Below are 66,091 nucleotides of genomic sequence, written 5' to 3' on the forward strand. Positions count from 1 at the left end.
CGGTGCCCTTAGATTGTCATCTTTGGACGTTATTTTAGCCCCGTACAAAAGTTCATCTCAGAGCATTTTGGAAACGCTAGCGGGGAATGCTGAGTGGCAAGTAAACCCAGGAAGGTTCATGGACATTACCGCACTGCTTGGCTTGCAAGACAATGAAAACCAATTGTAAAGCCCAATGACTTTCAGCTACTGCTTTTTTTTTTTTTTTTTTTTGGCGGCCGGCCAGTACAGGGATGGACCTTGGTGTTCTCAGTTCCATGCTCTAGCCAGCTGAGCCTACTGACCGGCCTATTGCCATTTTTATAGACATGTTAACAGCTGCTTGTTATTCCTGGGTTGCCTTTAGGTATTTTCAGAGGACATCTTTAGATCCCAGGTAGGCCAGCACAGGCCCTTCAGTAACATGGCTGTCCCCCAAGATCTGTTTCTGCAATTAAGCTCCAGGTCCTTTGAGCCAACACTATTCCCCCAACTTTGCATAATTCTGTAATGTATTTGGGGTGGGAGGGTGGAATGAGACAAAGGAAGGCTACCGTTTGTGTTTCTCCAGATCCTTCCATGGCTCTGTTGAGGAACAAAGAAAATTTGAGATAAATGTGACAACCAAACACACATTTCCCTACCACTCCCCATCCCACCCTTTAGTTATTTTAAATAAACACAGGACAGGCAAAGTTTGCCAGGTACCATGCCAAACATAAGGCCTAATGTTAAGAAACACAGTTCCAGTGTTTCACTTGGGATTCCTTTAATACTTTTTGGGAAAATTACCTGCTTGAACCCATCTCTGATATAAACTGAGATGCTAGAGGGACTGCTTCTTTTTATTTTTTTATTTATTTTTTATTTTTATTTATTTATTTTTTTTTAAAAGATGACCGGTAAGGGAATCTCAACCCTTGACTTGGTGTTGTCAGCACCACGCTCAGCCAGTGAGCGAACCGGCCATCCGTATATGGGATCCGAACCAGTGGCCTTGGTGTTACCAGCACCGCACTCTCCCGAGTGAGCCACAGGCCGGCCCAGCTTCTTTTTAAATGGAAGCCACAACTACACAGTCAAGCTTCCTCACGAGCTCCAGTTATGACAAAGAGGACCCAGCATCAGGGAGAGCTTAATACTGCTATATTGCATGATATTAAAGGGGGCATGTGTTTCCTTTTTGCAATGGTTGATGAAAAAGGCCACAAAACTATAAAATGTGGAGTAGGGTTTATCTCTAGGCTACTGGCTTTTTACCACTGTGGGCCTTTCAGCCAAAGTGTTTGGGCCTTATATTTGTTCCCTGTCCCCACTGTTCTAAAGTATATTTTTAAAAGGTCTTATTGTGCTGACAAAGCACATTCTACTGACTTTCAAATGAATAAGAATGAAAAGAAACAAGGACAAAACAATGCAAAAAACAACTCCAAATCAAGTTGCTTTATTTAAAATGATGAACAAATTTCATCCAAGTGAAAGTTAAAAATACCAATCCAATGGCAGACCCACAGGCATTTTGTGGCAGACCCCATGGCAAGATGGATGCAGAACTAGGAGACTGTTCAGAGGGTTCTATTTGACAACCACAGGAGGCACAGGTAGCTCAGGAGACAGTCCCATTTCTTCTGTAGTGACCAGTCACCATGGAGACAGCAGGCCAGGGCTAGTTCTCCTCCAGGGAGATGCATGGGGGCTGGATGATTCAAGTTTTTGAACTAACAATGAGGCAAAGTTGAGAGCACCACCTAGGGGCAGTGATCATCTAGCTTTGCTGCATACAATGTAACATCAATGTAACATTTTGACAAAAGCCAGTTGGGGAAGGGGCAGTAAGGAGAAACAACTTTGAATCCATCTCCAGAATCAGTACACACATCAACAACAATGCATTTGGGGAAACACACAATCTAAAGAACCTACAGCTGCTCCTTTTAAGCCTACCTCCTAGGCAGCACTTATTAAAAAAATTTACTGCAAATTCCTGTTCCATCCCATACTACTGCCTAAAGTCCTAAATCCAAGACTGAGCCTCTAGTAAGTTTGTAAAGCATTTGCACCAGGAACTTGACCACTGATCCTTAGTTTAAATACCTCTAGCTACTTTTTTTTTTTTTTTTTTTAAAGATGACGGGTAAGGGGATCTTAACCCTTGACTTGTTGTCAGCACCACGCTCTCCCAAGTGAGCTAACTGGCCATCCCTATATAGGGATCTGAACCCGCGGCCTTGGTGTTATCAGCACCACACTGTCCCAAGTGAGCCACAAGCCGGCCCCCTACTAGTTACTTTATAATAAAGAAGCCATGTACTGATTTAGTTGTACGGCTACAATGTTAATTATGTTCTTTCATGAAGATCTAATAAGTCCGCCTTTAATAAGAATTGTACTTGCTTTTCTAGTTGTGGAAGTGTGCACGAACAGGTCCACCTGCCCTGACCAGTGGCCCTTGTGCACAACAGCACATTCACTGTCCATTAAGCTCCATGAGGTCAGTGCTGCATCTCCAGCACCTAGAACAGTGCCGGCACTCAACCATTTGTTGAACACTTGAGTTATTAAGAAATGGGCAGCTGTAAGAATAGAGCACAAAGTGAATAACGTCCTGGCTTTCAGTGACACAAGGGTGTCACCCTAAACATCCCAGGACTACCAATGACTCCAGAGGCAACTGTGTGCACCACTGGGTTCTTCGGGCTGATTTGAAGCCTCACTCCCAGGGACCTAGGGCCCTCTGGATGTCCTGGGCCCCCTACTCACGTCTCTCCCACCGTGCTCCTCCCCATCAGTTACTAGTCCAAGATCCCTTCTTCCAGGACCCAGCCCTTTGGTTAAAGGTTAGCTGTTGGGCAGGCTGGTTAGCTCAGTTGGTTAGAGCGTGGTACTGATAATACCAAAGTCTAGGGTTTGATCCCTGTGGCCAGCCACAAAAAAAAAAAAAAAAAAAAAACAACCCACAACAAAAACAGCTGTCTTGGAGAATGCCTGAAAACAGTCTAATGTTGCATCCATCATTTTACTATTGTTGACACCATTCAAAGGAGCAGCTCAGGCCAAGTGGGAAGAAGTGTTCACTTTTGAACAGGTGGATCTTTGGTCCCCACTTCCTAACCCACCCTGATCATCTCGTGACCACTTCACTCCTCTATCACATGGTTTCCCATCTTGTCCTTGCTTTGTTTCCATAATGGAGGGCTTGACTGGCCCAATGTGGGGGGTGGGGGGAGCACAGGTTGTTGAATCCTGTTGAATTCTGGCCTGGCTAAAATAAAGCATGTCTCATGTTCCACAGTTATTTATGGGGTGGCAAGAACCAATCAGTAGTACATAATCTGTGCTGTCCACATGCTTTCAGGGAAGATGACTGTGGGGCCTGTGAGATGGGCAAGATCCCTCACTTCTGGATATTGTTTATCAGTCAGGAATCACCTTTAGATCTGGAGAAGGAAAATTGGGTAGCTAATCTTTCAAATTCAAATTTCTGCTCCACCTTTCAGGCCACTGTCGATGTGTCCCACCATGCACCCTGGTGGCACAAAACCTTTAAAAAAAAAAAAAAAAACCCTGAAATTTAGAGAGGAGCAGTTGGTATGAAATTGAGAGGAAGGTAAGGAAAAAGGGCAAGTGTGACAGCCTAGTAGCAATACTGGGGAAAAGAAAAAAGCTTCTGCAGATGGCAAGAAAAGTCTTTTAAAAAGCAGAAGGAGGAACACCATACGGATATTACTACAAAAGGAGCTGCTGCCTGAGCCCTGCGGGAAGGAGGAGGGACAGCAGCTCACCACACAGCAGGCAGAGTGAAGGGTGCCAACTCTGAGGAAGGCACAGAAGTTCTCCTACCAACCCAGCCACACATATTTGGGTTGGCATTTTAAGATGCAGAAAACCGAACTAAGACAAAATAGAGGACCAGCCTTCTAGAGTAAAGCCACATGACCCAGAGTCAGGAAATGCTAATAACACTTGGCAGAGATCTTCATTCCCCTGATTATACTTGTTTAAGGGATATTTTGAGAGGCAACAGCATACAATTCCTATATGCCCCCACACACTCCTCTTCTCCTCTGGAACACATATGTGAGAATTCCTTCTCCCACCTGGCTGCTAACACCTTTACTTACACTCCAACACAGATAGTGCTTCTGACTGGGCATGGCCTTGGCAACTCCTCTCTTTCTCTATTTAAATTTAGTTGAATTTAGGGACAGACTAAGGCAAGCAGGTGAATCAAGAGGGTAACAGATGGAACCTACTGGTCAATCCCCAAATATTCATACCAGAGTTATTTAGAAGAATCAACAGATTCCAAAGACTAGAAGTACCGTCTCTGAATTTATCCCCTGCATATAACACAACTCACCAACTTAATGTCTGGGGGCCAAACAAATGGGCAACGCTAATGACAAAGTACCATACAAAGTGATAGTTTCTCACTTATGGGTCACGTTGTGGGAAAGAGTGGAACCAATCTGTTAGAACCTGGCCCTGTTTACAATTTAAGTTCTGTGATGACAGCACACTGAACATCTTTCACACCCTGTATGTAAACAAAACCCCACAATGTGTCACCTCCCATCCTCCCACAAAAATATACCACACAAAAAGACACCTGAAATTTCAGCCTCTGACTATGGAGAAAAGATAAGGAATCATATGACAGTACTGAGCGGTGGGTGCTGGTGCTGGGCACGCCGGCTGGGTGACTGCCACTGAATACGTTTTGGACTAATGGTGACATACAGGAGGACAGCACATGCTCACAGTACTTCTCACACATAACTGGCTCACATGCAGGTCAAAGTCCACTCAGCACTCTCAACATCTCTGCTTGAACACAGCCAGTTCTGCAGACAGCGGAAGTTCCTTACCATCATCAGTGAGGTAACAGACACAGTAAGACGTTAAAAGAATCACACTTCTCCAGCCTCGTCGTCGAGACAGCCCAGAACCTTCTTACCTAATATCACGTTAGCTTTAGTGTTTCACTGAGCTGGCAGGGCTTTTAAACTTCTTGATAATCTATTCTTAGTAAGCAGTAAAAACAGCATTTGACTGAAGATAGGAGCTTGGACCAGAGAAGGAATATCCAAATTCAAAGAAGACAAAGGAGAAGGTAGGAGCAGAAGACGTGAGAACTGAGGTGGGGGGCCGCCAACAGCTTACACGGGAGCCACCTCAGGGAGAGTCTCTTTATTTGCTCAGGGGTGAGCCCGGCCTCCACAAGAGTCCCTAATCCTGCCAAGGAAAGTACAACTGCCTGTAATCAGCACGCAGACAACAGCACAGCTGGGTACAAAGCTGGAAAGCAATGTTAAAAGCACAACCCAGCACCCCCATGTTAAAGCAGTGGTAGGGCTTTCTCTAAAAAATTTTCTTACAAATTACAAAGTCACACATCAAGCACACAAATAAATCCATAATCATAGAAACAAGTTACAAAGGCAAGATGAGAAATCTAAGTATGGCTGTGAAAAGGACGAAGGCTGAGAAATGCACATTGTAGTCTGATAAATTCACTTGAGTAAGACACCTGAATTTCTCCATGGAAATTCAACCAGACCACAAAGAATGGAAAAAAGACAACAAAAAGCAATGTGGGTCCTCAATTTTCATAATGCATTTAAGAAAACACTCAGCTGCTTGGAGACAAAAGAATGTAACAGGAATGTCACCTGCAGCAGTCGAGGGCTTCAGACACTTAGAATCCTACAAACTTTAATATTTTACTATCTCCCCATGACCTTACCGGTTAACACTTCAACTAGCACATCAAAAACAGACCTCTGGGACGTAAAGACCCCAGACACATGCAGAGTAAACAAACTTTAAATTGGGCTTTCTACAAGCCTAGCACGAGGACAGGTGCTTGCGAATAGATTATCTTATTGATTTCTGAGTTTTAACTTATTTAGATCCAATCTTGTCTCAAAAAACACAAAAACTTGGAGACGTGATTAAGATTTTATAAAAAATCTGAGTTCTTTGCTGCTGTCTGACTTGGCCTGAGCCCTAAAAGCAGCAATGGTAAACTGGGAGAAAAGCAAGAGGCCACGCCCAGGTCCTTCAGAGATGCCATGTAACTTTTCTCACGTCCCCTTCCAGCTGTAACTACACCTTCACCACTTAGGATACACTCCACTGGAGTCACCGCTTTCCCCACGCCCATGACAAGGAGAAGAACAATAAAGGGAGGTTCTGGTATTCTCACAGGAAAAAAATGTCAAAGATATAAAATGGGTTCAATTTTTATTAAATAGTGTAAAGGGTATTCTTGGCACCATTCATATTCTCCTGCCTTTACGCATAAAACAAGCCACGTTCACTTGCACCGGCAGCAGAAAAAGAAGCTACGGTTGCAAACAGTAAGTGAAGGGATCCATATTCCGAGAGCATCCTTGTTCCCTGGCTTTTGCCAGCCCTCCCCTGGTCTGCAGGCTCCGACAGGCTGCCCTCCCCAGGCCTGCCCTCGCTGCAAGCGTGTCCTTCCACACAGACAACAGCCGTGCTTGGTCACCTGGAGGAGCTGCGCTCTTTGCTCACACAGTCGTCCTGGGAGGTGGTGTCCCCGTTTCCCATCATGCTGCACGTCCTCCTCTTCTTCCTGCGATGTGCTGTCCCGTCACCTTCAGACCCTGACTCACACTGGACACAGGAGGACAAAAAACAAGAATTCAACCTGGACGCAACCCACTTCTTCACTGACCAAACCTGTGACTTCAGGAGACAGCACAGATATTGTTCACTTTCTCCCAGACACAAAGCAGTCATTTATGACAGTTCCACAATATGGTCTTAGTGTTCACCTCCTTGGATGCTTCTGGCTCCCTAAGAATTGTAAACTTCCCTCAGATGCCAAGTGTCCCTCCATAGTTCTCTCCTGTAAGGGGTATTTGTTTGAAATCAAGACACCCACTGTAAACATATTTTACGGCCAGCATTCTGAAACTCCAATAGAGAATTTCACTCCAGCAACAGAGCTCAATGTGTAAAAGCAGCAGGTAAAGTACTCAACATTTCATAAAATCCCCTCTCTTGCCTAATAGAAAAGACTACATCAGTAGACCATGTGAAGACAGAAAGTTCATCTGTGGAGGGCACAGGGCCCTCTTACCCAGTATTACTGTCAGCTTTAAGCAGGTCACTGGAGTTGCTGAGTTTTTTGGCTTTACAATTTACCATTCAAGGAGCAAATTCTTTATATCGGCTTTGAGGTCAGACTGATCTGAGCTTGAATCCTGACACTGCTGATTGCTAGCTGTGTGATCTCGGGCCACTAACTTTACTAAATCCCCAAACAACCCTTATACCTCCTGAGGTTATTTTAACAATTTACATACATGTGTAAAGCTAAGGAATGGGCAAAATTCACCACTCAGCAGGAATGGTCGCATGTGCAGTCCTTGGAAGAAAGTGAAAAAATGTTCGTATCCTCCTCCCTCCTGGACATGAGGAGGAAGAATCAGGGCTGGTTCTGACTGAGTGACATGAGCCTTGGAGGGTCCATGAGCAAGCAAGGACTCACCTCTGAGTCTGAGTCCGACGAGCTGGAACTGGAGGAGCTGGAGGAGTCACTGGAGCTGTCGGATGCTATCCCTGTGGACTCCTGAAGGTCAACTGAGTCTGCCAGGACTGCCAACTCGGGGTGTTCTTGCTTCAAGATCCTGAGAGACAAAAAAACGTTAGTGCAGTGACAGGCAGCAACAACCACACACAATCCACACACAATGACTCAGACTCAAAGTAGAAACCTGTACCTTTTAGAAACACCTAGAAATGCCAGGTGTCAATTCATAACAAGTACTGTATAATGATGAGGACACACAAAACCCCAGGCTGGGAACAAAAACCCTAATTTACTGCCCATATCTTTCGGAAAGGAAAGTGAAATACTAACTACACCTGATTCACTACCACCTGCACAAATGAGCCAGCCTTACTGTCAACATCGGGAGGGAAAGTTTCCTTGAGTTAGTCTTAGTTTTTTCCCTTGGCAGAAACAGTTCCTTTTCCTGGTTTTTTCCCTGAATCTTTCCTAGCTGATTTTTTGAAAACCGCTCCTTTCCACAGCACAGCACTTAATGATTGGAGTTGGGTTTGGTTGGATTCTATTTGTGAGGTAGAAACAATTAGATTTGTAAGAAATAAGACGTGTCAAATAACAGAGACAGTTCCCCGCTCGCTTGGAAAATAAAACTGAACTGTACTTTAGGCAGTAGCCCTCCCCTTCAGGAATCTAACCTGGCATGTTATTACCGGTGACAAAAGACCTGCTACATGGTGAGGCCTTTGGAGTGACCAAACTGCAGCACACAGTGGCCTACATGGCGGGGTAAGTGGGCATCAAAAGCCCAAGAGTCCAGGGAGAACAGAAGCCACCACCCTTGCTGGCCCTCTCAGCAGGGAGGCTGAGCACTGAACAAGCCAGAATCCCTCTCTTACCCCGAGAGCTGGTCCCTCCAGGTCAGGGTTGGGACACAGTGGCACGGGGTGGCTGGGGGTGGCTTGCACTGCCGCTGCCCGTGCTGTATCTGTTCTGTGGATAAACAGAGGAGCTAAGTCTCCAGGGCAGTCACCTCACTCACAAGAACTGAAGGTAATAAGTTCAAATGGGAATAATTCTTCTGGATAAGAAAAATAAATAATCAAAATAAAACCCAAATACAATGGTTTCTTTTGCTAGTGCTAGCTTTGAAAAACAAAACAAAAAACAAAACAAGGAACAATCTCAATTATGACCATGGTTTGACTGCGTGGCTTTGATCCAACATGCAGAGTCCTACCCTGCCACCTTGAGGCTGGCAAACAACCTGAAAACTAGCCTGACCTTGGATTTTCTCTCCTCTCCCCGGAAGGTCTGGCGGCTCCAGCTTTTCCTAGGCATCTCTAAAATCAGCACACAGTATTGCAGTAGTGGACTCTTTCCACTTTGTCTCTGGGGTAGGAAGTGGAATGAAGCAATAATAAGAAAAGTCTCTCACCTATACCATTTCCTTGATAACTTTGGTCTCCCTCTTACCGTCTTGTGCCATACAACAGGGAAGTTGGTGCTGCTGGCAAAATTCTGGGTGATGGCAATGGTGGTATCAAGATTGAGGACAACGTGCCACCAGCCTCCTGAAATCCAAAAAACAGGCAGTTAAAAGGGGTTTGGTCCCATACATAATCACTGTGTAACACAAACCCCAGAAATTGGAGAGTCCCAACACACATGGTACAGAGCGGTAAATGTTCCTCCTGATTCAGGAAGGAGTGTAAATGACCTGTCTGTGCAAATAAAGTTTTATCTTTTTTTTTTTTTATAAAAGATGACCGGTAAGGGGATCTTAACCCTTAACTTGGTGTTGTCAGCACCACGCTCAGCCAGTGAGCGAACCGGCCATCCGTATATGGGATCCGAACCCGGGGCCTTGGTGTTATCAGCACCGCACTCTCCCGAGTGAGCCACGGGCCGGCCCAAGCAAATAAAGTTTTATTGGAGCACCGCCATGCCCATCTATTTATGTATTGTCTCTGGCTGCTTTCCTGCTACAAGGGCAGAGTTGAGTAGTGACAGGGACTGGCTGGCTCACCATGTCTAAAATAATTACTCTCTGGCCCTTTACAGAAAAAGTTCATTGACCCCTATTAATCCAAAGGTGGGACCAAAACTGTAAAGGCAGAAAGTTCTTCAGCTTATAGGAGGAGGATACCTACCTCAAATACCCTCACCTCCATATGCTTAACCTATCAAAGTATAGTTGTCTGGTGTGGGATTTCCTGCCTCCTAGCTCTAAATTACTACTTCCTGATTCAACAAAGCCAATGCTACACTGTATCAAAAACCCAACTTATAGAAACATGCACAAGCCACTACACATAAGCAAAGATACTATGTAACTACTAGGAATAAAGACGACTAGGATCTTTTTCTTTTTTGGTGGCTGGCCTGTACAGGGATCCGAACCCTTGACCTTGGTGTTACAAAGTGGCACTCCCAGATGAGTAGGATCTTTACATACAAAAAGTTTATCAATTGTTTCAGTTATTATACGAAATGTGGACAACAGCTCCCTGCATACTTGATGATACAGCTACATACTATTGTCAGGGGTGGTACCAGTCAATTTACCAGGCAGCATGCTGAGATTTTTTTTGACTCACTCTATAAAGTCTGCTCCAAAATGACAAATTTCTGAAATCAAATAATGTACTTTCCTCCAGTTCATCTATACCTGGTACAAAGACAGTCTCTCCTGGTTTCTGTAAAATTTCCAGGGGTTTAAATTCAGGTGGCCAGGTTGGAAGCTGTGTCCGAGGATAAATAACATTAAACCAGGTAATAGCTTCATCTTGCTGGTTCCCTCCTTCTTCTCGGGTCACCTTGATGAGTTCCCTGGGAGTGCTTGTAGGGAATAAGCACCAGCGCTTGTGGCCCTGAACTAAGGCATTCCAGGCACTGGTCCCTAGAGGGTCGATGTGAATCCCAGTTCCAGAGCGTGGTGGTCCCATCACAAACCACCTACAGGATGGAAACATCCACGATGTAAAGAGTAATTTAATTATACACCCACACACAACACAAAATACTAAGTTTTTAGTTTTATATGATGTATTATATTATCTTCATTTCAAAGACTATACAAATTCTGGTACACAGAAACAGCAATGAACTGTGCATGGACTATCTCTAACAAACAAACAAACAACAACAACAAAAAAATCACTGATGTAGTTTATTGCTGGACCTGAACTATTAAAACTTCCCTTAAAGATCAGTGGTTCAACTTTTATTGCACATTCAAATCCCTTGGAGAGCTTTCAGAAATTTCGATGTCCAGGTAGCACCCCAGACTAATTAAATCAGTCTCTGACAGTAGGAACCAGGCAGGCATCAGTAGCCACCCTTATGAGTTCAATGTACAGCCAAGGCAGAACTACTGTTTTGGAAAATGGTTAGCTGATTGAATCCAGCTAACAAATGCTTATAGGTGAGATTTAAACCACTTAGCTACAGGATACTTTACCTGTAAGGGGGCCTGCGCTTCTCCCCTGCATACTGGAAAAGGTCATCTGTGAAAAACTTGGGCACCTTGTAGTCTTCCAAAAGCTTCCTTCTTTTGGGGTGTTCACCATAGCTGCTGTCAAAGATGTAGAGGGGGCTGTCATCTCGAGTACTCTCCATGTACTCAATGTAGTATTTCATCTTCATCTTCACTGAATAGCCGTCGTTATCTTCACCACACTTGAACTTCTGGTTCCGGTATTTCCTTTTCAGACGCTCCAGAGTCCATTTCTCCTGAGCAGACCAGCCCTCTTGGGCATTCAGCAGAACCACAGGCTTGTAAGGTCTTTCATATCGCTCCACAAATTCTTCCACGGACAGCTGTAAAGCGTCTGCCCTTTCCACATTATCCTAAGGGAATCAGAAAAGACCCGTCCAGTTAAAAAAAAAAAAAAAAAAAAGTCCAGTGGCAGGTAAGGGTGTCCCCCAGGGCCAATTAGCAATGACACACCTAAGGAGCCAGATTTTCCTTCTGGCTCCTCCTCCGGGGAAAAAGCTCTGCGTGCTTGTGGACACGTCGCACCCAGAGCCACCCATCGCGGGAGGGGGCTTCGCGTCTCCCACTCGTGAGCCTTGACAACCAGGTCCCCTAGGGCCCCACCGCCCAGAGGGCTCAGGGAGACCAGCCTTCTTGTCGAGGGCGCCAAAGGCTCCTCGGAAAGACTCCTGTTGCCCGGGCAGGCGGGAGGCTGTGGCATGGGAGGAAGGAGGCCTCGAACCCTGCGGGGTGCCCGAGAGCCTCTCCGAGCTCCGGGAAGCCGTGCTCGGGAGGGCAGCACCGGGCCCCGGGAGAGGTGTGCAGCGGCCGGGAGGTGCCGATGCGCGGCCCCGCGACCCCCGCCCGGGCCCGCTCACCGCCACGGCCGCCGGGTTCAGCGAGAAGCTCTCGTAGTAGTTGTGCCGGGTCCAGTCCAGCGAGTCCTTGAGCTCCGGCCGCGCACTCCGCTTGGCCTCGCGGATCCGCTTCTTGCTCTTGTGGTTCATCCTGCGGAGTCGCCAGTTGGTTCCGCGACGACTTCGGCGCAGCCCGCGTCCTGCCACTAGCGCACCCCAACCCGGCCCGAGCGTCGGCGGCACTGGGATATCCTCCGCTTTGGCCCGGCGCCTTTAAAGTCGCCTTCCAGAAAATTCACTCCCCAGCCACCTCCCGAGCCCCGGGTTGGGCGTGCGGAGGCCGTCTTCCGCGCCCTCCCGCCTCTCGCGGTCCGCCATTGGCCTCGGTGTCTCCCGGGCCCGCCCTCACACAAGGCGTGCCTCCGCCATATTGGGAAGGTCTTGTCAGCCGAGCCATCGCCCCGCCTCTCCCGCGCCCACTTCCGGCGCGCCCGCCATTTCCGGCCGCTCGCTTCCGGCCGGGCTGCTGCCGGGGTCTCAGCTTCTGTGTGTGGTGTCTCTTATTTTGGGTTCATTTTGCTGGCAGCGAGGTTGCCTCGTCGCCGAGTGGGGCTTTCCGCGTCTCGCCGTCGGGTGGTGGCGGCCGGGCGGTAACCGCGGAGGGCCACGTTTCGCCGGAGGGGTAACCCCCGGCCGGCCCGCAAGTGCCCGCGTGTGCAGCCTGGCAGCCGGGCGCCCTCTGCTAACACTTGCCCTCCCGGGGCCCACCGGCGCCCGTCCGGGCGAGCGTGGCTTCCGAGGGCATGTGGTCCGGCCCCAGCGCTTTCGGTTTTCGGGGGAGCCGGGCCCGGGATCCGAGGCGGCCGTGCTTGAGGTCCACGTCCCGCAGGTGCGTGCAGCGGCACCCGCCGGGAAGCGCTCTCCCCTTCCCTCCGTGCGGAGGCGCCTGCGACCTGGTTGGGGTCGTGAAGGGGAAGGGGTGGGGACCCTCAGCTCCGCGGCGTCATGCTTTGGGTTGGCGCCCAGAGCAAAAAGGTTTGGTACGAAGCCCTTGGCAGATTATTGTCTCTCAAATACAGTTGGTGCTGATAACACCGAGGTCCAGGGTTCAATCCCTGTACCACCGGCCAGCTTCCGGGGGGGGGGGGAATATATATATATATATTCTTCTTAAATATATATTTTATATATATTACATATTTATAATACATATGGACTCAGGCATATTGTATGTGTATATGTATACATGTATATACATATATATTTTTTAATATATATATGGACCCTGTCAGAAGGGGGCTTCTCCACATGGTATATATCCTGCCAGGAAAGTGACATTCTTGACTCCTAGTATTTCTTTTGATCTTGTTGAAGGGCATAATTCATCTTTATCTCTCACTTCCGTGTGAGTTCTTGGACCAGGGATTCCAATTCTCAGTGCCCGAATAAAGTTTTTGGTTGGCAGTCCCTTCTTCCTTTGAGTTCACAGCAGCCACAAAACTCAGTAACTATATCTTATATGCGTTCGGTTTTTCAAAACACCTTCACGTTGCAGTGTTTCATTTGATATTAACAGCAGCCTGTGAGGTAGGTATTAGTAATCCCATGTTAAAGACGAACCAGCTTGAGAGAAGTTAAGAAGTTGGAGTGGGACCCATTTCTGATAATAGTCTTCAAATGGCTTCACGTGCAAATACCGTTTTGGATTTCTTCCTAAAATTAGGGGTGAAGATGTTCCCTGTGAAAATAGAGGCCATTTTTCTTTATACCCAAGTCGTATAACTATCCTCCCATCAGAAATCTTCTTTATTGTACTCTTTGGTAAAAGCCACCAGGTCAGGCATATTTGGCTCTTTTCTTCATGCTATACCCCTACTTAGAACAGTGTTTCGTGTATTTTAGGCATTAAGCTTTTGAGTGGATTGAATGATTTTTGGATCTCCAGTCCCTTCACCTTTGATACTTTTGCCTCTTTGGCCTCCTTTTCTACCACCCCACCAGGGGCACCCTTTGCTCCAGAGGACAGAAAGAAACTTGCAAGTTTGCAGTTTAATTGCAACTTTGAGTGCTTGCTTTGTGTCCTTGGTATTGAATCTTACTAATCGCCCTATTGAGACAATATTTTGCAGTTGAGGAAACTGAAGCACTGACAGGTTGAGTAACTTGTGTGAGATCACATAGCTATTAAATTATAGATCTAAAGTTTGAACCCAGGCAGGTTCATTCCAGAGGTGTCAGCTATGTTATCTTGCCTCCCTAAATACCATGATGTCATGATTCTAGTCCTTTCCAAAGGCTTTGTATGCTGCCTGCCTTCTTGGGATTCAGCTCCACTTAAACCTCTCTGAGGTTGTCTTCCTAGGACCACACTGCTTCCCTTTAGCATACCAACTTATGCCTGGGCTTAAAACCCTCCATTTTTTTCTTATGACACTTATAATAAAATCTGAACTACTTCCTCTGGCCACAACTCCACAGGTCTGGTCCCTGCCTTACCTCTGACCTCTAGCTGCACAGCAGAAACATGCCTCCGGCTGCCATGTCTACTACCTCGCTATGGCTGCTTGGTCCAGCCACTGAGACCTTTCGGTTCCTGCTTCAAGGTCTTTATCCGAATCCTCCTCTTCCTATCTAGAGCAGCCACCTTATAGTTGTCCATGCCCCCATTACACTCTAACATTAGCCTGTTTTACTGTTTGTGGCATTTATCATTAACCAAAATATTTGCTTCCTTTTATTGCCTTTCTCCAGTAGGATATGTGCTTCATGACTGAGAGCTACATCACAAGTTTAAAAATGGTCTCTGATACTCAGGCGCCAGATAATTACTTGTTGAATGAGTGCTGCGAAGAGTGCTTATCATGTGGCATTGTAGTTTTATATCCCACAGGTTGTGAACTGGAGAGCAGGACTGTCATTTTTGTGTTGGATGCCAGTGCCTGACACAATAATTGCTGTATAAATAAATATTCCATCTTCCAGCAGATAAGTTACTTACAGCATACAAAAAAATTCTTTCCAGGTCCTGCACCTCCAATATGGGATGTACGTTTGGCCCTGTGCTGTGGTCCTGGCTCAGTACCTGTGGTTTCACAGAAGATCTCTGCCAGGCAAGGCTGTCTTAGAGGTACATGTGCCCCTGAAGTTTCCAAAGCCCTGGGTTATGTTCAGATTTAAATCTGCATGCTCATTATTAGCTTTTGTTAAATATTTTTGAATTGGGTGGTTTGGCTAGCTTGTAAGGTCTGTAAACTGAGAAAGCTTTTTGCTTTTTTTTTTTTGGCTGCTGGCCTATAAGGGGATCTGAACCCTTGACCTTGGTGTTATCTAACCAACTGACCTAACTGGCCAGCCCATGTTTTTTACTTTTTAGAAGTGTTGTTTAAAGAAAAAAAGAAATGTGACAGAGACCATAGTCGGCCTACAAAGCCTAAAATATTTACTGTCTGACCTTTTACAATTTGCTGGCCCCTACTCTAAATGAACTCCATTGATTTTCTTGGCATTAGTTTGGGAAGCCATTTTTCTTGGTGTCCCAACAGGGTCATCCAGGCTCTACTGTAACACTTGCAGTGCTTTTCACATTCAGGCTGCTATAACAAAATACCATAAAGGGTGGGTTGTAAACAGCAGATATTTCTCACAGTTCTGGAAGTTGGGAAGTGCAAGATCAAGACACCAGCAGATTTGGTGTCTGGTGAGGGCCTGAATTGTTTCATTGTCTCTTTCTGTATTCTCGATGGTGGAAGAAGGAAGGCAACTCTTCAGGGCCTCTTTTATAAGAGCACTAATATCATTCATGAGGGAGGCCTCATGATCTAATTGCCTCCCACAGGCCCCACATCACATTGGGAATTTTAGGTTTTCAACATAAGAATTTGGGTGGACACATTCAGACTGTAACATAGTCATTTTCACTTTTGGAAATGTTGACTGCTGAAGGCTCCGAAAAATAAATTTTATCAAGGTTGCAGAGATAGTAAACTTTCACACTATGCTTAAACCCAAAGGCTGAGTAGACAAATTAGAAGTTTAAGAATGTAATTGTCTCGGGCCGGCCCGTGGCTCACTCGGTAGAGTGCGGAGCTGATAACGCCAAGGCCCCGGGTTCGGATCCCATATACGGATGGCCGGTTCGCTCACTGGCTGAGTGTGGTGCTGACAACACCAAGTCAAGGGTTAAGATCCCCTTACCGGTCATCTTTAAAAAAAAAAAAAAAAAAAAGAATGTAATTGTCTCTTTACTTTTGCAAAACTGTGTAAATGAAATGAAGGGTAGGATTTCACACACTTCTGGCCCAAAGTGGTCACAATTGTTAGACCTTCAGAAAACAGAATCTCTATGTCCATTCTCAAGCTAGAAAACAGGAAGCTTGTATTTCGATCAATATAAATGCTAATACAGATGCTCAACATATGATAGGGTTACATCCCAATAAACCATCAGAAGTTGAAAATATTAAGTGGATGGGCCAGCCCGTGGCTCACTTGGGAGATCGTGCTGCTGACAACACCAAGTCAAGGGTTAAGATCCCCTTATCGATCATCTTTAAAAAAAAAAATTAAGTGGAAAATGCATTTAATACACCTAACCTGCCAAACATCGTAGCTTAGCCTAGCCTACCTTAAACCTGCTCAGAACGCTTAAAACATAAAGCCTGTTTTATAATAGTGTTGAATGTCTAACATAATTTATTGAATACAGTACTGAAGTGTAGATTATACTGAATGGGTATCTTTTGCACCACTGTAAAGTAAAAAAATCCTAAATCGAACCTTGAAAAACTTTCAAGGCCCAGCTGGGAAATGTGTTGCAGACCTGTTAGGTAATAAAATTGGTATGGTAACTGAACAGCTGGCTGTGCATGCAAGTCATCCTTCCAACACTGAGACCTGGCATCCTATAGAATTAGATGTTCCTTTACTTACAGGTCATGTTAAGAGAATTGAAAGTCATGACAGATAGAAGCCATGTGTCTCAAAACGACTTCCTTGTGCATAGCAATGAAACGATGAAACTGCTTGATACAGTACTGAATTTGGAAGCAATACATTTGTCAGTTGCAAAGTATAAGGCCCTTTAATACTGATATGGAAGTAAAACTGGTATAATTTGTTCTTATTCTTTTACCCAGTAATTAGAGGAACCACAGGAATTAACTTGTAACAACTTCAAAGCCTCAGCTCCTTATAGAGATGTTAATTATGGTACGTATTACAGATATGGCAAACCCACAGAGGTGCTTAAAAATTGACTGTACTTGTTAAAAATCCAACGAATGTGAAATTATCTGATGCAGTTCCGGTTTTTCTTGTGGCTGGCCAGTACGTGGATCTGAGCCCTTGACCTCCGAGCACTATTTTGAAAAGTCATGTTTTAAACTTTTGTTACTAGATTGGAGCTGGAGTGAGCCTTCCAGGAATTTTGGCTGCAAAATGTGGTGCCAAAGTAATACTGTCAGACAGCTCCGAACTGCCTCACTGTCTAGAAATTTGCCGACAAAGCTGCCAAATAAATAACCTGCCACAGGTACATGTTGTAGGGCTAACATGGGGTCACATATCTCGGGATCTTCTGGCACTACCACCACAAGATATTATTCTTGCATCTGATGTATTCTTTGAACCAGAAGGTAAACTTTTTTGCTAAACAGTAAATTTGGCCAGATGCACTGTAGTGGAATCTATTAAGAAGTCCTTTCTTCTCAGATTTTGAAGATATTTTAACTACAGTATACTTTTTGATGGAGAAGAACCCCAGTGTCCAATTGTGGTGTACTTATCAGGTTAGAAGGTAAGTGTGAATAATCCTGGTTTACTCTTAATTTTATTAAATAGGCAACTTGCGCCTTACTACCCACCTAATGCTTAAAGATAAAATTAAAATATATCTGAAGCAAAACAGAAAAGGCAGGATTTTAAAAAAAACCACAATTTATTTTTTTTTAGTGCTGACTGGTCACTTGAAGCTTTGCTCTACAAGTGGGATATGAAATGTGTCCATATTCCTCTGGAGTCTTTTGATGCAGACAAGGAAGATATAGCAGAATCTGCCCTTCCAGGAAGACACACTGTTGAAATGCTGGTCATCTCCTTTGCAAAAAACAATCTAAACAATTTCTGAATTATACCTACAAGACTTTCTGTGACAATGTCAATGCCGATTAGCAAACCACCATGTAAACTAAGATCCGATCACTTCAGCTTGAGAGAAAATGCAGTGGGCTTGAAGATGCACAAGTCTGCTGGCCTTAGATTGTCATGTGTCACCTAGACAACACTCATGGGTAACACAACAATAAAAACAAAAATTAAAACATCTATGGAAAAAAGGACTTGGATTGTTCCTTAGTTACTAAAATAGAGCATAAAACAGATTGAGAAGGGGATAGTGACAACCTGAAGAAAGTGCTACCTTAAAGCATTGAAAAATTTTAGGTGAACTGGCATTTCCACTTTCTTTTTAACTTAGGAAATTAAGTACTAAACATTTCACTTTCACACTATACAGTAATATTCACAAGATAATTGCATAGGTCTTTTTAAATAAATGGGAAAAAAACGACCAAGACATATTCTGAGAAAAGCTAACACCAAAAAAACATTTTAATTAAACTACAGAAACAATGGTTATAGTACAGAATATTCATAAGCAAAGATACACCATGTTTTAAGTACTTACAAAGTTACAAACCATTTGCTTCCTTAACATTTTCCATATTTTAAGTTCATACATGAAGATATGATCAGATTTACCATTTTTTGGGGGAGGGGGAAAAAAGGTGTATTTATCACCAGCTAGATGTGCTCACTGTATGCTCCGTTATTTATATGCAAGGCCCGGGTGACTGGAAGTGCAGTTGTCAGGCATTTTAATAAACTGGACAGCCATTTGTTTCTGCACGACAAGGCATCTTTACACAGGAGCAATCAGGAGAAAACAGGAAACAGCCAAGCACTCTGCACTGCAACACGCCACCTTAACAGCTAACCAGCATTACTCAACTGCTACACAACTGCGCCTAGTGCACAAAAATACATAAGAGAAGAGATTAGAATTGTGTTTGGTAAACAATCCTTTCAAAAAAATCAAGTCTTTTCACCTGAAAAGTCTTTATACAAATTTGGGTTCAAATTACCATTTTAGACCTGAAGGTAAATAACATATACAAATTTACACCAACTTTTGTAGGTTTTTAATTTTAAGGAATGAAGGCAATGTTGAGTCAATCTCTTGACAGCTTTAGGCTGTATGTAATGGCTGCACACGTTTCCTTAAAAATCAGGAGGCCACAAATTAGGTTACCAATCTGTTTAATTTCAAACAAAAAAAGTCAGCACTATATAAACAAAAATGAAATTTTACCTCAAATATCCAATCCAATAATGAAATCTGAAGTCGTTCACCTCACTAAATTACAAGAAATTTGAATAACAGCAACAAAATGGCACATAAAATGAAGCTTGCCACCTGAGGGGAAGCTTAAAACAAGTAAAAAGTTAGACAAATGTTACAAAATAACCTTTTCAATAGCCAGTTGCTTGTTCCAAGGATTCTTCCACGGACTGAGTATGTGGTCCTTTTCCCCCAAGTCCTCCATTACGTTGCTTGCTGATACATCTAGGTTTAAAAAGAAATAAGTTCAGTTTACCTTCCTTCCATTACTATGAAGATACCAAGGGTGCATCTGGTTTCAGTTTCAGGCATGTACTAAGGCTCTGGTGAAACGAGTAGGTTACAGTAAGGTTCCACCCAGCCACTATTTTTTTTAAAGGCCCAATTAGGAAGTTATCACAAAGGCTACCATCAGCATTTATGAGTTCGAACTTGTGTTCTTGGCCAAATAACCAAGGTAAAAAAAGGTAAGGGGAGGGGAAGAAAAAAAATTAGAAAAAGAAAAAAGAAAAAAAAAAAAAAGAAGGGTCTGTATCAAACAAAAACTTGAAATTAGAAAATTAGTCTATATTTTAGATAAACTTTTCAAGTGAAACACTTGGCAATTGAGAATAACTAGTGCTTTAATATCTGAGCTATGTAGGGCCCTTTCCTTTTAAAAAATAGGACCAAACAATTTGAGAGTTAAAGACACACTATCCTTTCCCCACCCAGTGCAATACCTGTAAGTTTTCTTTTGAGGTTCCAAAAGTTCATTGCTTTTTATTGCAATTCGTTTGCCACATCCATCAGAATATAAACTCCCAGTCAGTACAACAATAGTTGAACTGATTGTTTTTCTCTAAGAGGATAGTGCATCTTTAACATTTAAAGACAAACCTGCTCCAATACACGCCCACAGAAACTGGTCCCTGGAGGATCAGCCAAATCAGTTAAAATCTGCAATACTGGCCAATATTCTTTTATCAAACAGGAGACCGCAGCTTTAAAGGGGGAAAATGCAGACGTTGGATAAAAACAGCAAGAAATAGTCATTTTCATTAATAGGTCTCAAACAGTTTATGAAACAGCCATTATCATCTAAGTTTCATACACATCCTTTCTGCAGACCCCTCACTTCAGTATCACTCCCAAAGCTGAGTAACCTCAGAGCAGTACTCCTTGCATTTGGAGTCACTTTTATACCAATACGGCTCAAAAAACCTACTCCAAACCCCATTATGAATTAGGATTGTGTCTCGGATCCCCACAAACATTACCATTTTCTTAAGAGGACACCGCTCCTTCCTCTTCAGGAGACTTGGGGGGACTCTTGGATCGGGACCTGGACTTGGATTCCCTCTTGGACACGGGGGGAGGACTCCTGGACCTAGATCTGGACCTGGATCGCGAACGAGATCTGGAGACCGACGAGGACTTGGACTTGGATCTTCGCGCAGATCTGGATTTGGAAGTCGACCGAGAGCGAGATCGAGTGCGGGACCGAGACTTCGAGCGGCTGTAGCGAGATCGGCTGCGGGACCTGGATCGGCTCCGACTCCGGGATCGGCTGCGGCGACGCCGCCTAGGGCTGCAGGCGGGACAAGCAGCACATCAGGGTTAATTCAAGGAAGCCGACCGGCCCCGCCCGCGCGCTCCCGCCCAGGCCGCCATTATCTCGCCGCCAGACGCCATTTCGCTCGTCGCGAGGCGGGGTCTTCGCCCTACCGCCCCGGCCCCGCAGTTGCCCAGGTCACAGGGGGGACGAGCCCGCACTGTGGTCCGAGGGTCGAAGGTCGCGGATATGCGACGAGCGCGCCCCGCACCACGTGCTCCGCCTGTGGACCTTTGTGAGATATCGCGGGCCTCCCGCCCAGCCTCCCGCGGCTTTCCCGAACGCTCCCCGCCCCATTTACCTGCGGCTGCGGCGTCCGTAGCCGCCGCCCCCGTACCTGCGGGGTGGCGGGCCCCGGCGGCTATGGTGCGAGTCCGGGGGGCGGCCGTAGCGCGCCATCTGCACTCGCAGCTCGCGGCCGTCCAGCACGGCCCCGTCCATGGCGTCCATGGCGTCCTCGGCGTCGCGCTTGTCATGGAAGCGCACGAAGGCGAAGCCACGGGACTCCTTGGTGTAGCGGTCCCGCGGGATGTACACGTCGCCGACGCGCCCGTACTTCTCGAAGACGCGCCTCAGCGTGTCGGGAGAGGTGCGGTAGGTCAGGTTGTCCACCTTGAGGGAGGTCATACCCTCCACATCGGGAGGGGGACGGCCGTAGCTCATGGCTCTGAGAGGCGGCCCGGGCCCTGCGAGCTGGCGCCGGCTTCCTCAGGTCAGGTCAGTGCGACGCCGCACCTTTTCTCTGGCAGTTGCCTCCCGCGTGGGAACGCTGGGAACGGCCGAGTGGGAGAGGCCAGCAGACAAATAGTACCAACGAGCGCACCTGAGCAACAACTGGGCGGGCGGCCGGCCCCAACGCTCGTTTATATCCCGCCTCGACAAAATGGCGCCCGCGCCACCCGGAAATGAATCCTCTGATTGGCTCACCGCGTCCCGAACCGTACCGTCGCGGCCGCGCGCCCCGCCCCTGCCTGATGCGCCTGCGTAGAGCCCGGCGGGCGGGCCGAAAAGCGCGGAGTCACTGCTGGCGGGAGGGGGAGCAGAATATGTGGGCAGTTGGAAAGCCCGCGAAACGCCCTTTCCGCCTGTGAGGCTGGGCGAGAACGCACGGGCAGGAGGAAGAGGAGGTGCTCCCCGCCTGGGCCCCGCCTTCTTTTCATGCCCGTATCCCGGTTCCCCTCAGCTTTTCTGCTCAGCCCAGCCTCAGGGGGGTACTGCTCCCCCATTTTCCTTTCTGTGTCCCCGGCCTCCTCAGAACCCACTACGTCGTCTCCAGGACTCCTTCCTTAGTTCCCAACTGCTCTTCACTGGGGTCCGCTCCCCATCCCCCCTTCGCCTGGACCCCGCGTGCTCAGCCGGCTGCCCTCCCCGGGGGGGGCGGGGAGCCCTCGCGCCGCGCCTGCGCGTCCCGGGCCGTCCAGGACTACATTTCCCGGCGGGCCGGGTGGCCGGCTCCGCGGTTGCGGTAACGTGACCCGGTGGCCTGACTGGCGGTGAGTCAGGGCCCGGCGGGCGGGGCCGCGCCGGCAGCTGCTCCTCACCCTTGGCCCCTTAATCCCCCCGCGGGCCCCGCAACCTGGATCTTCTCCGGGTGTCGGGTTCTTCCCTGCTCGGGACAGAGCCCGTGGGGAGAACTTCACCCCGAGCCCAGGATTCCGAGCCGAGAAGTGGAAGTTGAGAGCCTGGCCGCCTTGCTCCCGGATCTGACCTCGCCTCTCGCGTCTCATTTCTTTCCCCAGGATTGTCAGTGTGTCTCGCTCCCAGGAGAGCTGACTGCCCTGGGCTGCTGCTGACCTCCGGCAGAGCTGAGCCAGAATGTCCCCGGAATCTAAAAAGCTGTTCAACATCATTATTTTAGGAGTTGCTTTTATGTTTATATTCACTGCCTTTCAAACTTGTGGAAATGTGGCGGTGAGTTGGAATCTGTTCTCCCTCCTTTGAAGTGCCTGTCATAGCGCGTTCCAAAAATGACAATAAACGTTAATTGTATCTAATAGCACGCTCAAATTGTACCTTTTATTTTCCTACCCAGCCTTTCTCGTGTTTTATGATTAGGTTTGATTATGTGTGTCAGACGTTCCTCCTTTATGGGGTTTTAAACATTGCTGTTTATTTCTCCGATTTGATTTGGTGTTTGGAAGTTGACTTATTTTATTTCTTGGCTGTATTAGGATCTACTTTAGTACTGGGTGGTTAATGAAATAAAACCCACGGCATAGTTGTAGCTGGTGGCCCCCCTTCCCTGTCACTGGTTTGTCTTTTCCAGTTCTGTTGTCTTTTTATTTTCTTACAGTAAACTTTCAGTATTAAGGATTAACCATGGTTAATTTTGACTTTATTCTCTGAGTACTTGGAGTCGGACTTTCCAAAGGGGAGGGAGATCGCAAAACGCTTTTGTTGATTAGTTTTATTTTCCACACAGCAAACTGTCATCAGGAGCTTAAATAGCACAGATTTTCACGGCAGTGGATATACCAGGTAATCGTACTATGTGATTGCTTTAACTTTACATGTAATGGTAGTTGCTTAAATCTCATCAGAATCACCAGCAATAAAATACTGTGGTTGAATTAGTAGTGATTGCCTTTTTCTTCTCGGTATCTAGACTGTTTGGGAGAACATAGTAGAACGAAGGTGATGAGTTTAGGTTTCCTGTGTAATTAGACACTGGGTTTCAAATTTGGCTTTACAACTAGATTGCTTTATCTTAGGTCAGTTTCCTTGCTCGGGCGATATGCGTGAAGCACTTGGCACAATGCATGACATTTAATAAGCACTCAAGTGTTGTCACGATTACATTTTCCCAATCCTAAACAGAAGATGGTTTATGTGATTCTTGGAACATTTGGTCTTCCCATTTTTGTAACTTCGTAGCAATTTAATACCTTTTTTTTTTTTTTTTTTTTTGGTGCTGGCCGGTATGGGGATCCAAACCCTTACCTTGGTGTTATAACGCTGTAGGGCTCTAACCAACTGAGCTAACCATTTAGCCACTTCCCCCCTTTTTTTTTTTTTGCTGGTGGCTCTACAATTTAGTACTTTCATCAGGAGCTTTTAGATTTTTGTTAAGATGTTAGTCCCAATTTTACAGATGAAGAAAATGAAAAGACCTTCATGAGTCACTAGTACCTTGTGATGATTGGAGCTAGGAATGTAACACGTACATATATATAAATACAAATAGGTTTTCTTTTATTTTTATTTTGGCATCTGGCCTGTACAGGGATCCGAATCTGTGACCTGGGTGTTATAAGGCTGCACTCTAACCAACTGAGCTAATCAGCCATCCCTAATTTATTTTTTAATTGGCAAATAAAAATTATATATATTTATCATGTACACCATGTTTTGAAATATGTATACATTGTGGAACAGCTAAATCAAGCTACACAAACAGGTTTCTTAATTTCTCTGTAGTTAGGATATTAGATCATGCTCCCCCTCCCCTGCAACTCTTCTTATTTTGTTCTTTATCACCTGTCTTAAACCTTGTGTATGATACCTGAAAAGAGAGGGTAATTTCCATTTTTCTAAGTGATTAATTATACCACAGCTTTTTGTACTGCTTTGTCTTCTACAGAACAAATTTGTATTCGAAAGAACAAATGAAAGAACACATTTGATATTTGAGGCATTCATAGAAGCCAAAGAGTTACTTACTTGGGATTTATAAATAGTGGCTAGTAATTAATTCAGGACCCTCAAATGGTTTTAGTCACACTTTGTACAAGATATATGTCCTAGGGCTGGGTCAGTAGTAACTGAATAATGTTCTAGTGAGACCACTGAGTCAAATAAATTTTGGTTTAAGCAAGTTATAATTCTTTGCTTGTTATTTATAGCACAGAAATGTCACGCAGTTACCAGGATTTGTAGGCTTAGTTTGTGGAGCAGACTGGATGACTAGGGCCTCTAGAGTCAGATTGCCAGGGATGGGATCCTGGCTCGCCATTCACCCACCTAGACTTCTAGCAAGTTACTTAATTCCACTATATTTCAGCTTTCTTTTCTGTAAAATGAGGATAATAACAATATCTTGTTCCCAGAACTGTTAGGATTAAAAGGGAAAATATATATAAAGTATTTGGCACAGCGTCTGTTATATGTTAGCTGTTATTATAATTTAGCAGTAAAGTTGATCCTTGAACAATGCTGTAGCTAAGGGTGATGACCCTCAAAGCAGTAGAAAATCCGTGTATAACTTTCCCCGCAATGTTGTTACTTAAGCAGTTAAGTACTTAGATAGTTAGCCCGGTAGAACCTACACATAAGAAAAATCAGCCTTCCCTTTACTTGGGTTCCACATCTGTGAATGTTGTGTCTTTCATCTGTGGATGTAGAACCCGCATATAAGTGGACTCGTGCAGTTCAAACCCATGTTGTGCAATGGTCCACTGTACATTAAAAACATGTTGTCTGGGCCGAGCCTGTGGCGCACTTGGTAGAGTGCTGCGCTGGGAGCGCGGCGACCCTCCCGCCGCGGGTTCGGATCCTATACAGGACTGACCAGTGCACTCACTGGCTGAGTGCCGGTCACGAAAAAACGACAAAAAAAAAACAACAACAACAACAAAAAAAAACATGTTGTCTTAGGCAAACTGACTCAAGGAAACATTTGATGGGACTTTAATATTTTGTACAAATGAAAGCTTTTGTATGGTATTCATATGCAATATTTTAATTTAATGATATAATTACTATAAATTCTGACTAAAGAAAATGTTTATTGCAAAATCTGTAGACTCAAACTAGACTTTAAGAAGTGAAGTTTTGAGACAGTGCTTAAGAGTTTTGTTTTTTTTTTCCCTTTTGTGTGTTGTGAATGTAGCATGGCAATTATTTATGGAGTTTTCTCTGCTTCAAATTTAATTACACCATCGGTGGTTGCCATTATAGGACCTCAACTTGCTATGTTTGCCAGTGGTTTATTTTACAGGTGAGTAGTGTAATCTTCTTTTTCTCATTTTATTAGAACACTTTCAGCATCTTTCAAGCACATAGTAAACTTTGAAGAAGAACTTACAGACTTAGATTGAATAAAATATAAGTGGTGTTTTAGGGATTTAGGCCTCTACCTGTTGCTAAGGGATATACCATATTGTTCTAATGTGATGGAATGTATGTATATCTACTTTTGTTTTACTATTAATAAACATAGTATCAAAAAATCCTTTTCCATGAGGGTTGAAAAGAACATCCCATGAAATAATTGTATTTTCTAACAAGTTGACTAACCAGGATTCCAGTAAAATTAACTAAACATGTGCTAAGCTTTTGGCAAAGGCCATTTCAAACCCATAAAATATCTGATGTTACAAATTTGAAATTGTAAATTAAGAAATGAATAGGTCACATTTGTCCCTTTTTTCAAAACCAGAGAGGTCCTTTACAGGTTGAATTTTAAAAGAAGAGAACCCTCAGAACTGATTCCTAGAAGGCATGATTAGCATTCTATTTCAGGTATTGTTTGACTATAATCCATTGACCTGTTATATTTTAGCATGTACATTGCCGTTTTTATCCAGCCTTTCCCATGGTCCTTCTACACAGCCTCTGTTTTCATTGGAATTGCAGCTGCTGGTGAGCATTTTGGTTTTTATCTTATCTGTTTTCTTTTCTGAGGCCTTTCTAAAGGTATCATTTATGTGTTTAGTATGTAATGCTAAGTGATTTCATTCTTTTGATAAACTTCTGGTTTGAATTTTAGTACTTTGGACATCACAAGGAAACTGCCTGACAATAAATTCAGATGAGTACACTATTGGAAGAAACAGTGGAATTTTCTGGGCACTCCTGCAGTCTAGGTAATAATGCTTTTGGAGCTCATTCTTTCCTTTGATTGATTTAATCTTTTTTGTTTTTTTTTTCCGGTCACACCTAGTTTTTAAGTCTCTGTTTTGTTGAAAATACAGATTTTCCATGATATTTAAGTTAAGTTCCTAGCTGAATATGATACAGATTTAAAACTTTATAGAATTACTTGAAATGAATGGGCCTACCCCATTGTAACTTATTAGTAGTAAATACAAAATATTAATCTCCATATATTTAGCATCTGCTATGTTTCGGAGATGATTGTTTTGTTTTTTTTTTAAGTCGGGTCCTTAATTTCACATAATTCTCACACAATCTCATGAGATGAGAAGGTATTAGATATTATCTCCATTGTATAGATGAGAAAACAGAGAGACTTAAACGTTAAGTGACTTATCCAGTTTAAACCATCATTGTCTGGACTCCAAAGGCTACATCCTTCTCGTGGAGCTACACCACCTGGTAGCAGTTAACAAATATACTACAATTCAAAAGTGAGACTAATTATACCAAGAACGAACAATATAGCATATTATATATTTCCTAAGAAAAAAGCAAAAACAATCATCATTCTGCTTATGACTACTAGATTTCAGGAATCTGAAGATTTACCTTCAAGGATCTTGCCTCAAATTTTGGCCTTGACAAGGCTTAACAGGTGCAAATGTTTAGTTTTAAGGGGTTGTATATTAAGAAACAGCAGTGTAAGTGAATGATTCCTTCCCTGGGAAAGTATGCTGAATAAAGTGTCTGATAGGATGCAGATAACGAAATTATAGGTTTTTTAAAATTTAGGATTTTAGAAGTAGCATAAGCTTGTTTCTAAGGAATTACTTTCAGAGTTCCAATACATCACGTGTTTCAAAGTGAGTCAGGACTTTTTTTTTTGAGTCAAGTCTTCTTTGAGGGACAGCTCTGAGTCAGGCGGCTGTCACATGGAGAGTGTCTGAATTCCATCTGGGTCAGTTAAGTTTTTCAGAAAGTCAGGGTGGAGTTGATGCTTCTAAATGACCTACGGCAGGTAGATACTTTAAAAATTATGTAGTGCACTCGCTCTCTCTCTCTCTCAGTAAATAATGGGAATAATTGATTTTTTTAAAAAAAACATAAATATTAAGATAATCTCCCGATATCCTTCCCTCCCTCTTTTTCCCCCAGCTTATTCTTTGGAAATCTCTACATATATTTTGCCTGGCAAGGGAAAACTCAAATATCAGGTTTGTTTTATTCACTTTGCTTTATTCAGATATGTTCAAAGCATAATAGTAGTTCCACAAAAATACTCATTGTTGCTTTATTCAAACATTATCCTAGTGAACCTTGGTACCTCAAATCTCAAATTTTAGCTTTTACTAAACTTTTTCCTTGGATTATATTACTAAAGTAGGATTATGGTTTATGACTGTGCTTCAGGAGGCATCTCAAGGTATGAAAGAAGGTTATGCTGTGTGCGAGTGTAGTATTCTGTCATCAGAAGACTTGAACGCTCAGTTGTTTTATCTGTACATTTCTTTGATAAGAATGTTATTAAGTTTTTGTGCTGTTTTTCTTTTGGTTTATTTGTATTTTCTAACTGAAAGACGAAGGTGGATGTATTCTGTTTATCTCCTCGCCCTAAGTTTTTACTGATGCATTAAAGTAAAAATTTAATGAGAAAATGTTTTGATGGTATAAGCAACCCTGGACATAGTACTAATTCTGGAATTGTTTGGTAGATGCTATCTACTTTTTTCTTTTTTTTTCTCTCCTAGAGAGTGACCGAAGAACAGTGTTTATTGCCTTGACAGTGATTAGCCTTGTGGGGACAGTTCTGTTCTTTCTCATTCGGAAACCAGATTCTGAAAATGTCCTGGGGGAAGATGAATCTTCTGATGATCAGGACATGGAATTCAACGAGTAAGAAGTTGGAAATATTCCTTTCTATATTAAAATAGATTTTGAGTAATCTAGTCTAGAGATTACCAACCTGTTTAGCCAACTGGTATCCGATACTTTGTGTAGGTTACCAGGGGCATGACATGAGGGAAAAGTTTTCAAGCAAATAAGAAAAGGAAGAAGATAAAGGGGAATCTGTGAGGAAGGAAGAAAGAAAAGGTCAACAAAAAAAGAGAGGTAGTGGAAAGGTATACTGGGAATTTAAGTGTATTCCCAGCTTTGCTACTGACTCGTGTGGCTCTAGACAGTAGCAGTAATCCCGTCAATGTCTCTAGGCCTCAGTTTCCTCAGTCAGTTCAGCAGATGCCGTGGGTGTTTTTATATGCAAGGATATGGGCTTATAAAGTGAAATAGAAAATAGTCTTTGCCCTCACTTACTGTTTCTGTGGTCCAGGTCTAAAGTTTTCCAATTCCTGTGGTCTGAGTGAGTGGCAGGGCCATCAACAGTTGTCACAGATGAGCCCTGGTTGTGACCAGGCTCTTGCTCATGGTACCTGGCTCTTACACTAACTTATGCACGTGGTATTCCCCAAAGTAGTATGTAGCCCTATGTTTTTGTAAAACAAGTATATAGCACAATGTTTTTGTAAAAATTGTGAATTACCTGAGCGCATTGCAATTGTAAGTGACACTATTTACAACATCACAGGCAATTTCTCTACAGTATCATGTAGAATTGAGGAAGGGGAAATGAGAAATGAATCTTTGCCATCCTTGTTTTGCATTGTTAATTGACAATTTATGAAGATTGCCTTACAGCGTTTTATCTGTTGTTAAAACTTTTGCATTGAGCATTCTGTACTGTCTTTTTAATCCAGAAAGGGTCTAAAATTCTTCAGTTATAAAATCATTAAGTGTTCAAAATTTGCACTAAGATTGTTTAAAGCAAAAGAAAGGTGGTACTTTGGTTTAGATATATAAGTATATATGTGTGTGTGTTTGTATATGTATGTATTACATATATACATTTTTTTTTTTAACACAAACCAGTAGATACTGGAGAAAAGGTCTGTCTGTGAAGATGAATACCACAAATTCAACAAAAATTAAACATCCATTAATTCAGCAAATGTTAGGTGTTGGTGCTATGGAGAGAGACACAAGCCACCCCTGTTTTCAAGGAACTTGGCTGCTGAGTGGAGGAGACAGACAGGGATTATGTAACTGTGATGAGTTGTGCAGTTCTTACAAATACTGCTCAGTCTTTTTAGCATTCTGCCTTCCTGAGTTGTCTCCCAAACTTGGAGCCTCTGTATCTTTGTTCTACATATAGCCTGGAGTTATGTGCCAGCCTTCTTCTAAACCTGGGAGATATAGGAGTGAACAAGACAGCTAAGTCCCTGTTCTCATGGGACTTAATTTTAGAGGGGATGGTGGACAATTCACATGTAAGAAAATATCAAAGTAAGTGTTAGGGAGACAGTGAAAGAGGGGGTGGTGCTGGAGAGCCGGGTGGCTCCCTGAGACCTGCCTGGTGAGGAGTAAAGATCAGAGGATGGTCATTGCCAAGGCCAGGTAGTAGCTGGGGGACAGGTGGACCCCCAGCTTGCAAGGATGAGGGAGTGGAAGTGGGAGTGTCTGCGGTAGGCAGAGTTAGATTAGGGATATGTGTCTTATTCTTGGTGTGATTAGAAGCCACTGAGGGTATAAGTAGGACCTGATTTTATTTTATTTTATTTATTTATTTTTTAAATTTTTTTTGTCTTTTTCGTGACCGGCACTCAGTCAGTGAGCGCACCGGCCATTCCTATATAGGATCCGAACCCGCTGCGGGAGCGTCGCTGCGCTCCCAGCGCCGCACTCTCCCGAGTGCCCCACGGGCTCGGCCCAGTAGGACCTGATTTTAAAGGATCCCACTTAAAGGTCTCACAGAAAATTATCTGAAGGTGCAAAACGGCAGCTCGATATCTGTCTTCTACCTCAGATGCTTAGTTTACATCTCTGAGGATCTGTAGAAATGCCTGGTAATCTCTAGGCATTCTGCATTGGCAGTTGCCTCTGTGCTCTCTCCCTCCCCCTGCCTTCATCCCTCCTTTCTTGCCTGCCTCCCCTCCCTTCCCTTCCCTTCCTTTCTGTCCTTTCTCCTTCCCTCTCTTCCTCCCTTCGTTCCTTCCCCCTATATCTGAGTGACTCAGATATTCCAGGCTTTGTTTGGAGGACACTGCATTGAACAAAACAAATAGAAGTTTGTGCATTCACGGAGCTCACTTTCTAGTGGGGAACATACTGGCCAGCTACCAAAAAGAGAAAAAAAAAAGGGACGGAAAATTTAGCCGGGGACAGAGAGAAAAGAAATAAAATTGTGTTTTGATTTTTAACAGCTTTATTGAGATATAACTCATAGACCATACAACCCACCCATTTAAAAGTACAATTCAATGCTTTTTAGTATATGGTATTCACGGAGTTGTGTATTCATTATTACAGCCAATTTTAGTACATTTTCATTACCCCAAAAAGGAGCCTTGTACCCCTTAGCCATCTGCTATTTTATCAGCACCATGCTCTAACCAACTGAACTCTAGCCAACCCCCATGTAGTATTTTAACTAGGACAAATATAAAGCAGGGAATGGGTACAGAAGTATGGGTTGAGTGTGGAGGGTTTGCAGTTATAGACAGCATTGCTAGGGAAGGCTGAGAAGGTAACATTTAGGTCAAGACCTGAAAGAGGTGAGCTAGTTGTGGTTTTTACTCTGGAGTGAGATGGGAAGCCATTGGAAAGTTTGAAAGAGGACTGTAATGATCTAACCTAATGTTAAACTTTGACCCACACAAAGCTGAGGTACTGGGGGTTGTCTTATTTTAGAATTCTTGTACTAAAAATACCTTCCTTTAATACCTCACTGAATTGAATTGGAAGTGATTTGTAGCTGAGTTGATTGTACTATTTTGATAGTCTGTAGAGTATGAATCAGTTCCTGCTTACTTGGGGCCCGAAGTGTAAAATATTGGAATCCTACATTGGATCCTATCCAAGTACGAGATGAGGGTACTACCAATGGAAGGCCTGAGTTTTATGGTGTGGAAAAAAGTTTTTCTGTTAGAACATACTACCTTTTTCGTGTTAGTAATTTATTTGTTAAGTCAACTGGATCTTCATTAGGTTTATTTTTATAAGCAATATTATTTAAAGATATGAGAGAAGTAGACTTGGCTGGTAGGGTAAGAAATGTAATTTTTTTTTTTTTTTTTTTTTTTTGAATGGTACCACGCTCAGCCAGTGAGCGAACTGGCCATCCCTATATAGGATCCGAACCTGCGGCCTCGGCACTATCAGCGCTGCACTCTCCCGAGTGAGCCACAGGGCCGGCCCAGAAATGTAATCTTTTAAAAACTTTCTCACCATGATCTTATTAACAATTATATTTTAAATTATACTATATCATTTAATTCCCACAGGTAAGTGGTAGTGTTCTTATTTTACCAATGGGGAAATAAAACTTATAGAAATAAAGTCACTTGTCTAAAATCACATGATTAATAAGTGGCAAAGCCAGGTCTCTGACTCCAAAGCCCATATTTTTAACCAATAGATTATTCTGCATCCCAACCATATCAAACAGAGGGTAGTAACGGTTTTGAAGACTTTCAGTGCTGAGGAACTGACTTTTTATTACATAGTAGGGTGGTGGAAAATCAAGTACTCACAGATTATATTTGTAGTCAGAAAGCAGCAGGATAGAGGGTATTTTTGTCCTGGCTTGAGTATCATTTCTGAAAAAGATGTGCGTGAGTATGTGCAATAAATTTAATATAAAAGAATTGTCTTCCATTGTTAGGAATAAAGATGTGCTCAGGTGGCACTTTAAATGCATTCTCTGAAGCAAAGATGTGGGTTGTGAAGGGACACTTGGGAGTGAGGAACATTGACAGTCACTAGAAATGTTTGCCAGACCATGCAGAGGACAGAGTTCTTACAACTTAAGTGAAAATGTGATGGTATTTTTGTTTTCTTTTTAAGTTTCAAGGGAACAAACTTTTTTTTAAAAATTTTATTTTCTCAGGTCTGCCCAGAACAATATGACAAAGGCAGTAGATGCATTTAGTAAGTATTTTCTGTATCTGAACTGCAAGAACTGTTCAGGAACAACTTCAGCATTTGCCTTTTCCCTTTTCCCTGGTAACTTTGAACTTTGGATTGACGATACCCCAGTGTTTTCGTTTTTCCAGGTATGCTGCTCTGAAATACATTAGCCTTCTCCCTAAATCTCTCTCTAACATGGGGATGTGAGGGACAGATGCTAATATGACTGCCCACCTGAGCATGTGTGTGAGGGAGGCCGGAGGAGGCCGCAAAGCACACAGGCTCTCAGGAGTTGGGAGTCTACTGGAAGTCAGCACGGGAAGGAAGAGCAGATTGCTTGTCATCCCTCAGAGCCAGGCAGTAGCTCCACTGGCCCAGTAGCTAGTGAGAACAATTGTGCTCATCCATTGAGAGTTCTTACTGGCCAAGGACTCTGCTAAACTCTGTATGTTTTACTTTATGTAATTCTCACAACAATTCTGTGAGTATCCTGTAATGTGTACCTACCATTATGTCCATTTATAGAAGAGAAAACCAAGGCTTAGAGAAATAAAATTACCCAAAGTCAACCAGCTAGTAGTAGGTGGCTGAGCTGGTGTTCAAGCCCAAACAGTCAGACAGGTAGAGACAGAGATTCTCATAATGGGATCTATGGTTCCTTCAGAAACAGGCAGCCGTGGCTTCTGACTCCGTTGAGTTCCATTTGCTTCTGCTTACAGCTGTCTCAGCTTCTTTCTCTCCAGAAGAGAGAATCTGACTGAGGCAGTTACTCTCCAGCAGGGAGCAGCCTTTTGGGGCCATGTTCTTTTAGTAAGCCCATTGTAGGCCCTTGGGCCTTATGACCTCATGACCTTAAGTAATTATGACTAGCTTATAGGTTGCCTCCAGCTAGAGTGCAGATTCTTAATCTAATCAGCTGTGGCCTGGCTCAGTTGACACAGACCATTACAACCTTTGGCTGAGGAATTCCTGTAGCCTCTTTTTTCAGAAGAACTGTGAGCATCACAGACTGAGCCTTGCATACATAGTATATCACTGTTAAAACTGTTCTGTCAGGCTTTTATACATTTCTTATGTTTCAGGAATACATTAATTATTATAAATTGGGGCTACATGTGATAATTAAAAGGGATATAGCCTGACTCCCCTAGTAAGATGAGAGGTCACCACTGTCAAAGGTGGTCTGGCTTTCAGCTTTGCAGGTCTAGAAACTTGTCTGTGAGAAGACCTATTATTGACCAGAGAGGTCAGAGGGGAAAGGACTGGAGGTAAATAAACTCACAGAAATGGCAGTTTAACAATTTATGATGGCATTTAATATTTTTTAGGGAGCCCTTGCATGGATATTCTCTTCTTGTTATCAGGGGTCTATCATTTCTTGTTATCAAGAGAGCCACATTGGCTTCCTTGGTGAGCATGGAGTCAGGAAAGGGAGGTTGATGACCTTCAGGCTAATGAGTGGTTTCCCCAACCATGTTGAGGCTTGATGCAGCCTCCCTGCTCCATTACAGAACCCCCCTCTGGCTGTCTGTTGGTGTTAACCAGAGTCAGGACAGCCTCCTAGATGGATGGACAAACTTTGCCTCATCTCTCTCTGTAAAATGAGGCACTAACACATTTAGGGCTACATGCTTTTCATCATGGAGCTAGTTGATTACTAGTTGATCGCGTTGTTATAGAATATTGGGCTGTCAGGTTTGAGTAGGGAGAAAGAAGGCAGCAGCCAGAAAAGGTCAAGCATATAACGTGCTATAGGGGAAGCAGGTTTAGGGGATGGTTCCTGGACTATTGGGGAACACCATGAGGTTATGAGTTGGCGAGGGAGCCAAGAGCAAAGAGAAAAAGGAAGAATGGCAGAGCTTTATGTAGCCTGTGTGAGGGCCAGTGTTCATTTATTAATTAATCGTGACATTCCTTCAGTTGGTGCTGTGATGAATGTTGTACAGAGAAGGTTTCTACTGATTATCTAAAAGCACTTAGTTCCTGAACCAAGTGTATAAGTTTAATGTGATTCTAGGATATTTCAGTGAAATTTTTTAAAATTTATTTTTTGATCTTGACAAAACAGTGTTAAACTTCATCTGCTAGATTTAATGTCTGAAAACAGCCAAGAGGATTTTTAAAAAGGAGATGAGGGACTTATCCTGATGAACATTAAAATCTATTACGAATATGAGGGCACTTCCACAAGTTCATGGAAAGATTTGTATTATCTTTCAATTCTATTTTCCATGAACTTTTAGAAGTACCCTCGTACATTTGAAAACATAAGAATAGCAAGAGCAGTGGAACAAAGTCTAGAATCAGGTTCATGCCCATATAAGAATGCAGAATACCATAAAAGTGCATCTTAAGTGCTGACTGCATAGAAAAATGTATAGATGCATACTTCTCCTTACACTAAAATTCTAGGTAGATTAAAGATTAAATGTAAAAATGAAACCATAAAAGTAATTGAAGAAAATAATTGGGTGAGAAAAGACTTGCAGACAGGTAAGTCAAACAATAAGGGAAAAGACTGTTCTTTGGCGAACTAAAATATAAAATTTTAGTCTATCAACACAACCTAACAAAGTTAAAACGGCAAGGAAGATCTGGGGACGGTATTTGCAGTATATGATGAAAGGCTGTTATGAACCAATGAGAAAAGCATTAACCCTCCAGTAGAAAATAGGCATTTTACAAATGTAGAAAAAATTATTATAACTTATGTATAAAAAATGCATGTTAGAAACAGTTTTCTACTGAATTTTTTTTTTTTTTTTTTGGCTGCTGGCTGGTACAAGGAACTGAACCCTTGATCTTTGTGTTACAAAGCCGTACTCTAACCAACTGAGCTAACTGGCCAGCCTTTGAATTTCAAAAGATAAAAAACAATTTTCTGTATTATGAGGGGTAGGTACTTACACGTATAAGACCACACCACTGATAGGCTATATATTTGTCTTACCTTGTGAAAAGTAATCTGTCAATATCCTTTAAAAATGTTTATAGTTTTGCCCCAGTGGAATAACCAGTTCCACTAATAAGATTATCCTCAGGAAATAATTAAGAATTTTTGCCAAGATTTAACTAATAATGTGTTTATATTAGTGAGAAATTGGAAATAATTGTAATATTCAGCTGAAGCATTACATCTATGCAATAGATTACCCTAGCCGTTAAGATGACCTCTGCAAAAGTTTTAAGATATTTGCTTTGTTATGTAAAAACAAATTATAAAATAACAAATATATAGTGGGATTTAATTTTATTTAAAAAAAGCATGGAAAAAGTCTGGAAGAAGATTCATTAAGGTGTTAGATTATTATTATTTTTTTAATGGGATAGCTTTATTGAGGTGTATTTCACATACCATATGATTCACCCATTTAATTTAAACATTTCATTGCAAATTCAGTGCAGTTTATTATATCACAGAGTCGTGCAACTAACCATCACCACAATTTTAGAACATTTTCATCACTCCAAAAAGAATCCCTGTACCTATTAGCAGTCACCTCTCATTTCCATCCCCCACCCACCCCTCACTTCCTGCCCCCATCCCGAGCCCTAGGCAACCATTACATTAACCTATTTTCTTTCTGTCTATAGATTTGCCTATTTTGGACATTTCATATAAATGGAATTATACAATATTGTCTTTTTTTTTAAAAAGATGACTGGTAAGGGGATCGTAACCCTTGACTTGGTGTTGTCAGCACTACACTCTCCCAAGTGAGCTAACCGGCCATCCCTATATAGGGATCCGAACCCGGGGCCTTGGTGTTATCAGCACCGCACTCTCCCAAGTGAGCCGAATTGGGTGGATTTGCCTGTTGTGGCGAGGAGGAGGCCCACTAGTGGCAGGGAATTTGGGTCCGTGTTGAGGATAAGTAGTTGTTGAACGTTTCATGTATTTGAGTGGACGAAGAATCATGCCATAGCTAGGATGAAGCCAATGTTGCCGATGCGGTTGTAGATGATTGCTTGTAGAGCTGCTGTGTTTGTGTCTGTTCGGCCATGTCATCATCCAATTAGGAGGAAGGATATGATGCCTACTCCTTCTCATCCGATAAGGAGTTGGAATAGGTTGTTGGCAGAGACCAGAATTAATATTATGATAAGGAAAACAAGTAAATATTTAAAGAATTTGTTGATGTTGGGGTCCGATTGTATATATCATAGGGAGAATTCTAGAGCCATGGGCCGGCCCAGAAGAACAAAAGTTCTAATTTTTTTCCCTTTAGCTTTATTGAGATATAATAGATAAATAAAAATTGTATATATTTATGGTGTACAACATGACGTTTTGACATATATATATGTATATACCTACATTGTGAAGATTACCACCATCAAGCTAATTAACATATCCATCACCTCACATAGTTATTATTTTTGTGTGTGTGATGAGAATATTTAAGATCTTCTTAGCACATTTCAAGTATGCAGTAGAGTATTATGAACTATAGTCACCAAGCTGTACATTAGCTCTCCAGAACTTATTCATCCTGCCTATCTGAAACTTTATACTCATTAACCGACATCTCCCCATTTCCCCCATCCCCAGCCCTGGTAGCCACTATTCTACTCTCTGTTTTTATGAGTTAGACTTTTTTAGACTCCACATGTAAGTGAGATCATGTAGTAGTTGTCTTTTTGTATCTGGCTAATTTTACTTAGTGTATTGTTCTCCAAGTTCATTCATGTTGTCCCAAGAGGCAGGATTTTCTTCTTTTTTTATGGCTGAATAATATTCCTGTGTGTGTGTGTGTGTCTGTGTCTATACCACATTTTTTTAATCCATTCGTCAAAGGGCACTTAGTTATTTTTATGTCTTGGCTGTCATGAATAATACTGCAATGAACACGGGAGTGCAGATATCTCTTTCAGATACTGATTTCATTTCTTTTGGATGTATGTCCAGAAGTGGGATTGCTGGATCACAAGATAGTTCTGTTTTTAATTTTTTGAGGAACCCCCATACTGTTTTCCATTATGGCAATACTAATTAACAGTATACAAGGGTTCCTTTTTCTCCACATCCTCACCAACACTTGTTATCTTTTGTCTTTTTGATAATAGCCATCTTCACAGCTGTGAGGGTATCTCACTGTGGTTTTGATAAAAGTTTTTAATTTTTTTTTTCAAAGATGTCTCATAAGGGGATCTTAACCCTTGACTTGGTGTTGTCAGCACTATGCTCTCCCAAGTGAGCTAACTGACCATCCCTATATAGGGATCCGAACCCATGGCTTTGATGTTATCAGCACCACACTCTTCCAAGTGAGCCACGGGTCGGCCCAAAAGTTTTTAATTTTGATGAAGTTCAATTTATCTATTTTTTCTTTTGTTGTGTGTGCTTTTTGTGTCCTAAGAAGTTTTTGCCTAACCCCAGGCCATAGAAAAATTTACTTCTATATTTTCTTCTAAAAGTTTTATGGTATTACCTCCTAGATTTAGGACTGTGATCCAGTTTTAGTTAATTTGTGTGTATGGTGTGAGGTAGGAGTCCAACTTGATTCTTTTGCGTGTGGATATCCAGTTATCCTAGCTAAAAAGTCTGTTCCTTCTCCATTGAATTGTGGTCTTGCCATTGTAGAAAATCAGTTGACTGTATATGTAAGAATCTATTTCTAGATATATACAGCTATCCTATGCTAGTACCATGCTGTGTTGATTACTGTACCTTTTGAAATTGGAAAGTGTGAGTCCTCCAATTTTGTTCTTTTACAAGATTGTTTTGGCTCTTGAGGGTCCCTTGAATTTCCATATGATTTTTTGGATCAATTTGTCAATTTCTGCAAATAGATTATGTGTGTGTGTGTGTGTGTGCGTGTGTGTGTGTTTTAATAGTGTTTATTTTTTAGAGCAATTTTAGGTTCATAGCAAACTTGAGCAGAAAGTATAGAGAGTTCCCATATACTCGGTACCCCCACACATGCATCACTTTCCTCTGTTATCAGTGTCCCCCACCAGAGTGGTACTTGTATTATAATTGATGAACCTACATTAACACATCATTATCACCCAAGGACCATGGTTTACATTAGGTTTCACTCTTGGTGTTGCACATTTTATGGATTTGGACAAATGTGTAATGACTTGTATTCACCATTGTAGTATTGTACAAGATTGTGTTTTAGAAAGATTGTGTAAATCTTATTATTCTGAAATGAACATGCTTTGCCAGTATAATTTTTTAAATTAAAAATAATATTTTAAGGTTTGCATTGATTATATATTTTCTCCTGGAAATACTTGAAAATAATTGGTGAAAATATCTTATGGCATTTATTCTCACTATATTTCAGTGGAATTAGAGAAAAAAGTATCTTCTTTTGCATACTCAGGACAGTATTTGTGCCTTGTGTAAGTGTTGTGGTCAGCAGTTGAATAAGAACTAAAATCTAGATCCACTATTTAGTATACTAGATTAGTGATCCTTAAATTATGAAACTGAGCAGGTTCAAAAAAGTTAAAATGCAGAGTTTTTAGAAATGCATTTTCTGCTGTGGATTTCAACTAAATTGGACAGTGTAAAAACAAACATTAAAGTGATCAGAAACAGATATGCACAAGTGAGGTTTCAGTCCTCAGATCTACAGAGTTCGGAACCTTGGGAAGTAGTGCCCCAGCTTCTGTATGGCCAAAAAGCTTCCCTGGGAATTCTGATGTTGAATCTACGCTTAAAGCTGCCATGTGATAATTCCTTAGGGAAGTCAGTGCTTTGCCAATTGTTGACTCCCTTTATAGCCTGACTTTTAATCATGTATGTTGGAGTATTTCGTTGTTTTGTTTGATTCTATTTTTTCCCCCCTTTTCATATTTGTAGGGCAGATTTAGTTCATAACTTAAACATTTTAATCTGAAAATTTAACTATTGTCCCAAAGTATTTGTGTTTTTTTTGGGGGGAGGAGTCAGGGGCAGCTGGCCAGTAGGGGGATCTGAACCCTTGACCTTGGTGCTATAATACCACGCTCTAATCAACTTGAGTCAGCCCCTAAAGTATTTGTTTACTGGCATTATTGACAAAGGGTGTTTTGGTTGAAAGAATGTTTTAGAGTTTTTGTTTGATTAATTAAAATCTAATTAAGTGCTCCTAAATTTTTTTATTTGCAGAAAAGTCTCTTAAGTTATGTGGCACCAAGGAGATGCTCCTTCTTAGTATTACAACTGCTTATACAGGTAATGGAATTACTCTTTTGATTTTCTTTTGCTGCATGACAATAAGGGCTGAAAACAATAGCCATGTTATTATTTCTCACAGTTCTGTGCATTGACTGGGCTCAGCTGGATGGTTTTTCTTTTTTTTTTTTTTAAAAGATGACCGGTAAGGGGATCTTAACCCTTGACTTGGTGTTGTCAGCACCACGCTCAGCCAGTGAGCGAACCGGCCATCCGTATATGGGATCCGAACCCGGGGCCTTGGCGCTATCAGCACCGCACTCTACCGAGTGAGCCACGGGCCGGCCCATGGATGGTTTTTCTGATGCTGTCACTTGGAGTCTCTTGTAGCTGCTGTGAGAGGGTGGCTGGGGCTGGAACTTCCAAGATAGTTTCATTCGCATGTCTGAAGTCTTGATGGGGTCAGAGGAAGGGCTGGATCTTTCTCTTTCTCCAGGTAGTCTCAGGGCCTCTGCCAGTCTGCCTGACCCCGTGCAGGAGAGCCAGACTTCTTAGTGGCTAAAGGCTCCAAAAAGGGCTGCAGGAGAAACTATCAGACCTTCTTTAAGCTTAGGTCTGGAGCTAGCCCAGCATTACTTGTACTGGATTCTGTTGTTGGCAGCTCATCACAGGGCCAGCCCAGATTTAATGTGGGAGCATTCTGCACAGAGCAGGAAAACCAGGAGAGTGGCTCGTTGGGACCAGTGATTTTAGGGCAACACAGAGAACTACAGAGAATAACTGCGAACAAATCTCTGTAACTTCATATGGATGAAGATAATTTCTAGTGACATAGAAGCACGTGATAATGAGATGTGGTAACAGGTGGAGCACCGTTAGGTCTTAAGAATGACGAGGAAATCCATTTCCTCTTAAAAATTGCTGTGACGTGCCAGTTACTGCTTCTGCCTTTACGTGCCTCATAGGTGTAATATCTTCTTTTTAGGAGAAATAGAATAACCATTAAATATTTAAAATTCTCAGTTAAGGTTTTGTAGCATTAAGGAATCAAGGTCTTCTACTGATTTACCTTAATTTTTTACCCTAATCTTAGGAATTTTCTTTTCCTAGAAAAAAAGGGTTCAATTAAAACGTTATTGTGCCTTTAACCAATAGTGGATAGTATTTATTGGTTTTCCAGTACAATAAGAATACAATCCAATAGGAATATGGATGTTCCTGTCACCTTGGAAAGCTGTTTATAAGGATAATGAGCACTTCAGTATTCACTATTACAAACTTATGTTAATTACGTCCTCTGCCCATCCCCTGCCTGTGTACACAGAGTGACAGATTTCAGCATAAGGATTTCTATTTGAGTTGTATGTTTTCATCTGAACTATATGGCAACTGCTGTCTTGTGGTGTCTTAGTTTGAGCTGCTATAGCAAATTACCATAGACAGGGTGGCTTAAACAGCAGACATACATTCCTCCCAGTTCTGGAGGCTAGGAAGTCAGGGTGCCAGCACAGTTGGATTCTGGTGAGGGCCGTTTTCCTGGTTTGTAGATGGCCTTCTTCTTTCTGTGTCCTCACATGGCTGAGAGAAAAGAAGCAAGTTCTCTGGTGGCTCTTCTGCATGCACTAATCCCATCATGAGGGATCTGCCCTCATGACCTAATTGCCTCCCAAAGGCCCATCTCCAAATACCATCATGTTTTGGGTATTAGAGTTTCAACATATGAATTTTGGTGGAACACAAACATTCAGTCCATAGAGTGTGGCTAATTCCATCTTGTGAGTTATATAGCATAAATTTATGCTGTGCTTCAGGAGCTGTGTTTCAGTCTGAGTTTTATGCTTTTGTGTTGTACGGATATAGCTCAAATACTACTAGGCATGAAGAAAAAATAGGAAAAGGAGAATGTGAAAGTATAATTAAATTAAATCTGATTTTTTTCCTAAAGGTCTGGAATTGACTTTTATCTCTGGTGTATATGGAACCTGTATTGGTGCTGTAAATAAATTTGGAACAGAAGAGAAAAGCCTCATTGGACTTTCTGGCATTTTCATTGGCATTGGCGAAATTTTAGGTTGGTTTAAAAAAAAAAGTCTTTGCATTAAAAATATCAGTTTCTTATAGTTAAAATAGAAATTTTAAGTGTATTTCACCTTTCTATCCTTGAATTTCTGTTTTCCCTGCTTATTTTTACCCAAACAAGTATGATTTTGCTTTTCTGTTATTCTAAGATAACTAAATTATAACACATTTGTCATTTTCACAGATGGAAATAAGCAAACATATGGTCTCTCCCAACTTTTTTCCTTAAAAATCTTAGGAAGAGTTGTCTTGGAATCCCCAACTTTCTTGTTCTCTGACACCAACTAGGTATCTAACAATTCAATCCTTTTTTGATACTATCACAGAGTTGGTGTCAAGCTCCACAGGTTTAAGGGTTCAGTACCACAGACTCCCTCACTTCAGGTGCTGATTGAAAGTCCTGGGTCCCCAGGCTGCCTGCACTTCTATCTAACTTGTCTACAGATTTGGAGGTTCCCACAACCCCCCTTCCCCTTTTGGTTCTATAATTTGCTAAAACAATTTACAGAACTCAGGAAAATGCTACACTTGTTACTACAGTTTATTAAAAAGGGTACAAATAAACAGTCAGATGAAGAGGTACATAGGGCAAGGTATGAAAGAGTCCCCAAGTGCAGGAGCCTCTGTCCCCATGGAGTTGGGGTTAACCATCCCAGAAGCTGCCCTAACCCTGTCAGGGTTTTTATGGAGTTTTCATTATGTTGGGATGATTGATTAAATCATTGGTGATTGGAGTCAATCTCTAGCCCCTCTTCCTTCTCTAAGATGTGGGTAGTAAGAGGCCTGAAAGTTCCAACCCTCCAATCAAGGCTTGGCCTTTCTAGCAACCAGCCCCCATCCTGGAGTCAACCCCTCCCTCCCCAAGAGTCACATCATTAGTTTAAACTCTGGATGATCGAAAGGTTTATGAATAACAAAAGACATTCAAATCACCAGGAACTGAGGCAAAGACCAAATACTATATATTTTTACTATACGCCACAAGTTATTTCTTATTCAACAAAGATTTGTTCAACACTTGCCGTGTATTGGATATTGTGTTAGATATGGGAAACTTACCAACTCACATATTTATTGTGCATCTATTGTGTCAACAAAACATACAGAAGTTCCTGCCCATGTGGAGCTTATATTGTTGGGGAAGAACTCAGATAATTAAAAAACATGGAAAACTTAGAATGTCAGACAGTGATAAGCACTGTAGGGAAAGCAGATTTGGGGGATTTTTTGTTCCCTGCTTTATTGCCAACACCTGATTAGGTGTTCAGTAAATGACAGTTAAATGAATTGAATGAACAATTAGAGCATGGACTCAGCAAAACTAGATAACTGGCTGGGTGATGCAGTGGGGAGAGGAGTCAGAATGACAGCTGGGTTGATGAGAGTACCATGGGCAGAAGGAAGGCTATAGGAGATGGGGTTTGGGGAGATCTGCTGAGTGAGATTTTGAACACGTTGAAGTACCAGGGATGTATCCAGGTGGAGATGAGTACAGTAGGAAATACAGGATGGATGCCCAGGAGGGACATGTGGGCTGGAGATTGGTTTTGGGAGTCACTGGCTTGTAAAAGGGTTGGTGAAGCCTTAGCCACAGTGAAATCGGGCAGGTAGTCTCCTTGGTAAGTGGTCATTTATTCTCTGCCTATAGACTACCCATGAAGAAAACTCTCTGTAGGCAGCCTGCTAACTTTTTCTTTTTTTACATAATTTCAAATTAACAAGGAATTGCAAAAGTAAAAACAGTACAAAGAATACTGAATATCCTTTAACAAGTTCACCTGTTGTTAACACTTTACCTTATTTATTTTATCATTTGTTCTCTCCCTCTGTCTCTAGTTCTCTTTCTCATATGTTTTTATTTTCTGCACTGTGTGAGGGTGAGTTGCACACATCATGGCTGTTTACCCCCAATACTTCAGTGTGTGCTGTAGGGCTATTCTCTCACACTAGCACAGTGCTGGTATTCGCTGCCACATTTTACATTGATGTGGCTAATAATGTCCTTTATAGCATCATTTTTCCTCTTCTAGTGTTAGGTTTTATTCTAGAGTCAGAAATTGCCTTTGGTTGTCATGTCTCTTCTGCTAATCTGGAATATTTTTACAGTTTGTCTTTCATGATGTTGACGTTTTTGAAGAATGCCTCATTTTGTGGTTTTGATGTTTCCTTGTGATTAGACAGAGGTTATGCATGCTTATCAGGAATGCTGCCCAGATGATGCTTGGCTCATCTCAGAGCATTCCATCTGGAGACACATGAGGTCCATCTGTCCCTCCGTCATGTTAATTTTGATCACCTGGTCAAAATGCTGCCAAATTTCTCTACTGTATAATTACTATGTTTTAATTTTTTCCCTTACAACCAATAAGCATTCTCTGGGGGAGGCACTTTGGGTTTTTTTTGTTTTTTTTGACCGGTAAGGGGATTGTCTGCACGACGCTCAGCCAGTGAGCACACCAGCCATCCCTATATAGGATCTGAACCCACGGCCTCGGCTCTATCAGCACCATACTCTCCCGAGTGAGCCATGGGGCCGGCCATTTTTTTTGGGGGGGGGGGGGAGACACTTTGAGACAATTCAAATATCCTCTTCCTCATCAGAACTCTCACCTAGATTTGGCCTCGATTGATGATTCTTGCCTAACCCAGTCTTTACCGGGATAGTTGCAAAAATGGTGATTTTCCACCTTCAGCACTCCAGCCACAGTCAGCCCTTGGCATTGTACTGAATGCAGACCTTCCCTCCCCACCATTTATTTACTTATTTATTATTAGTATAGACCCATGAATTCCTGTTTTTTCCCCAATGGTTTATTATTCATTGCTGTACTTAATTATTTGGGTGCTCATATTGTCCTAGCTTTGGCCAGTGGGAACCCTTTCAAGCTGGCCACTGTGTGCTTGCGACATACCTCCATCATTTTTTGAACACTTCTTTACTCTCTGGTGAACAGGTTTTTCCTGGCTCATCTCATGCTTACCATGTCCCAGTTCTGGAATCAGCCACTTCCTTGAGGGGCCCAAGGCCCTTTCAGTGAGGAATGGTATTAGAGACTAAGATCTGGGCACTGGGAGTGCCCACTGCTATTGGGATGTCTTTGCTCTTTGGGACTTTCAGTGGACCGAGCTAGGAAACATACGTATGCACGTATACCAATATATGTATATATGTATGTGTGTGCCCGTACGTATTTATATATATTTGGGGGTACTTCAAAAAGTTTGTGGAAAAATAGAGTTGAAAGATAATAGGAATCTTTACATGAACTTTTTGACGTACCCTTGTATCTACATTAAGGTAGTTTCCAATATTATTCACTTACAAATAATCCCTCACCGAATGACCTTGTGCACGTGAATTTTCATATCATTGGAAGTGTATCTTCAGGGTAAATTCCTAGAAGTGGAATTGCTAGGTTAAAGGGTAACTGCATATGTAGTTTTGTTAGCTATTGTCTAATTCCCCACCATAAGGATTGCACAGTTAGGCATTCCTATCAGCAGTGTAAGAGATATCTTTTTTCCCCATAGCCTGGCCAACAGAATGTATTGTCAAGTTTTTACATTTTTGTCAATCTGGTGGGTAAGAAATGGTATCTCAGTGTAGTTTTAATTTACATTTTTCTTATTATGAGTGCAGTTGAGCATCATATGTGTGTGTGCATGTGAACACGTGTGTGTATGAATTATATTTGAGTCTTTTTGCCCATTTTTCTAGGAGATGTTTAGTCTTTGTTTTTCCTCAGTTTTAAAATTTTCTTATAAAATTAGGGATGTTAGCCTTTTTTTCCTGTGCCATATGTTGTGAATATTTTCCCCTAGTTTGTCATATGTTTTTTGACTTTGCTTATGGTGCTTTTTTGCCACACGGTTTATTTTAATTTTTATGTAGTCAAACTTACCAATGTTTTATTTTTATTGCCTCTTGATTTTGAGTCATAGTTAGAATGTCCTTTCCTATACTGAGTGTATTAGTCCATTTCCGTTGCTTATAACAGAAATATAAAATATTGACTATAAAATATAAAATATTGAAACTGGGTAATTTGTAAAGAAATAATATTTATTGCTTACAGTTTCGAAGGCTGGGAAGTCCAAAGTCCAAGGAACACATCTGATGAGAGCCTTGTTGGTAGTGACTCTACACAGTGACAAAGGGTATCACATGGCAACAAAGGGTATCACATGGCAACAAAGGGTATCACATGGCAGATGGCTTGAGCAGAGAGAGCTTCTCAGGCACTCTCCTTTAAAAGCTGAACCATGCGCATCACCACCATTAAACCATCAATGGATTAATCTATTCACTAGGCATGGTCCTCACAATCTAATCACCTCTTCAAGGCCCCACATTTCAATGACCATAATAGGATTTTCCACCCTCTTAACACTCACAGTGGGGACCAAATTTCTAATACATGGATTTTGGGGGTCAGAATTCAATCCATGGCACTGAGGTTAAAGAGGATTTGCCCATGTTTTCTTGTGCTATTTGTAGAATTTAATTTTTATATTTAGATCTCTGATTTATTTGGAATTTGTTCTTGTATATGGTGTGAGGAATGGATCAAATTTTATTATCTGGTGGACCTAGTTCCCTTTCAGAGCTCTTTCTCTTCATTGTTTTCCTAGCTATTCTTACATGTTTCTTTTTCCATGTTAACTTTAGGACCAACCTCCCTAGCTCCATAAAAAAACTCATTGGAATTTTTATTTATATATTTGAGTGTTTATTTTTTAAGTTGTGGTAAAATACACATAACATAAAATTTACGATGTTAACCATTATTAAGTGTACAGTTCAGAAGTATTAAGTACATCTAGATTGTTGTGCAATGAATCTTAACTCTTTTTATCTTCCCAAACTGAAACTTTGTACCTATTAAACAACAACTCCCCACTCTTCCATCCCTAGCCCCTGGCAACCCCCATTCTACTTTCTGTCTCCATGAATTTGACTACTCTAGGAACCTCATATAAGTGGAATCATATAATGTTTGTCTTTTTGTGACTAGCTTATTTCTCTTTGGCGTAATGTCCTCAAGGTTCATCATGTTATGGCGTGAGTCAGAATTTCTTTTTAAGTCTGAATAATATTTCACTGTATGGATACATCACATTTTGTTTATGTGCTTATTGGAGTTTTTAAGTAGGGTCACATTCATTTGCTAACAGTTAATTTAGAGTGAACTGACATCTTAATGTCAGTTAAGATGTTTTTCCTTCTCCTTTCCCAGCCCCAGGCAACCACTAATCTACTTTTTTTCTCTATGTATTTGCTTATTCTGGGCATTTCATATAAATGGAATCATATAATATGTAGTCTCTTGTGTTTGGCTCCTTTTACTTGGTATAATGTTTTCAAGGTTTATCCATGTTATAGCATGTAGCAGGACTTCATTCCCTTTTATTACCAAATAATATTTGATTGTATGGATATACTACATTTTATTTATCCATTCATCATATGATAGACATTAGGATTGTTTTCACTCTTTTGACATTATTAATGATGCTGCTGTGAACAGTTGTGTACAAGTTTTTGTATGGACATGTATTTTCATTTCTCTTGGATCTGTACCTGGGAGTGTAATTGCTAGGTCATATGATAATTCTGTGTTTGATAGATTATGGGTCCTTATTTTACTGCTTCTTGACATGTCTGGTAATATTTTATTGTGGATACCAGACATTGTGAGTGTTACTGTGTTGGGTACTGGTTTCGTTTATTCCTATAAATACACTTGAGCTTTGTTTTTAGATGCAGTTCATTTGACTGAAAACAGTTTGATTCTTTCAGGCCTTTTACGGTTTGCTGGGTGGGACTGAGTAGTGCTCAATCTGGGGCTAATTATTCCCCACCCCTGAGGAAAGGCCCTCCTGTGTACTCCACCCAGTGACCTGGGAATAATGAGTGTTCCAGTCTGGCTGGTGGGACCAGACGCTCTTCCCAGCCCACGGCAGGGCACGAATACCACTAATCCTCTTGGCTGGTTCTTTCCCTGGCCTCTGCTGATTTACTCATGTTATGTGTGCATCAGTACTCAGGCAAAGACTTGGGACCCTCTGCAGATCTTTGTGTTTCTCTGTGCAGCTGTCCTTTCTGATAGCCTTGTCTGTGACTCTGGCCACCCTGGAATCCCCAGACTCACAGTCCCATCTCCAACTTGGCGGGGGGGGGGGGGTTCTGGGCTCTGCCAAGATCCCTCTCCCTATACTGCAGCCTTTTGAAAGGAAGTGCCAGACTATTTTTCAGAGGGGCTGTACCAGCAGTGTATGAGGGATACAGCTTTTCTGAATCCTCACCAGCATTTGGTGATATCACTATTTTTGATTTTAAGTCGTTCAGATTAGATGTGTAGTGATATTTCTTTCTTTCTTTCTTTTTTTTTTTAAAGATGACCGGTAAGGGGATCTTAACGCTTGACTTGGTGTTGTCAGCACCACGCTCTCCCAAGTGAGCTAACCAGCCATCCGTATATAGGGATCCGAACCCGTGGCCTTGGTGTTATCAGCACCACACTCTCCCAAGTGAGCCACAGGCTGGCCCCTGTAGTGATATTTCATCATAGTTTTAATTTTCATTTCTTTAGTGGATAATGTCTTTTCATGTGTTTATCCTCTGTATATCCTCTTTGGTGAAAGGTATGTGCATATCTCTGCCCATTTTCTAGGGGGATTTTTTTTTTAACTGTTCACTCTTACTTTCGATTTATAGGTTTGCTGGTATAAGTTTCTTTTTTAAAAAAATTTTTATTGAATCATAATTGATTATACATATTTTTGGGGTTCAATGTTGACATGTTGATCAAATTACTAGCATATATATTGCTACAAATTGTACTTATTCTTTATGCCCCTTGTGCAATCTCTCCCCATCCCCCTCTCCCTCTGCCCTTCCCCCTCTATTAGACTTCTTCTCTCCTTCTTAAAGAGTAATGATTACTCTGTTGATTTGTTGCCTAGATGATCTGTCCAATGCTGAGAGGTGTGTTCAGGTCCCCCAATATTATTGTAGAGCAGATACTTCTTCTGTCACTCTGGAATGAGCTTTGTGGAGAGAGCCCATCCGCTTCTTTTCTTTATCTCTGCTGGTGACTCTCCTTGTGTCAATGCACTCCAGTGGCTTGGTGGACCATCTGCGTGGTGGTTGTGGCATCTTGCTGCTTTCACGGCAGCTATGGTTATTGTGGCTGTGGTGGGCCACCCACATGGAGGTGATATTTTTGGCATGCTGCTTGGCACTGGCCGTGTGCCTGGTTGTGGGAGGAGGGTCCGGTCCTCGGTTCCATACCTCACGTCTCGGTCTCCGGGTGGGCCCCAAGTCACTGGCGGTATGCCTGGGCTGGAACTAATTTTTTGTCCTTTGCTTACTTCTAAAATGGGGGAACTTCCTGTGAGGACCAGTACTTGAGCTGTGTGGGTTAGTTAAATTGCTGCTTTGCTGCTGCTTCCCTAGGGAAGGCTTTTTGTGCAGCTCAGGTTTTAGTGGTTGACCTTATAGGTACTTCCGGCTCTCCAGAGACCCAGTGCAACTGGGTTGTGTAGAAACTGTGATCTGGGCCTGAATCTTTTCATCAAACTGCACCCCATGCAATTCTATATTCCTGACCAGTCTCCTCTGAGTGGTTCTATGCTGACTGGGGGACAGATCAGCTGTCCTTGCTGTGCCCCAGTATTCCCCCAGTGGGCCCGTCTCCCCCACGGCCCATGCTCCAAACACTTCCCATGGGATGGGCCATGCACTGATCCCTTGCGATGTTGTGGCTCCTTGCTCCTGTGTGGGTCCATGGGAACTCTATTAGTGGTCTTGCTGGCCTGTGGGCCACCAAGGCCTTCTCCCCTGCTGGCTCCAAGCAACTCCATCCGAAGGGCACAGCTGTGGCTTTTGCTGGCTCCTGCTCTGTGCACTCATCAGCTTCAGCCTTAAAGCAGCCGTGGCACGAAATGGTCGGAGCGGTTTTTTCTTTCTTTCATTGTGGCTTCTCCCACCTTCATGCACTCTGTAGGTCTCTCCTCCTCTTCCCCTGAGCTTTAGTGGCCTCAGCTTGGCTATTGTTGCTTTTTTATAGTTGTAAATTGGTTGATGTGTGGAAGAGAGTGGTGCTGGGGACTGTCTATTCCATCATCTTGACCAGAAACCCTTTTGGTATAGATTTCTAAAGTAAACTCACTTTCTTAAGAATTTTAAAGGCACTTTTCCTTGGCTGTTGAGATATTCTAAGCTGTTTGGATTAATGAACCTTCATAAGCCCTTTTTACTCCCCTTTGGAGCTTGTACATAATTCTGAAATTTCACAGTAATTAATTATTTTTCAGTGTGATACCTTAGCTCTTTTGGCTATGATTACAAGAAAAAATGTGATAGTAGTTAAGTTGTGTCCTTTTAATTTTATTTCTGTTATAAGCTATGGTTCAAAGAGATTAGTTTTTGGGATATAGTAATTCATAGACAAGAAATACAAGAACATTATTGGATAGCAATACAAGTAATTTTGATACCTTATTTTTGTTTACTAGTTGGTGTTTTGTTGTCATTATTGTCTGCAAGTGCTAAGGTGTTGAAGTTTTGAACATTTGGGAATGTTCTTGCCTACTTGATTATAATTCATGACTAGCTATGTAATGTTGGTAATTTTTCTGCCATCTTGACTTATAGGTGGGAGCCTCTTTGGCCTGCTGAGCAAGAATAATCGTTTTGGTAGAAATCCAGTGGTGTTGTTGGGCATCCTGGTGCACTTTATAGCTTTTTATTTAATATTTCTCAACATGCCTGGAGATGCCCCTGTTGCTCCTGTGGATGGAACTAACAACAGTGCTTACATCAAATCCAGGTACAGTGACTGCCATTTTCCTAGTAATTTGAGGATGGGTGGGAGGTAATGGATGGCTAGGTATTTAAAGTGGAGCAGTTAATCCTCTTCAGAGAATGTGTTATCTTTATAAGGTCATCTGTCAAGTGTTAATGGAGTCAGAAAGAGTTTGAAACCAATTTAGCAGTGCTTGAAAAAAAGAAAAAGGACTCTGTAAAGAATCTCAAGTTATTTTTGTATTGGTTGGTTTTAACCTTTTCCCCCCACTAAATCTTTTTCTTGATCTTTGAAGGAGCATATAAGTATCTGATTTGAATTTTGTACCTCTGCTTTTTGAGCAGTGAAATATCCAGAAATTAGGGCCTAAAGGAAAACAGAGAGGAGCAAGGGAGAATCTGCCAGCTGGATAGGCCATTCAGTCCTTTCAGAGTTGTTTTTTGAGGCTACTGTTTTATTGCATTTAACTCTCAAATTCATTATAGATGCAGACATTTGTGTCAAGATCCACAAATCCAACGGGAGCCCAGCCCAAAAAACAGTATTTGCTTCCCAAATAGTTAATAGACCAGAGTTTGTTAGAATGTGAAGGTGTGTGCATTTGAGCATAAAGTCTTACTTTGTAAATTCTGGTATTAATTTATTCTTGTTTCGTAGTGTTTGCAACTTGAAGGTAAAATGCTTTTGTGGGTGGGTTGCTTTTACATTTTAAATGGCTGTAGCAAATATTGGTAGTACTCATACTAAATTAATTTTTATTTTCTTCAGCAAAGAAGTTGCCATTCTCTGCAGTTTTCTGTTGGGTCTTGGAGACAGCTGCTTCAATACCCAGCTGCTTAGTATCTTAGGCTTTCTCTATTCTGAAGACAGTGCGCCGGCTTTTGCCGTCTTTAAATTTGTTCAGGTAACCACTTCAGATTGTTTAAATAGGGTCCTTTTCCTTCATGCTTTACCTTCATTTTTTTTTTTTTTTTTTTTTTGGTTACAAGTATTGTGATTTTTTAAGTGAAAGTTGGGGACGTCCTTTAAAAGGATTTGTGAGTAGAGTTAGGAAGCAAAGAGCAGTATGATTTCCCCCTCTCATTTGTGTAAGAGAGTTTATGTTCTGGTCTGTACGGCTCAGATTGGAGATTTACTTCCTTAGATACCAGAATCCTATTTGTTTGTAATAGACAAGTGTATTTCTCATTCTGTATGCACATTATTTTATTACTCCAGTTGTCCACAAAATGCTATTTTAAATAGTAGAGATTGTAGATTACTAGATTGTTAACCACTGTCAATGGTAGTTATGGTGCACGTTTGTGAGTTAGTGATTGATGACGTTATATCTAGGTGCAGAAAGGACGGGAAGCACTGCTGGTCCAGGTGTCCTTTGGGTCAGATAGCAGTGGGGCTCACTGGGAACTATTCAGTCCCCTGTGTGCATTTCGTGATTTGTTTTGTTTGTTCTTAGTCTATTTGTGCAGCCGTGGCATTTTTCTACAGCAACTACCTTCTTCTTCCCTGGCAACTCCTGGTCATGGTGATATTTGGGTTTTTTGGAACTATTTCCTTCTTCACTGTGGAATGGGAAGCTGCTGCCATTGTAGCCCGGGGCTCTGACTACCGAAGCATTTGATCAGGTGCTGGTGAGGGGAGGTGTGCATCTTCTGAAAGGACAGCTGGGTGCAGAGCGTGGTTGAAGATGCTGCCTCTCACTTTCATAATGTATGGGATGAGGTTCAGTATGGAAAATCAAAGTAAGGCTGTTAAATCAGCCAGAGTCGGTATTAATGTTTACAGATATTAAAACAAATGGAATAAGGGAAACCTGTTATGTCAATTACAATTGTTCAAAAATTTTTTCCAATTCATATATCTCAAGTTCCTTATAATCATGTTATTGAATGTAAATGTTTTCTTCTTCTGTTCTCATTGAAAGATGCTGTCTTGATTCAAAATGCTAGGCTGTATGTATATAAAGATTCTTGCTGGGTATGGAATATGTTTTATAACATAATAATAGGAAGTATATGCCACTCCACATGTGTATCTGGGAATGACATTTAAATAAATAGTGAGATGCTGAAATGAAATCTCAGCTTCAAAAAGATTTCTTCCTCTTTAAATGTTTCGTTCAATAAGTTTTCTTACCTAGTAGTTTATAGCAAGAAATGGCCAATTAAGTACAAATAAAAGGTAAAAATAGTCTTAAGTCTTAAAAACATGAATCTAACATCTGTAAATGAACAAAAGCACATTAAAAAAAATTTACTGGAGGAGGACTTTCGCTAGTAATTTTCCTGGAAGACATAATGTAAAAGAAACCCTAAACAAATCTGCAGTGATGTCTGAACTGTGGTGGCAGAGTGTGGTCATTTATGTATCCTCTCACGGCAGTTCAGTCATCTTATGTTTGTGAACAGAATGCAGCTATGTGTATTAGGAGAGATGTTTAGATGAAAATGCTAACTTTCCTCCATAAGAGCTCACTTAAAAATTTTAGAACTGAGATATAATACAGAAACCATAAAATTCACCATTTTAAAGTGTACAATTTAATGTCTTTTTTGTATATTCACAAGTTGGTACCACCACCATCATTATCTAATTCCAGAACACTTTTATCTCCCCAAAAAGAAAACCCCCTGCCTGTTAGCAATCACTCCCTCTGCTCTGGCACGGTGGCCACTAACCTACTTTCTGTCTCTGGATTTGCCTACTCTGGACATTTCAGATAAATGGGAGAGCTCACTTTTAGATGTGATATTTAACTTACAACTGAAGAGTTTTATGGCAAAGTAAATTCAGCCCAGAGGACAAACAATGTTTTTTACTCTTTTTTTAAATCCTGCTAAAAACTTAGTAATTTGATAGTTGGCTTGCAAATCTAAAATACGATAGAGGGTGATTTTCACATATTTGATGGCAAGTGCAGAGAGTCCAAGAACCCTGGAGTTAACTAGACTCTTAAGAGAAATTTCATTTGTGTGGAGCACTAAACTCCCACTCCAGGTTGCGAGGCTTTGGTTTTCTTTCTTGAAGTTGACATAACCTCACTTGGTCTAGTTGATCCTATATAAATAATTTGTAAATGCTGTTTTAGACTTAACACAAGTGATTTATTACCTCTTCAAGCACATTATTTACCCAGGTGTATTAGTTTTCTAATGTGGTATAACAAATTACCTCAAAACTTAGCCACTTAAAACAACACACCTCTATTAGTCACAGTTCCTGTGAGTCAGGAACCTGGGTGTGGCTGAGCTGGGTCCTTGGCTGAGGGTCTCCTAAGGCTGCAGTCCAGGTGGCTGGAGGCTGGGCTCCACTGGGGGAGGACGCACCTCTCAGTTCCTTCATGCGCTGTTGGCAGGGGTCAGTTCCTCACATGCTGTTGGACTAAGGGTCTTAGTTTCTTGTGGCTCTTGGCTGAAGACCACCTCTGTTTGTTGTCACATGGTGCTGTCCCCAGGGCAGCTCATAACACAGCAGCTGTGTTCATCAAAGAAAGCAAGCAAGAAAAGCCAAAGAGCACAAGACAGAAGTCACCATCTTTTCTACTTCATCTTGAAAGTGACATCCCGTTCCTTCTGCTACATGCTATTTGTTAGATGCAAGTGACTGGTTCCAGGCTACCCTTGGGGGAGGGGATTGCGTAAGGGTGTGAGTACTAGGAGGGGGTCCTTGGGGACCATCTTACAAGGCTGCCTGTCACACCAAGGCTTACATGTAAGGTGAGAACTGGTCGTTCCCAAGTCTCTCGTTCTCCTAGGCTTGTGCTGCACTTGCTCATAGTGGATCTGTAAAACTATGGTGGCGGAAAAAGGTTAAGTAGCCTCTGCTAAACACACTGAGTATTTTATTTTTTTCTTTCTTTTCTTTTATTGATTTTATTTTATTTTTTGGTGATTGGCTGGTGTGGGGATCTAAACCCTTGACCTTGACCTTGTTGTTACAAGGCTGTGATCTAACCAGCTGAGTGGCACTGAGTAAATTTTAATTCAAGGAGGCCATGGCATCTTATCAGCACTTGTAGGATTCCTGGTGGATACTGTCAAAAGGCAAATGAAACAGAGTGAGGTGCTCCACGAGGAGGTCAGAAACCCAGCTTCTCCCAGGCTGCCTCCCAGTTGCTGTGCACCACGTTATTCATTTTAAGTTCTGTACACATTTTTTTCTTTTGTGGGGGTGAGGGCAGTGTTTTACTTGGTTTTTGTGTCTATAAATGTTGATCTTGGCGGGCTGTTTAATTGACTGGATAACATTAAGGTCATTGTTTAAATTCTCAGCATTAGTTGAGTTAAAACTGAAATGCGACCGTGAAATAAAGAGTTTAATGATCATGCTTGTCTTTGTATACTGTGTGGAATGATTTTATCTTCATACCTTGGGCTAGGTAAAAGCCTTAGCTTGTGTCACGTGGGTGTGTGTGTTACATATGAATGTGCTGCTCTTTTATTGCAAGTTCCTTACTGTATATATTGAAATTTGGCTTAGACCTTGAGCAGCCTTATTTTTCTCTGTGAGTATGAAGATGTCCCCCCTCCCCCTGAGTTTTCCCATTTCCGAAGATTTGAAAACATTTAAACCTGCCCTATGGTTCTTCCTACAGAGGGTTTGTTTCTTCTCAGAGTTGTTTTTTTTTTTTTTTTTTTTTTTTTTAAGATGACCATTAAGGGGATCTTAACCCTTGACTTGGTGTTGTCAGCACCATGCTCTCCCAAGTGAGCTAACTGGCCATCCCTATATAGGGATTCGAACCCGTGCCCTTGGTGTTATCAGCACCACACTCTCCCAAGTGAGCCACAGGCCGGCCCGATTCTTCTGGGAGTTTTTGTTGGTTGATTTGTTGTTTGTTGATTTACATACAGTAAATCCATTGGGAGTTTTTAAATTCTCAAAATACAAATAAGTTCCAATTAATAGTTAAAATATTTTTGGATTCTCACACCCACTGGAATGGCTACTATAAAAAAAATGTTGGCAGGGATATAGAGAAACTGGAACTCTTGTGCACTGTTGGTGGGAATGTAAAGTGGTGCAGCTACTATGGAAAACAGTATGGCAGTTCCTCAAAAAACTAAAAAATAGAATTATATCCAGTAATTCCACTTCTGGGTATATACCCAAAAGAATGGGAAACAGACTTGAAGACTTATTTGTACACCCATGTTCATAGCAGCATTATTCACAATAGCCAAAAAGGAAACAACTTGAGGCCGCTTTCGGCGTAGCCATGGCAGGTAACGCTACTACCAGCCCTCACAGCTGCTGCTGGTAGAGCTTGTGGACAAATGTGTAGGACCAAGAATTCACATTGTGATGAAGAGTGGTAAGGAAATTTTTGGTATGCTTCTAGGATTTGATGACTTTGTCACTATCCTTTTAAAAGTGAAATCACACCAGAAGGAAGAAGGATTACTAAATTAGATCAGATTTTGCTAAATGGAAATCATGTAACAATGCTGATTCTTAGAGAAGGACCTGAAGTGTGAATGGGATTCCTTGATTTATGCTAGATTCTGTTTTGTCTTATAATGGCAACAAAATATAATTTATTTTTTTACCTTTAAATGTTTTAGATCCTGTAAAACTAAGTTTCCCGTTGAAGGGAAATGCTTTTTTTTTTTTTTTTTAAAGAAAATGTAATTTTGTTTATATTTTTTTACATTCTAGGATGTTTTTGCGGAGCAGTTGGGAAGGAGGGGGAGAGGGGAAAGGGGAAGGAAATATGGTGGAGGAGGGGCAGGATTGAGGCCTGTGGCACCCCCCTCATTCCAGCGGAGGAGCCTGGGGGGGGACGGTTTCCAGCAGTGGCTTGGTCATTGTTGTGCTGGGTGCAGATGTCAGGGGTGTGTGTGGCAAAAGCCCTCGCCCTGCACCCCCGCCCCTCGGGAACCCAGGGCCCTTCTTGCTGCAGTTTGGTGGTTGCCGCTGGGCTGGCTGCGTGTGTCCAGGGTGCGTGGCCGAGACCCTAGGAAGTATATTTGTGTTAATCTGGTAGGCCAGGGAACAAAAACGTTTCAGTACCCCCCAAACTTGATACTCTTTGCAACGTTCTATACAAACAGTCTGCATATGCCATGAACACCTCCCTGGTGCACCTGCTTGTGATTGTGAGTTCTCTGAGCTGCTCTTGAATCTGGAAGTCTTGATGTTCTTACCATGAGCGGTTCTGCCCTAATTCTGTGTGAACTGATACAGATAATTGAAAGAAAAAGCTGATTGCAGCTTTAGAGAAGTCTAATCCAGGGGAGGCTCGTTTGAGCATTTCTTTTTGACTGCATTGCGATCCACAGTTGCTCTTTTTTTTCCTTCCTTAAAATGTTGTCAGATATTCCCAATCTTCAATCTTTCTTGTTTACATTCTAAGTCCGTTTCACTTTTTTTTTTTTTTTAGAAATTGGTTTAGTTCTCTCAATTTTACATTTTAAAAGGGATCTTTTGGGATAATTGTCCCATGAACTGAAAGTAAAATCTTGATGACTCATATTGTAGACACTGTAAGAGAACATATTGAAGAAAAAACAGATGTTTTTCTCTCCACTTTTTTTGTGGTTAGGACCATTCACACAAGGGAGGAGCACAGCACATGTTTCCAGCTGGCATGTTGAGTAAGGAGCCTGCTGAGTCCTGCCAGGCAGGGGCGGGGTGGGGGGAGGGCTGTGCAGGGGTGTAGGGGCTAGCTCTACTGCAGGTGGCTGGACCCAAAGTTACACTGTGTGCTCGATTCTGCAGGAAATGATTTGTTTTGCGTCCAGAGCTTGCTTTAGACTGAAGGACATCACCTTGGCACCCACAAACCCTTTGACTCAGGAACCAATTTGGCCCATCCCATTGTTCTGCAGGATGAAGTGCCTTGTGTTTGGTAGGCAGTTAGGTTTCTTTCCTGAGGTCAGCTCTTTCCTTTTATTCCTTTCTGCATAATCATTCTTCAGCATAATCATGGGAACTCGTGAAAGGTGAGTAGCCCAGTGCAGGGCATGATTATTCATGTCTATTCATGCTAAACCCTTCCTGTGCTAGATACACTGGAGTACATTCAGACGGTGCCATCGTGCCCTTTGTCTACAGACTTGACTATAAAAAGTGCTTAACTGTATAGCAGGCACTGTTCTAAGCACTTTACAAGTAATTATTATTATTATTATTATTATTATTATTATTATTTATTTTTTTTAAAGATGACCAGTAAGGAGATCTTAACCCTTGACTTGATGTTGTCAGCACCATGCTCTACCAACTAAGCTAACTGGCCAGCCTGGACCATTATTATACCCATTTTATAGATGAGAAAATCTAGGCACACAGAGATCAAGTAATATACTTAAGATGGCAGATAATTAAACTTCAGATGGTCTGAAGCTGCATGCCAGCTGTGTGTGTCACAGGTGGCTGTCATCACAGTATGCCAGGATTGTCACAGCCAAGGCAATAGAAAGCCAACTTATTTTCCAGTTACTAGGGGGAGTGTGGCAGGCAGGATAAGGACCCCCCCCCACCCCCCCGCCCGCCCGCCAAATGTATCCATGTTCTAATCACCAGAACCTGTGCATATATTAGTTACATGGCAGGGGGAAATTAGAGTTGCAGATAGAATTAAGACTGCTCATTGGCTGACCTTGAGATGAGGAGATTAACCTGTATTATCTGCATGGGCCCATTGGAATCTCAGGGTCCTTACAAGTGAAAGAGGAAGGCAGGAGGGCCAGGGGCAAGGAATGCAGACGGCCTCTAGAAGGTGGATGAGAAAGGGAAACAGACTCTCTCCTAGAGCCTCCAGAAGACCTTGCTGACATCTCAATTTTAGCCCATGAGGCCCATTGTGGACTCTGACCCCCGACACTGAAAGATAAGTTTGTGTTGTAATTTGCTACAGCAGCAATAGTAGAGAGAGATGGATTTTTAAGAAATCCTATCTGATGAAAATGTACTCTTCTTTCATGATTGCTGATGATAGAAGGAAGATGAGGGATGTTATAATTTTCATTAAATTTCTCCATTCAGAAAATGTTGGTTGTTCCTAAATTCCTACCAGATCAAGCTCAAACTTCTTAGCCTGATATTGAACAGCTTCTAAAACTTGTTCCTACCTTACCCTAACACTGCTAAACCATGCCTGCTCCATGCAACACCAAAACCTCAAGGCTGCAAAACCAAGCTAGTCTCCAAAACATACCCTTTTCTGTAGACAAGTCTATTTTATTTTTGCCTCATAAATACATTCTACCTACTCCAGCATCTCTGACTTTGCTCATATTGTTTCTTTGTGGAATGACCCATCTTTCCCCTTCCTTCTATCCAAATCCTCTTTATCTTTCAGGGCCTGCCACAAGCCGTACCTCCCTGTGAATCCTTTCCTGACCACAACAGGTCCCTGACTTTACTGAAGTTCCTATAGGCTGTATCTTGTCTTGTGTTGCTTCCTTTTTCCCATGCATTTTCTTTGTTCTCACAACTAGATTAACCCCTGGGGGGGAAAGACTATTGTTTTATACGTATCCTCTACATTGACTACACTGATGATCTTTTTGACCTCCACACTTCCAACACCAAATGTGTGGGTTGTCCCCCCCCCACACCAGCCAATTCAATACCAGCTGGGTGTCCAACAATTTAGCTTGACGCTAACTACCCGAAGGTAGTTAGTTTAAGTAAGGGTTAAGTAAGGGTTCCGTCCCACTGGGCTGCCCCATGTCAGATGCCAGTCATGAGTCTGAATCATCCATACTTCTGACTGACCAGCTATAAAATTGGGGGGTTCCCAGAACCCTCAACTCATGTTTGATAATTTTCTGGAATGGCTCACAGAACTCAGGAAAACAATTTGCTTACTATTACCAGTTTATTATAGAGGATACAGTGCGGGAACAGCCAAGTGGAAGAGATGCAGAGGGCGAGGTCTGGGGTGGTGGGTGTGGAGCCTCCGTGCCCTCCCCGGCGTGCCTCCTTCCCAGCACCTTCACGTGTTCACAAACTCGAAGGTCATCGAATTTCCTTGTTCAAGAGTTTTTACACAGCTCAGTGTTTACTCTCTTCCCACCTCCTTGCAGGAAGTTGGTGGGTGGGGCTGAAAGTTCCAACCCTCAAATAAATCACCTGGTCTTTCCGGTGACCAGCCTGTCCTGAGGCTATCTAGGGGCCCTGTGATAAGTCACCTCATGAACATAAACTCAGCTGTGATCAAAAGGGGCTCTTTATAAATAACTAAAGACACTCCTATCACTCAGGAAATTCCAAGGGTTTTAGGAGCTCTGTGCCACCAGGGACAAAGACAATATATACTTATGTCACAACAAGGTCTGAGCTATATAGCTCTGAGGTGACTCCCAGTAAGTAGTTAGCAACTGATGAGCTCTGGCTCTATTATGATTTTGAAAATATAGAAAAGTAATAGATTCAGATTGGAAGCTCTAGAATCATGAAGCGTAGACATGAAAGGAACCTTGAACATTTAAAACTTAGAATACTCTTCTGGAATATAAAAGCCTTCATAGTTCACAGTTATAGCACAGAACCATACATCTATGTCCTAAATGCTGTATCTCCACCCCCAACCCTGCCCAAAGCTTAAAGGTCATCAAGATCTTCTGTTGGGGAACAAAACTCCAGTGTGTTTTCTTACCTGATCAGATGCATCATCTCATACCCCTTCTCCCCATGATTTCTCCTACCTTCTTGCTGTTCCAGCCACTCCTGTAGGCTTAAATTTTCTTGTTTTATCTTTTTACTAAGTATCTAGCTAAAAGGATTTTCTCGGACCTAAAGGACTAAAGTGGTATCAAGTGGTATCCTTAAAGGAGATAAAAAGTCCAGAAGCTGGCTTAAGTGTCCAGTAAGAAATCACTTATTCTGGCAGAGAGAGGGAAGAATTGCCTTGGTAAGGGTCACCTAGGAATTCTCTTCGATTAAACAGCCTTCTACCTTGTGCTGTGGTCTCTCTGTGTTACATGGGCTGTTCATCTGTGGGTAATAGCCAACTCGCAATGGACTGTTGCTGCTATTAATCTTTTTTTAAAGAAAGAAAATGATGCCCATAATAACCTGTTTGAAAAAACTCCTTTGTGGCCCATCATTATTTATTCTGGCTGCAGAACCATGAGTGCAGTGTATAGCTGTACGTAAACCTTTCTTACTGCTACAGAACGGATTGACTGCAGTGAAATAACCTGAGGCGTGTTTCTGTGTTTCATTGTGGAAGGTATACTTAGAATTTCCTGTATTTATCCCTCTATAAATACCATACCCATCACAAACGTATGGTAGGTGAGAGGCACTGTAATGACTCTGCAAAGACCAATGCTGGTTTAAATTTAGTAGTGAGCAAGAATAAATAAGTGAATATTGCAACTTCCAACATTAAATACATTCAACATTAATGCAAGTTAACCTCAAAAGGAGAAGGAGAATTAATTAGACACCTTAGGTGAAATAGACAAATTCCTAGAAAGACACAACCTAACTCAAGAAGAAATAGGAACTCTGACTCGATCTATAACGAGTGAAGACATTTAAACAGTAATTAAAAATATTCCTACAAAGAAAACTCTAGGGCCCGATGGCTTCACTGGTGAATTTTATCAAGTATTTAGAGAAGGGATAGTACTTATCCTTCACATATTCTTTTCAGAAAAGGGAGGAGGGGGGAAACACTTTCCAACTCAGCCCATGAGGCCAGTGTGACCCTGATACAAAGCCAAAGATATCACAAGAAAGGAAAACTACAGACAAATATCCCTCATGAACACAGAGGCCAAAATATTAGCAAACTTAATAAAGACAAAACAAACATATAAAAAGGATTAATACACCATGACCATGTTGGATTTATCCCAGGAATGCAAGATGGGTTAAACATCCAAACATCAATTAATATAATTGCATCATTTTCCAACACCAATAATTGTCCAACACCAACTGAGTGTCCTACAATTCAATTAAATTCTGACACTAATTACCCAAGATTAGCATAGACCCAAGTTGAAGGATCAGTCCCACAAGACTGCCCCCACTTCAGATGCCAGTCACAAGTCTGGCATAGTTGATAGTTTGCTAGAACAACTCACAGAACTCAGGAAGGCACTACTAATACAGATTTCTTATAATGGATATAACTCAGGGGCTGGTCGGTTAGCTCAGGTGGTGGGAGGGCAGCATCCCAGTACATAGATGTGTTCACCAATCCAGATGCTTCCTGAGCCTCATTGTTCAAGGGTTTTATCAAGATTTTATTAAATCAATGATTGATTAAATCACTGGCCATTGGTGATTGAACTCAGTCTCCTGTTTCTCTCCCCTCCCTGAGGTGAAGGATCTGAGGCTGAAGTTCCAGCCCTGTAATCATGTAGTTGGTTCCTCTGGCAACCAGCTGCCATCTTGAAGTTTTCTAAAGACCCACCAAGGCTCATCTTATTAGCATATACAGTCATGCATTGCTTAATGATGGGGACACGTTCTGAGAAACATGTTGTTAGGAGATTTTGTCATTGTGAGAACATCATAGAGTGTACTTATGCAAACCTGGATGATGTAGGCATTATAATCTTATGGGACCACCATTGTGTGTGACACGTGACTACTCAGGTATGCTTGAGAGGGGCTCATTATGAATAACAAAAGACTTACGTCACTCATGAAATTCCTGGGGTTTTACGAGCCAGAACAAAGACCAAATATATATTTTCTTTCTTTTTTTGTTTTAAAGATGACTGGTAAGGGGATCTTAACCCTTGACTTTGTGTTGTCAGCACCATGCTCACCCAGTGAGCTAATCGGCCGTCCCTATATGGGATCCAAACCCGTGGCCTTGTTGTTATCAGCACCACATTCTCCTGAGTGAGCCATGGACTGGCCCTAAATATATGTTTTCTTATACCACAGTTAATACACCATATTAATAGAATAAAAGACAAAAATTACATGATCATTTCACAAGATGCAGAAAAAGCACTTGACAAAATGCAACATCCATTCATGATGAGAAATAAAAGATAAACACCTCTCAACAAAGTAGGAATAGAGAACTTCAACCTAATAGGGGCATCTATTAGGTTAACATCATGCTTAAGGTGAAAGACTGAATACTTTTTCCCTAAGATCAGAAGCAAGGCAAGATAGACACTTTTACCACTTTTTTCTTAGGACCAAAAAGGCAGCACCTGGATTGCAAAAGAAATAAGACTGTTAATTGCAGGTGACATAATCTTGTATGTAAATAATCCTAAGAATCCACACACAAAAAAACCTCCTAGAACTAATGAGTTCGGCATTTCTTGTATTTTGAAAACTACAAAACATTGCTGAGAGAAATTAAAGAAGATCTAAATAAAGAAGATCTAAAGAGACATTTCATGTTCATGGGTTGGAAGACTCAATATTGTCAAGATGGCAATTCTTACCACATTTATCTATAAATTCAAGGCAATCCCAGCAGGATATTTTTTGGAGAAATTGACAAATTGACCTTCCAATTTACAGGAAAATCCAAAGGACCTGGAATAGGCAAAACAATTTTGAAAAAGAACAAGTTTGGAGGACTCATTTTTTATTCTAAAACTTACTATGAAAGCACAATAATTTACACAGTGCAGTGTTGACACAAGGATAGATCAATGGAAAAGAATTGAGAATCCAGAAATTCTTACATTTACGGTCAATTAATTTTTGGCAAAGGTGCCAAGATAATTCAAAGGGGGAAAGGATAGTGTTTTCAACAAATGGTGCTAGGACAATTGGAAATCCACATGCCAAAGAAAAGAACTTAGACTCACACCATACATTAAAATTAAAGCAGGCTGGCAGGTTAGCTCAGTTGGTTAGAGTGTGGTGTTATAACACCAAAGTCAAGGGTTCGGATCCTGTACCATCCAGCTGCCAAGAAAAAAAAAATTAAAGCAAAATGGATCATAGACCTAATGGCAAGAGCTAAAACCATAAAATTGCTAGGTGAAAACATTGGAAGAAATCTTCATGGGCTTGGCTAAGAGTTCTGAGATATGACACCAAGAGCACAATGCAAAAAATTGATAAATTGGACTTGATCAAAATTTAAAAATTTTGTGCTTTAAGAGATAACATTCAAGAGTATGTATGATGTTATAATTAGCTCAAGGATTTGGATACCCGTACTGGCCAGCCACACACACACACACACACACACACACACACACACACACACCGTACTGGCCAGCCATACACACACACACACACACACACACACACACACACACACACCCCGTACTGGCCAGCCACACACACACACACACACACACACACACACACACACACACACACACACACACACACACCCCGTACTGGCCAGCCATACACACACACACACACCCCGTACTGGCCAGCCATACACACACACACACTCCCCGTACTGGCCAGCCATACACACACACACACACACACACACACACACACTCACACACACACACACACCCTGTACTGGCCAGCCACACACACACACCCCTCGTACTGGCCAGCCATACACACACACACAAAGAGAACATCCATAAAATGAAAAGAGAAGCCACGGACCAGGAGAAAATATTTGCAAATTATGTATCAGATTAAAAAACCACTTGTATGCAGAATATATAGAGAACACTTACAACTCATTAATAATAAGAAAACCCAATTAAAAAATGGGCAAACAATTTGATTTCACCAAAGAAGATACATGAATGGCTAATAGACACATGAAAAGATGCTCAAATTAAAACCACCATGAGATACCACTACCCACTAGAATTACTATAATAAAAAAGGTAGAAAATAAGAAGTGTTGGTGAAGATTTGAGAAACTAGAACCCTTAAATATTGCTGGTGGGACTGTAAAATGGTACATCCACTTTACAAGAGAATTTGGCAGTTTCTCAAAATGTTAATCATAAACTTACCATATGACTCAGCCCTTCTAGGAATTTACCCACATTGTAAATTTGAATGTCCATGGCAGTGTAGGAGCTGAAAGGGGGTGATCACTTTCCTCTCCATCATAAAGGGTCACAGTTGACACCCCTGTAACAAAAGACAGGTTAATAACAGAAAAACATAACAAATTTATTAATGTGCACGAGAGCCATACAAAACAATCAGAGGTCAGAGAGAGACCTGGAGGCTGCTTATTTAGTCCAGCATGTCAAAGCGCCTTATTTTGGAGTATCATTTTCTGAGCCCCAACAGCAGCGTTATTTATAATAGCTAGGAACAGTTGACATGCCATCATCAGATGAATGGATAAACAAAAGTGGTCTATCCATACAATGGAATACTGCTAGTCAGCAATAAAAAAAACCTGATCACACGCTACAACATGGATGAACCTCAAAATGTAAAGGAAGCCAGACACAAAAGACTACATGTTTTATGATTCCATGTGCATGAAATCGAGGCAGGACAGAAGAGGGACTTGCTCTAGGGAGGCTGCACTAGCTAACACCTGCTAGCAGCAGCTAAATCACGCTATTGATCAACCCACCCTCCTTCAGAACCCTGTGGTTTTCTGAGCAGAAAACAAAACCACAAGCACCCAAAATCCCTTTTCCTAGAGTAGAGTTTACACTTGGAAGAACACCTAAAGCCTCCTTTTTCTCCCCCTTTTTCTTGAATATTCCTGCCCTTAGTTAAGATAGAGAAACACCCCCATCCCAGAACAACATATAAACTCTTCCCTAAGAGTTCACAGGGCGCTCCTCTCTAGCAAGGAGGTCCATCCTTCTGCGTGTACTTTCACTTTGCAATAAACTTTGAGTGTAAATGAATCTGCCACGTGAGCTTGAAGTTATTGTGGGTTCCTGATGAGATTCTTCCCTTGGGAAATCCAAGGACCTGCATCTCCGACATCAATTTGTCCAGAAAAGTCACACTTACAAGAACAGAAAGCACGGAAAGCAGATTAGTAGTCACCTAGGAGTGGGAACAGGGATTAACTCAAAAGGGTACAAGGAAACTATTTGGAGTGATGAAAATATTCTAAAAATGGATTGTGGTAATGGTTGCACAACTCTAAGTTTTCTAAGGAATCACTGAATTACACACATATAATGAGTGAATGGTATATCAGTTTTTCAAAAGGAGATAGTTTAGCTACTTCTTTGCAGATATTGTTAGATACTTTAGATGCTTTCGTGACTGCCTCTGATAGATTGTTCCACACAAGGACTTATCTGTCCTTTTTGTTAGAATGATTATGGGAAATGGAATTCAGGGCAGCAAGAGACGATCTATTGTGCAGAACACAGTGGGGAGTGGGTGAACACATTTTCTGTATTGATGGAACTCATGCCAGGTCATTAAGTATTTATCTATGAATACAAATATGGCTTATTTTCAAGATATTGGGTCTCTCCAGCCTCTGCTTATAGCTCTAGGCTTGTTTTCCTTTCTTTGGCCATTTTAAACCCAGGCCTGTAAACATGCATCAATTCCTAATCCAAACCACGAGTAACTTGGGGCAAGTGTGAGCCTCAGCTCCGACTGGTTG

At 41.9% G+C, this 66,091-nt stretch overlaps 4 protein-coding genes and 1 pseudogene across 11 annotated transcripts; 3 read left to right on the plus strand and 2 right to left on the minus strand.

The window, feature by feature from the left end:
• Nucleotides 1-1,407: 1,407 nt before the first annotated feature.
• JMJD6 (jumonji domain containing 6, arginine demethylase and lysine hydroxylase) lies at nucleotides 1,408-12,157 on the minus strand. 2 transcript variants are annotated; one of them, XM_063080730.1, is made up of 7 exons: nucleotides 11,876-12,155; nucleotides 10,983-11,371; nucleotides 10,191-10,477; nucleotides 8,958-9,093; nucleotides 7,502-7,640; nucleotides 6,494-6,621; nucleotides 1,408-5,214 (listed from the first exon to the last, which is right to left on the minus strand). In XM_063080730.1, exons 1-7 carry the CDS (start codon nucleotides 12,002-12,004, stop codon nucleotides 5,178-5,180), a joined length of 1,245 nt encoding a protein of 414 aa, XP_062936800.1. In that variant the 5' UTR covers nucleotides 12,005-12,155; the 3' UTR covers nucleotides 1,408-5,177. The 2 variants fall into 2 exon arrangements, with proteins under 2 accessions (XP_062936800.1, XP_062936801.1); XM_063080731.1 differs by lacking the exons at nucleotides 1,408-5,214; nucleotides 6,494-6,621 and adding an exon at nucleotides 8,419-8,512 and having other exon boundaries at nucleotides 7,508-7,640; nucleotides 11,876-12,157.
• A 212-nt stretch (nucleotides 12,158-12,369) lies between these two features.
• Nucleotides 12,370-18,173, plus strand: METTL23 (methyltransferase 23, arginine). Of its 2 annotated transcripts, XM_063081011.1 has the most exons (5): nucleotides 12,370-12,743; nucleotides 14,877-14,981; nucleotides 17,250-17,487; nucleotides 17,564-17,648; nucleotides 17,804-18,173. In XM_063081011.1, exons 2-5 carry the CDS (start codon nucleotides 14,898-14,900, stop codon nucleotides 17,976-17,978), a joined length of 582 nt encoding a protein of 193 aa, XP_062937081.1. In that variant the 5' UTR covers nucleotides 12,370-12,743; nucleotides 14,877-14,897; the 3' UTR covers nucleotides 17,979-18,173. The 2 variants fall into 2 exon arrangements, with proteins under 2 accessions (XP_062937081.1, XP_062937082.1); XM_063081012.1 differs by lacking the exon at nucleotides 12,370-12,743 and having other exon boundaries at nucleotides 14,893-14,964.
• SRSF2 (serine and arginine rich splicing factor 2) lies at nucleotides 17,771-21,704 on the minus strand. 4 transcript variants are annotated; one of them, XR_010021895.1, is made up of 4 exons: nucleotides 21,146-21,704; nucleotides 20,510-20,820; nucleotides 19,378-19,475; nucleotides 17,771-18,876 (listed from the first exon to the last, which is right to left on the minus strand). XR_010021895.1 is itself a non-coding variant. In XM_063081010.1 (3 exons), exons 1-2 carry the CDS (start codon nucleotides 21,505-21,507, stop codon nucleotides 20,517-20,519), a joined length of 630 nt encoding a protein of 209 aa, XP_062937080.1. In that variant the 5' UTR covers nucleotides 21,508-21,704; the 3' UTR covers nucleotides 17,771-19,475; nucleotides 20,510-20,516. The 4 variants fall into 4 exon arrangements, 2 of the variants coding, with proteins under 2 accessions (XP_062937080.1, XP_062937079.1); XR_010021896.1 differs by adding an exon at nucleotides 20,130-20,233 and having other exon boundaries at nucleotides 17,771-19,475; XM_063081010.1 differs by having other exon boundaries at nucleotides 17,771-19,475; nucleotides 21,182-21,704.
• A 268-nt stretch (nucleotides 21,705-21,972) lies between these two features.
• On the plus strand, nucleotides 21,973-52,697 carry MFSD11 (major facilitator superfamily domain containing 11). 3 transcript variants are annotated; one of them, XM_063080728.1, is made up of 14 exons: nucleotides 21,973-22,337; nucleotides 22,584-22,755; nucleotides 23,267-23,322; nucleotides 25,673-25,780; nucleotides 26,345-26,424; nucleotides 26,552-26,648; nucleotides 27,817-27,875; nucleotides 28,410-28,554; nucleotides 32,600-32,640; nucleotides 39,725-39,790; nucleotides 41,676-41,801; nucleotides 50,469-50,643; nucleotides 51,388-51,523; nucleotides 52,076-52,697. In XM_063080728.1, exons 2-14 carry the CDS (start codon nucleotides 22,660-22,662, stop codon nucleotides 52,238-52,240), a joined length of 1,350 nt encoding a protein of 449 aa, XP_062936798.1. In that variant the 5' UTR covers nucleotides 21,973-22,337; nucleotides 22,584-22,659; the 3' UTR covers nucleotides 52,241-52,697. The 3 variants fall into 3 exon arrangements, with proteins under 3 accessions (XP_062936798.1, XP_062936797.1, XP_062936799.1); XM_063080727.1 differs by lacking the exon at nucleotides 21,973-22,337 and having other exon boundaries at nucleotides 22,366-22,755; XM_063080729.1 differs by lacking the exons at nucleotides 21,973-22,337; nucleotides 41,676-41,801 and having other exon boundaries at nucleotides 22,366-22,755.
• A 3,140-nt stretch (nucleotides 52,698-55,837) lies between these two features.
• LOC134364381 (U6 snRNA-associated Sm-like protein LSm5) lies at nucleotides 55,838-56,096 on the plus strand (annotated as a pseudogene).
• The last annotated feature ends 9,995 nt before the right edge of the window (nucleotides 56,097-66,091 follow it).

Source organism: Cynocephalus volans, chromosome 16 (genome assembly GCF_027409185.1).
Source record: "Cynocephalus volans isolate mCynVol1 chromosome 16, mCynVol1.pri, whole genome shotgun sequence".
NCBI lineage: Eukaryota > Metazoa > Chordata > Mammalia > Dermoptera > Cynocephalidae > Cynocephalus > Cynocephalus volans.

Excerpts from the sequence above, each read along its gene's own strand:
- JMJD6 (XM_063080730.1), bottom strand. The coding sequence starts at position 12,004 with ATGAACCACAAGAGCAAGAAGCGGATCCGCGAGGCCAAGCGGAGTGCG. Across the intron at positions 10,478-10,982 it reads AAGCGCAGGCCCCCTTACAG|GTGGTTTGTGATGGGACCAC; the intron begins GTAAAGTATCCT and ends TCCATCCTGTAG. Across the intron at positions 9,094-10,190 it reads AGAGACTGTCTTTGTACCAG|GAGGCTGGTGGCACGTTGTC; the intron begins GTATAGATGAAC and ends TTTGGATTTCAG.
- METTL23 (XM_063081011.1), top strand. The coding sequence starts at position 14,898 with ATGTACGTTTGGCCCTGTGCTGTGGTCCTGGCTCAGTACCTGTGGTTT. Across the intron at positions 17,488-17,563 it reads TGTATTCTTTGAACCAGAAG|ATTTTGAAGATATTTTAACT; the intron begins GTAAACTTTTTT and ends CTTTCTTCTCAG. Across the intron at positions 17,649-17,803 it reads TGTACTTATCAGGTTAGAAG|TGCTGACTGGTCACTTGAAG; the intron begins GTAAGTGTGAAT and ends ATTTTTTTTTAG.
- SRSF2 (XM_063081009.1), bottom strand. The coding sequence starts at position 21,507 with ATGAGCTACGGCCGTCCCCCTCCCGATGTGGAGGGTATGACCTCCCTC. Across the intron at positions 20,821-21,145 it reads TACGGACGCCGCAGCCGCAG|CCCTAGGCGGCGTCGCCGCA; the intron begins GTAAATGGGGCG and ends TCCCGCCTGCAG.
- MFSD11 (XM_063080728.1), top strand. The coding sequence starts at position 22,660 with ATGTCCCCGGAATCTAAAAAGCTGTTCAACATCATTATTTTAGGAGTT. Across the intron at positions 22,756-23,266 it reads AAACTTGTGGAAATGTGGCG|CAAACTGTCATCAGGAGCTT; the intron begins GTGAGTTGGAAT and ends TTTTCCACACAG. Across the intron at positions 50,644-51,387 it reads AGTGCTTACATCAAATCCAG|CAAAGAAGTTGCCATTCTCT; the intron begins GTACAGTGACTG and ends TATTTTCTTCAG.